A 55,114-nucleotide genomic window follows, 5' to 3' on the forward strand; every position below is an offset into this window, starting at 1 on the left:
GTTTGTTTTTTTTTAAACCTTTTTCACTGCAGGTGTCCTGAATAACAGATTCAAGCTAAGTATATTCATTACACTTGGATTTGTAATTTGGATTTATTTGGATTAATATATGGGTTCTTTTGTACAAATATGAACTTATTATCATATTGACACCACAAGGTTCAGTTACCTTTGTACAAAAATCTTTTAATAGAATTGTCCTTGATGGAGCTGCCTCAGTGCTTCAACATTTACAGGAGTATTTTTTTAACCCAGGTATCTGTACTTCTACTTTTAGTAAAGAAAGTCTGTACTTTTGCAACCTTGGGTGACGTGGATGTGAAGTCAGCAGCATGGATCAGTGTGAGGACAGAGAGGAGGGTGTCCCTCTCTCTAAAACCACTCTGTGTGGGGAACATGAGAGCCAGACCGAAGCTCAGAGGTGAGATGACATCTCTAATTGTCTATGACTCTTCTCCATGTCACAGCTCAGCACTCACATCATTGATCCATCATTATTCACAGGAACCAACCTGGACCTGAACCCAATTGTGTGTCCTTAAGGAGTGACCAGTCTGAAGAGCGCCTCATTCATTTTAAAGGAAACCAGCGGTCTGCTGCAGAGAGGTGAGCTGTTAGTAACATGAACTCTTTGATAGCTCAAAGGAAGTCACTGAACGAGGAATTCCTTTATTCTATAAAACGTGTCCAATATGTACACGTATAACATGTGCTTCAAATGTCTAGTTAGTCTTTTCCCCTTAATATAAAAACAGAATATTGTACTTAAAAATGTATATTGATTTGTGTGTTATTAGTTCTTCTGAAAAAAGTAATGTATTCTCATAAACTTAGAAGTAATTAGAATTAGCAATGAAAACATGAAGGCGTGTTAGAGCCCTGATGTCAGTTCAGGAGATGAGAACTAAGGTGAAAAGGAAAAGTAAAACATTTTAGTAAGATGTTAGTGACATCTAAATAAAATTCCTGAACATATGTCAGGCTCTAACACACAAGAAACAGCACTAACATGATCATTTTTTTCTGATATTGTTAAAATAACGTAATGTCACCATATTACTCATGCAACCCTTCCTTTTCTGTATAGCAGACAACAGGCTGGGAAACAAACAAAAAAAGTTAGCTATAATCTAATGTTATGCCAGCTAATGTTAGGCTTCAGTGTCCTAAAGGTCCCACTTTTCCTCTGCTAAGCAGTTTACATTCTCACATCATTTGACAGTTTATTCAATAAGAGCCTAAATTCAACAATATTTGTCAACTCAAGTTAAGTCAAGTGGCTTTATTGTCATTTGAACCTTAAAGAGTGGCACCGTATACAGTGAAACAAGACGGTGTTCCTCCAAGACCATGGTGCTACATTTAACAGCAACAGTAATATCCACTTTAAAGAAAGTTCCACTAATGCTGGCTAACAGCAGCAAAAACAGCAGCATTTACTAATAGGAATCTTAAGAATATCCTTAATTCACTCCAGCATCACTGTCACTCGACAGAAGTGACCTTCACTGACTCACTGAGTCGTATCTGAGTAAATATATGTGGATGAGATTAACAGCAGCCTGACAGCCTACATACAGATGAATGGCAGCCAGAGTTGTTTGCCCAACAGCTGCCACCATACTTAGGATCATGCACGCGTATGATTTTGAGATGTAAAAAAACAGAAATCAGTTGCCATTAATTATAAAAACTATAACTTTGAAATTGTACTGCTTATAGCAAGACCATCAGTAGTTCTGCAATTGTGCAAATGGTGGTGTTTACTGTGGGTGACACTGTTACACTGCCAACGCTAGTTTGGAGTTTCCTTCTGCTCATGCTCAACATACAAATTAGTTTTTCAGATCATGAAGGTATTCTAAGTCTTCATCAGTTTCTGTAACAGAAAATTTAAAAAAGATTATTTTCTTTTCTGTTTAACAGGATCTATGAGAGACCTGAATCTGGAGCTGAAACCAGCTGTGTGTCTTTAAAGAGTGACTGGTCTGAAGAGCGCCTCATTCACTTTAGAGAACACCAACCATCTGCTGAAGAGAGGTGTCACTAACATGAACTCTTTGATACCTGTCAGTTTGGTTTCCTGATTTAAATGAACGTCTCGATGTTGTTTTGGTCTCTAAATTGCATTTCAATGAAAGTTAATGAGTGATTAATTCCTTAATTCCATAAAACATGTTCAACATGTACATTTAAAGGTCCAGACAGTCATTTTTTGTTGTTATTTAATAGACAGAGAGAATTTAAGAGAATTTAAAGGCATTCGTATGCCATGGAGACAAATTTTAACTTGTGTCTGCATCTTCAGACCCAAGATATGATGGATCACGCCTATATTTTATCATCTGAGGAGGTATCCCATTCACCAAAGAAGCAGAAATGTGAAAGACAAAGACGGTGCAACTTTCATTTGGATAAATTGCCATCCTCTTCCTCCTCACATCAACTCTCATTTCCTGAACTGAAGTTAGGGCTCTAATAAACAAAAATATGTATGGACATGCTAATTTAGTCCCCATATTGTTGCAATTACTTATTGTACTTATTGTAACTCAAACTGCTCATAGTAAGACTATCAATTGTTCTGCATACTGTAAATCAGCGGTCCCCAACCCCCGGGCCTCGGACCGGTACTGGTTTGTGAGTCGTTTGGTACCGGGCCACGAGAGTTGAGGCTCAGGTGTGAAGTGTATGGTTTTCAAGGTTTTTATCGGTTTTCAGCGTTATTTTGTTATTGTTTTTATCGTTAACTCTGTTTTCCTGGGTCTTTTCACGTGTGTTATGAATAAATCTTCTTTTTTTCGGTACCGGTACTAGTTTTATTTTGTTGTATTTATCCACGACACCTTAAAACCCGATCCGTGAAAAAATTGTCGGGCATAAACTGGTCCGTGGCACAAAAAAGGTTGGGGACCGCTGATGTAAATGACTATTTGTCTGTCACCTGTTGTCCTATTGTTACACTGCCAACACTAGTTTGGAGTTCCCTTCTCCTCATGCTCAGCACTGCAAATCATTTTTTTCTTTTGGATGATGAAGGTGTTCTAAGTCTTCATCAGCTTATATAGCAGCAAAAGAAAAGTACATTTTTCTTCTCTGTTTAACAGGATCAATGAGAGACCTGCTGAACCTGGAGCTGAACCCAGCTGTGTGTCTTTAAAGAGTGACTGGTCTGAAGAGCGCCTCATTCACTTTAAAGGACATCAACCATCTGCTGCAGAAAGGTGATCTGTTAGCTACATGAACTCTTTAATTAACTCCAGTTTGGTTTTCTGATTTGAATAAACTGTGTGATGTTGTGTTCTGGTCTCTAAACTACATCTCAATGGAAGTCAGTGAGCAAGGAATTCTTTTATTTTAATAACCATGTCCAACATGTACACGTAAACTCCTGTTAATGTTATCGTATACAAATTGCAGTCCAAACACATCATTCTCTCTAATACTATATAAATTGTCTCTTAAAAGCATTTGATAACTGATTGATTGATTGATTGATTGATTGATTGATTGAATCTTTATTTTGAACATGTTGAAAAAGTATTAAAAAAAAAATAGAATTAAAAGAGACAAATTAACAAAGCAAACAAAAGGAAAACGAGCAACCACAACTCCAAATAACGTCCATGTTCAAAAAGGAGCAGGAAGAAGCATAAGCTTATTTAATCCCACCCCTTTTCCACTATCTAGTATCAATAGACTACAGAAATACCTCCTTGTAATTACATTATATGTTATGTGTAATTTTTTTTTTAAATATATACACATATATGTTTCTATCTATCCATACCTACGTATATACACACATACACACATATACACATTTTCAATAACCCTATTAACACCTGAAGGATACACAACCTACAATTTTATATATATATATATATATATATATATATATACACACACATACATACACACACATACACATATATATATATATACATATATATACATATACATATATACATATACACATATATATATACACATACATACATACATACATATACACATACATATATACCCATACCAACAAACCCGTGCATGCGCACACACATGAAAATATTAGACAAGAACACCCTATCAAATCTCTACCTTTTCCCTGTACCCTGTAAAAACCATATCCTTAAACCGCTTTTTAAACTGCGCCATGCTTGGACATTGCTTCATATCTTTACTTAGTCTGTTCCACAGCTTCACTCCACACACAGAGATGCAAAAACTTTTTAATGTTGTACGGATACGAGGATGTTTTAAATTTAATTCCCCCCTCAAATTGTATCCCCGTTCCCTTTTAGAAAACATTTTTAGAATATTGTCAGGAAGCAGGTTATTTATTGCTTTATATATAATTTGTGGTGTGAGAAAATGAACCAGATCTGTGAATTTTAGAATTTTTGATTTTAAGAATAGTGGATTTGTATGATCTCTGTAACCAGTTTTATGGATTATCCTTATGGCCCTTTTTTGTAATATAAAGATTGATGATAGCGAACATTTGTAAGTATTGCCCCAAACCTCTGCACAGTAATTCAAATACGGTGCAATCAGGGAACAATAGAGAATGTGGAGTGATTTGTGGTCCAGAATGTGTTTTACTTTACTCAAGATTGAGACACTTCTTGAAATTTTGTTATGTATATGATTTATATGAGACTTCCAGTTTAATTTATCATCTATAATCACACCAAGAAACTTATGTTCAAGTACTCTTTCAATTTCCACACCATCTACATGAATCTGCACTTGTGCATTTCTAAGGGAATTCCCAAATAAGATAATTTTAGTTTTACTTAGATTTAGCGATAGTTTGTTCCTGTTAAACCATTTTTAAATTTTGCACATTTCTGAAGTAATTGTATCCAGCAGCTCCTTTAGATTCCCCCCAGAACAAAAAATATTTGTGTCATCTGCAAATAATACTAATTTTAATATATCAGATGCCTTACAAATATCATTTATATAAATAATAAATAATTTTGGACCCAGTACAGAGCCTTGTGGAACACCACAAGCAATGTCCAAGCATGATGAGGAATGGACACCCAGCTTCACAAATTGTTTCCGGTCACTTAAATAATTTTTCACCCATTGCAGTACAACCCCCCTAATCCCATACCGTTCCAGTTTATTAATTAATATGTCATGATTGATTGTGTCGAATGCTTTCTTGAGATCCAGAAATACTCCAGCTGCATACTGTTTCTGATCTATAGCATTCGTAATCTCCTCAATTGATTCGATTAATGCCAGAGATGTTGATCTTTTTGATCTGAATCCATATTGACTGTCAGAGAGTAATTTATATTTATCTAAGAATTTGTCTAATCGTTTATTAAACAGGTTTTCTAGGATTTTGGAGAATTGTGGTAGTAAAGAAACAGGCCTGTAATTTGTGAAGTGGCGTCTATCCCCGGTTTTATACAGCGGCACAACTTTAGCTATTTTCATTTTGTTTGGCACTTTTCCCGTCTGAAATGATAAGTTGCAAATATATGTTAGAGGTCCTACAATTCCTTCAATCACCTTCTTGACGATTTTCATGTCAATATCATTACAATCAGTGGATGTTTTATATTTACACATGTGTACAATGTCAATTATTTCTTTTTCCTCCACTGATGTGAGGAACATTGAGTTAGGGTTCCTATCAATCAGATTTTCACTACATTCTACTGATGGCAGTGACTCAGGAATTTGTTCTGCCAGTTTTGGTCCAATATTTACAAAATAATGATTAAAGCTGTTGACCTTATCAGCAGTGTTTTCCATAAGATTGCCATTATCGATAAAGTATTGTGGATAACTTTGTTGTCCAGAATTATTTTTAATGATACCGTTTAAAACATCCCATATTCCTTTCATATTATGTTTATTGTTGTTCAATATTGTACTATAATACTCCTTTCTACATACACGTATAATATTGGTCAACTTATTTTTGTATTTTTTATATTTATTTTCAGCTTCTTTTGTTCTTTGTTTTAGGTATTTCCTATAGAGTGTATTTTTCTTTTTACATGCATTTTGTAAACCCTTAGTGAGCCATGGTCTATCTGAATATTTGTGCTTTCTGTTGTATTTTATTGTTGGACAGTTTTTATCGTACAACTCCATGAATATTCTTAAAAATATGCCATATGCAATATCAATATCAGCTTCTTTGTACACCTTGTCCCAGTCCTGATTTAATAGATCGTTCTTAAATGCAGTCATAGTTTCTTCCGTCCTTACACGTCTGTATCTCAGTTGTTCTTCATGCAGATTTTTCTTATAATTAGTGTCATAAACTGCAAAAACTGGTAGGTGATCACTGATGTCATTAATTAATATTCCGCTCACAATGTTGTTTTCCATATTGTTAGTGAAAATATTGTCAAGTAAGGTGGCACAATGTGGTGTAATTCTGCTAGGCCTGGTTATTTTAGGATGTAAACTCAAACTGTACATAGTGTTTAGGAATTCGTCGGTCATTTTATGCTTTTTTGGATTCAACAGGTCAATATTAAAATCACCACAGATAAACATAACTTTTTGATTTGTTTTAGAGAATATTTCCTCTATGAAGTCATTAAATACTTGAATACTAGAGCCAGGTGTTCTATATATACAGCTAATTATTACATTTTTTTCTTTTTCCTTATAAATTTCAATTGTTATACATTCTAGTAAATTATCAATTACAGTTGTCATACTTTCTACCACCTTGTAGTTTAGGTTTTTATCCACATACACAGCTACTCCCCCTCCACTCTTGTTCCTTCTATTTACAAAATTCACTTCATATCCCTCCAGTCCAAAGTCCATTCCTTTCTCCGCATTGATCCATGTTTCAGAAATGGCAATAATTCCAAATGGATTTGTCAACTCATTTAGATATTCCTTTATATTGTTGAAGTTGGCATACAGACTTCTGCTATTAAAATGGATTATTGATAATTTATTTTCCGTGTTGATGGTGTGCTTAAACTGTTCATCAGTGAAGTAGCAGCAGTTACAGCTGATGTTGTAGAAGAAATTATTTTCCGGGTCTATATCCTTTTCTAAGTCTAGAACATTATGGTCTGTGTATCGAAATGTTCTCAGTTCCAGATTATCATAAAGAGAATTCCAATGAGTCATGTTGATATTGTTGCCGGATGCAGATGAAGTTCTTTTGGACTGTGCCATGTGTTGTGTTGTGTGTCACGTCACATGTGTATTCATACCTCCAGAGTAAGTTGACCTCAGTATTTGTCCAGCTCTTCCATATTTCTGATGACCAACACTTTGGCTTGTTCCGGTGTTCCATTGAGTTTAATGAATACTTTGCAGTTGGTGGTCCATGTATTTTGAATTTTTCCCTGTTTCTTCAAGTAACGTGCTTTCCTGGCAATGTCCGCATTTCTTTTTATCAGATGTTCGTTCATGAAGACATCGGATCCTTTCAGTTTCCTTCCTTGTTTTAACAGTGCTGTTTTCTGTTTTCTGTTTGCAAATCTCACAATGATGGCTGGTTTGTTACTGTCATTTTTTCGGGGTAGAGGGTGGCAAGCCTCAATGTTGTTATAATCCACTTCCACACCTTTGGACCGTAGAAAGGTAACCACTTGATGCTCCGTGGAGTTGACATCTTCCTCTCCTGGCCCTCCTACATTGTCAGTGGCGACCGCCCGGGCGTATGACCGGGGTTTGATGCGAAGCCCCGTGATGATAACATCGTTCATCCGGGTGTACTGCTCCAAATCCGCCACTCTGTTCTCCAGGTACGCCAGCCGCCGATCCTTCTCGGCGTTCTGGATGCGGAGAGCCTTAACTTCCTCGACCAGGTCCAGGATGGCTTTCTGCTGCAGTTTGACAGTAGAAATCTCCTCTGTCATAAACTCCAGCGACTTCTTAATATCGTCTCCTTCCTCGGTTGACAGAACTTTTTTCGGGCCCATGCTGAGAGACGCTCTCGTAGCTTTGCCGTGACGACCGGCTAGCTACTTCCCAGAATCCTTTGCGAATGATCACATTAGATGTAAATGTGATGAAACTGTCAGAATTCCACTTCAGCAAACATAGAATAATGTTTATCAAAATTTTTTCTTCTATCATTTATGTTGTGTTGTATACTGTATAATGTAAGATATCCTTATTGATTTTACCCCAAATTATCAAGTAGTATTCACTGAAATCTAGTTTTCATACAAATTGCTACTGTATCTGAAAAAGAACTACTGTATTTGTTAGAGATGGACCGATCCGATATTACGTATCGGTATCGGTCCGATACTGACCTAAATTACTGGATCGGATATCGGAGAAAAATAAAAAATGTAATCCGATCCATTAAATATCACGAAAGCACCTCACAAAACTTGCAACACGCCGTAACTCACCTCAGAACGTTAGCACGTCGGAGCAGTATGCATCACGTGATAGAGCGGCTGTGGCATGCGGGACCTGTCGGTGGTCTGGATAGCATTTGGAGCTTCGCTAGCAACCCGGCATTTCATCTCCGACAAAGTTATCCCCGAGAGAAGTAAAGCAAGTGTGTAAGTCCATCTCTGAATGTTTGTAAAGCATTCCTGCGTTAAGCTTAACAAGCGATATATGGAGCGACTGCCTCCTCTTGCTGCTACTTCAATCATGAAACTGCTTAACGATCAGCTGATCGGCTTTTCTGTCGCGAGTCCGTGTCTCTTGTTTGCTTTTGGCCCACTTTGCACCAGAAATAGGAAACCAGCGGCTGAACAACAGCAGCTCGTTTAAGCTTGATAAGCTGTTGTTAGAATTTATTTACTTTCTACACCAGGATCTTTTTCTACGTAGCTGACGCTGGTAACTGTGCAGGGGCGGATCTAGCAAAGTTTAGCCAGGGGGGCCGATAGGGCATTAACAGGGAAAAGGGGGCACAAATACATACTTTTCTTTCTTATTCTCATTTAAAATGTCTAGCTTTTAATAAATAATTATCTGACACCCAAAGTTTTAATTTGATGCAAAATGAATAGAAGTCCATTACTGTATATAGTAACTATTAAGTCTAATATATATATACCCTAGTAAGCTATAGTACTTTTTCCTTTGGGAAGGTACCATCTGTGCAGTCTGCAATTTTGTTGAAGAAAGATGTTGAATCTATTTAATATTTCTTGAAAAATAATTGATTTCTGTGCATTTTTTTTCACACTGCATCAAATTAAGGTTGATTACGTCGATTAAGCATCATGAGGTGGAGCGTGAGGGGTGGTTCCCTATTTTTTATTTATTTATTTTTGTTGTTGCTGGGAGTTGGAACCCTATTAGTTAGGTTGCTTAATATTTATGCTAAGTACTCTTTAAAATACCAGAATAGGGAGGATGGTGTAGGTTTAAGTTTATTAGATTGATCAGTATTGCTGAACTATGAAATATTTTTTTTGCATACAGGTATAACAGAATAGCTTTAGTGTAGTTGTTGTTTTAAACTTGAGTATGAACTTATACAAAATGCGGCAAGATATTTAAAAAAAAAACAGTTTTGTTGATTAAAACACACTATATCGGATTCATATCGGTATCGGCAGATATCCAAATTTATGATATCGGTATCGGTATCGGACATAAAAAAGTGGTATCGTGCCATCTCTAGTATTTGTACAATAGTTCTAGATAAGGATGTACATCCAGACTTCAAACATACAAGCAAAAAGGACCTGTGAAGTTGTTACAAAAAACAGAAAAAAGGAAAAGAGAATAATATAGTTTTTTGTACTCACTATCTCACTTTATTAGCTCCATGCACATATTAGTCACATGCATGATTAACTCTAACTCTTTTATGTGCCACCTTGACAACTCCCTTTAAACTGACTTCACTCTGAGTTACTTATACAAACCTGAGTTATCATTTACTAAACAGTAGCATTCTGATATTAATGTGTAACCTTAATTAGTTAAACTTTTCTGTTTTAAAAAACAGTAACTTCTTATAGTAATGACTGTAACATAAAGATCTCACACCAGGTTTACAGATTATTCTATTTCTTTGAAGTGTTTTGTTATGTCCATCACCTATCCTGAAGTGTTTCTGACAAGAACTCTGTTGTTATGTCTCATTTCTTGCTGAGAAGTGAAGTGGAGGCAGGTGTTTCACTCCATGTCTCCTGTTGAAATAAAATGCTTCCAGTTTTGTATCATAATTTCTGCATCTGATTAGAGTTTAATCTGGCCGTTTTGGAATCAGGTTCCCTTTGTGTGATGGGAGAGTAGATAGATTTTAAGTCCCATGAATAGTCCAGCCGGGTTATTACCAGTAGGTATTATAGCTGTTGCTCTGTAGCATATCAGTTCTAGCAGTGGATCCTCTTTTTATCAGAGGGAGTTTGTCAATCTGAACAGCATGCTTTGCAAGAACATTTCCTTGGGGGTTGTGTAGACTTCATTTGACATTAACAATGCCATAGTCTCTACAGAAGTCTTTTTCAATCTCACTAATGTACTGTCAACTGTTTTCACTAGTTATTATAATAATAATAATTTAAATTCATTTTTATTTACTCTGCTGCTTCATATTGTGAGGTAAAAAACCCTACAGGAATACAGAGAAAGCCCCAACATGCTGAGGGTACTTCAGCATAATTTCTCATTAGCTCAGTCACTCATGCATATCACGACTCTTTATGATTTCAACATTATCCCTTTTTATTTCAGTTATATAGGAATACTTTTTTCTCTCAATGACTTGTTTTTTAAATCATACATTGTAAAATAAGAGATTCTCTGAGATTCTTCAGCCTTCTTAGTGTCTCACTTATTCCTTCCTCTCATTCCTATCACCCCTTACACAAAGAGACTCTCTGAGACCAATATCAGCATTAAGATAAGAGATGAGATAAGATATACCTTTATTAGTCCCACAAGGGTTAATTTCATGTTAAGGCTGCTCACCTACTGCACGCAATGGCGGCGCCATCTTACCCTCCGACCATACATACATTACACAAAAACATCACATGGGCAAGACAGGTCAGAGAGGTATAACAATGGAAAATACACCACATGAGGACAGATAAGGAGAAAAAAATAACTCCCTCCAAACTGAGCTCCAATAGGGAGATCAGTTTGAGAACAGAAAAAAAAACACCTCTGCACATAGCACATGAAAAAACTCTTAATACACCAAAGAAACACATGACAAGCAACAGGGGTGGGTAAAGGGTAAGGGACAGCCAATGTAGACAATACATCCGGGCCTGCAGCATATGCACTGGTCTCCTTGATCCACCGTCAGCATGGGAGGGGAATTAGTACTAAACATACCACTCCACACAAAATCTCAGTTAAAAGTCAGGTATTGGAATCATTTCAATGGTTGGGCTATTTTTTTTCTTATTCATCATATTGATTAGACCTTTATTCGATTATATTCTGACTAGAATTAAGTATCACTAACTATTAGCACTTACCCATAAAAAGACTGCATGTTAAGTCATTTTATTCCTTTTTTGGATAAAGTTAAGCTGGGGATCTTGATCTCTATGACAGCGTGCAGTCCAGTCCTCTGCCCTTTGTTTATCCAGAGAAAGCCACATATAAAAAATCCAGTGGAAAAGAATTCATTTTTGTGTCCATGAAAATGGATGGCACAGTAAATGGTTCTTTAAATTCAAGGAAAAGACTCAACTTCTTGGACTTCTTGGAGTAAGGATTTAAACAAGATTGAACAAGATTAAAACCAAGATTGACTGATATTTCCAGAATCTGATATACAGTTTAACGTTTCAAACTTGAAGTTTGCTGAGCATGAAAGCTTATCAGAACACGGCAAGAACTTAAACTCAAAGAAAAACATTAAACTGAGCTGTTGCTTCTTAGTCGGATCAGCAAGAGTAGTAAACTTTTACAATTACAGGAGTCCTCTCGATAACTGTCTTTGTCAAAGTATAATTTCCTGGACCTTTATTCAGTGCCTGAACTAATTTTTCATGATTTCTCCACAGAGTGGACTGGGAGAGCTCAGAGGTTCCCAGTGGTCAGTCTGCCCAGCAGCATCAAACATGTCTGGAAAATATATTTATGGTCTGTACATATATAACAACTACTTTTACAGCTATGCTGGTAACAGATATCATTGCTCTTTGTAGATTTCTGGATTATCTTAAATGTTCAACATAGCTCTGCTTTTTGGCTCCATGATTGGGTCTGATTGGGTCATTTGTATAGTATTCTGTTACAGCGGCTGGAGGACAACATCATCACTTTTGTGAAGATGGAGCTGAAGAAAATCCAGAGACTTTTGAGTCCAGACAACCCAGAATGTTCAGAAAAACAGCAGGGAGGTGGGACCATGGACAGTAAAGATGAAGAAGAGCAGATGAGGAGTGGGAGAGGGGCTATTCTGAAGATTGCAGTGCAGTTCCTGAAGAGAATGAAGCAGGAGGATCTGGCTGAGCGTCTATGGAACCGTAAGGGGATTTCTCTTAAAATTTCAACCTCTGGATAAATAGAACATTTATACTTAGTCTTCAGGCAATTGGAATTTTTGGATAGTTATGCACAACTCGTTACTTTAATTTGTTACTTGTGTTTTTTCAGAAGTGCTTTCTCCACTTTGTGAATGTGAACTTAAATCGAACCTGAAGAAGAAGTTCCAGTGTGTGTTTGAGGGGATTGCTAAAGCAGGAAACCCAACCCTTCTGAATCAGATCTACACAGAGCTTTTCATCACAGAGGGAGGGACTCCAGAGCTCAGTGATGAGCATGAGGTTAGACAGATTGAAACAGTATCCAGGAAATCAGACAGACCAGAAACAATAATCAGACAAGAAGACATCTTTAAAGCCTCAACTGCAAGTAATCAAACAGTAAGAACAGTGCTGACAAAAGGAGTGGCTGGCATTGGGAAAACAGTCTTAACACAGAAGTTCACTCTGGACTGGGCTGAAGAAAAAGCAAACCAGGATATCCAGTTCATATTTCCATTCACTTTCAGAGAGCTGAATGTGCTGAAAGAGGAAAAGTTCAGCTTGGTGGAACTTGTTCATCACTTCTTTACTGAAACCAAAGAAGCAGGAATCTGCAGCTTTGAAGACTTCCAGGTTGTGTTCATCTTTGATGGTCTGGATGAGTGTCGACCTCCTCTGGACTTCAACAAAATTAAACTTCTGAGTGACCCTAGAAAGTCCTCCTCAGTGGATGTGCTGCTGATAAACCTCATCAGTGGGAATCTGCTTCCCTCTGCTCGCATCTGGATAACCACACGACCTGCAGCAGCCCATCTCATCCCTCCACAATGTGTTGATATGGTGACAGATGTCATGGGGTTCACTGATCAACAGAAGGAGGAGTACTTCAGGAAGAGATTCAGTGATGAGGGGCAAGCCAGGAGGATCATTTCCCACATCAAGACATCACGAAGCCTACACATCATGTGCCACATCCCAGTCTTCTGCTGGATCACTGCTACAGTTCTGGAGGATGTGCTGAAAACCAGAGAGGGAGGAGAGCTACCCACAACCCTGACTGAGATGTACATCCACTTCCTGGTGGTTCAGGCCAAAGTCAAGAAGGTCAAGTATGATGGAGGAGCTGAGACAGATCCACACTGGTGTCCAGAGAGCAGGACGATGATTGAGTCACTGGGAAAACTGGCTTTTCATCAGCTGCAGAAAGGAAACCTGATCTTCTATGAATCAGACCTGACAGAGTGTGGCATCAATATCAGAGCAGCCTCAGTGTACTCAGGAGTGTTCACACAGATCTTTAAAGAGGAGAGAGGACTGTACCAGTACAAGGTGTACTGCTTCATCCATCTGAGTGTTCAGGAGTTTCTGGCTGCTCTTCATGTCCATCTGACCTTCATCAACTCTGGAGTCAATCTGCTGGAAGAGGAACAACCAACAACAACCATGTTGTCTAAATTATTTAACAAACCAAAACTCCAGTATATCCACCAGAGTGCTGTGGAGAAGGCCTTACAGAGTCCAAATGGACACCTGGACTTGTTCCTCCGCTTCCTCCTGGGTCTTTCACTGCAGACCAATCAGAATCTTCTACGAGGTCTGTTGACAGAAGCAGGAAGTAAGTGGTCAAACAATCAGGTAACAGTCCAGTACATCAAGAAGAAAATTAGAAAGAATCTGTCTGCAGAGAAAAGCATCAATCTTTTCCACTGTCTGAATGAACTGAAGGATTGTTCTCTAGTGGAGGAGATCCAACAGTCCTTGAAATCAGGGCATCTCTCCACAGACAAACTGTCTCCTGCACAGTGGTCAGCTCTGGCCTTCATCTTACTGTCATCAGAAAAAGATCTGGACATGTTTGACATGAAGAAATACTCTGCTTCAGAGGAGGCTCTTCTGAAGCTGCTTCCAGTGGTCAAAGCATCCAACAAAGCTCTGTAAGTATATTTGTGCTCATCCATTTCGTTACAAAATATGGTTGATTCAGTGATTTCTTTCATCACAAGTCCATATCGTACCATATTACCAAATTACTTTTATTAATTTTAGTACAGCTGATAAGCTTTTTAATATTGTGGACACTAAAATTTTTACTCTGACAAACATATACTAAATCCTGGATAACCTTTGAAGAAAAAAGAAAAACATTTAAGGAGCTCAACAAATTTGGACACAACAACCTACTTCCAACACACTAAACATGAGCACATGAAGATCCTACTAACATAGGGGTCTCTGCTCAATTCTCCAAAATGTTCTTCCTCAAGTTGTAGCCACTGGTTTGTCCACACACTTTGAGGTTGCGTCTACGCATGCCTAACTGTGATATCAGCAACATTAAAAAATCCAACAAAAAGATGTAATCTCAACTTTTTTTATATTCATTTCCTTAAATAGCAGGAAAATGAAGACAAAAACAAACAAGCTGAAAACTGAATCACAGTGTTTACATTGCTTGTGTGGTTACATTGCCTGGTGATCTTTGTATCTTTACTTTGTCAAACAGATGTATACTAATATGACTATGTGTTGAGAAACTTAATCATTGTGGTTCTCAGATGAGAAATTCTATCCCTCTTTAGTCTCTCAAAAACAATTAGAATGTGAACAACAAGCACCTACTAAATAAATCCCCCCCCCCCCCCCCCCCAAAAAAAAAAAACAAAAACAAAAACATGGCTTCAGTCCTTTAAACACCCATGACAGGGCTGTATGCCTTTGCCATTTGGTGCTGAACTAATATCAATAAATGTATCTTTCACTCAGTGGTTTCCATTTAGATACAAAGAAAGAATTTAGTTTTCCCTAAACAAATTCAAATTATTTAAGATTTGTCCCAGGATAGCATTTAATTAACTGGCGAATTGTGCTGTTTGGCTCATCTGTATTCATCATTTGAATTTATCTAATCACATTTTCTTTCTCTTCTTTTTTTAGACTGAGTGCCTGTAACCTGTCAGAGAAAGGCTGTGAAGCTCTGTCCTCAGTTCTCAGATCCCAGTCCTCTAGTTTGACAGAGTTGGACATGAGTAACAATAACCTAAGGGATTCTGGTGTAGAGCTTCTGTCTGTTGGAATGGAGAGTCCACACTGTAGACTAGAAACTATCAGGTTAGCTCAGGTGATTTGTTTTTACGGGAAAAAAAATACATTATTAAACATAGGTAATTAATAGGGGTGCAATGATATTCGTATCGATATTGAACCGTTCGATACAGTGCTTTCGGTTCGGTACGCATATGCATCGAACAATACAAAATTTGTAATTTATTTTATCAACTTTCCTTCTGACGATGCTGTCTGTGTTGAGCGCTCAGTGAATCTGCGTTCGACTACTCCGCCTAGGCTGCACTGTCGAGCGCAGATCCACTGAGCGCTCAACACAGACAGCATCGTCAGAAGGAAGAGCGCAGGGCAAGCTAGCGAGACAGAAGTTAAGCTCTCCTTGCAACATGGACCTCCCCCACCCTCATTCAGATCTGGCGTTTGGAATTATTTTGGTTTTCATGTGACGTATGACCCTGAAGGTAAGCGAGTCATGGACTAAAGTAAAACAGTATGTTGGATGTGCCATGCAATGCTCAATTACATGGGTGGGAACTAGTGTGTTAGCGCAGTTAGCTCGTTAACGTGTTGGCCGTCTAGCCCCATTGGCAGTAGCGGAGATTTGCCGTGTTGTGGCGTTAAGGTCATTTCAACGAGATTAACCTGAAAGCACTAGTGGGAACACAACGAATATGACTGCACATTTACGCCGACATCATCCTAGTGCAAAGACAAGTGGAAGCAGACAAAAACAAGCAAGCATGCTACTAACTTTAGCCGAGTCATTTAGACAGCTGTTAGCACATGATTCTCCTTATATGTTTAATGTGCTGCTGAGAATATAGCCCAGAAGAAGCGGATAGTATAGCTTTTATTTTGGAAAGAGACATTTCTCTGTAATAAACTCTCTTTTCCAAAGATGAGTGATTCCTCAATCAGATACAGGGCTCGCAAAATCGCTAGCCCGACGTCCTGGGGCTAGCGATTTTTCCAGTCGGGCTACCAAAATCTATCTCTGCCCTGCCCGTCCGGCTATTGTAGGAAGGAAAAATATATGTCAATGCTTTTGCATTCTTTCAGAAATGTAGCTGGGTAATTATGTCATTGGCATCGGTGAGCCACTGTCAATATGTGACATATTGAAATCGCGTTTGAATTTGCTTTCACTTTGCAATCGTGCGAACTGTGTATAGAGAGCGACAGCACTGATCTGTGAGTGATGATAATTTGTGCACCAATTCCTCTGACATCGTCTTATCAATCGTTAGCTTACTATGCAAACATGACAAGTGAAATCTCCCGCAGCAAGCTTAAACATGTGAGAGGTTGATCGCGCAGAGAATCGCTGAGCTTATGTGAGTGCGTGTGTAAAAGCAGCAGGATATATATTTTAGTTCTGCTGAGCCAAATAAGACAGGTCAGGGTGAAGAAGTGACAGCCAAAGAAAAGCTTTCCACAAAACGGAGAAGTTATGCCAAATCAGACTATAAGGCAAAAAGAAAGTGCAGCTTTATGGTTTCATGGACAAAAGAATTTCTGTGGCTGCAATATGACGAGCTAAATAACCAGGGGTGCACATAAGTGGTCCGCAGGTGCGCATTCACTGTCAAAATAAAAAACACGCACAAGGGTTAGGGTTAAATTTAAAAACTGTACTTTTGAGTTAAAATATATATTTATAATTTTAATAAATGACAAATTAAAAAGGCATGAACATTTTTTTGTATCGAAAAAATATCGAACCGTGACACCAAAGTATCGAACCGAACCGAACCGTGAATTTTGTGTATCGTTGCACCCCTAGTAATTAAGTTTAACTTACATATTTTTGCATCTTTATATTTTTAGCATTTCAGTCTAGGTCAGGATAAATTTCACAATTAAAATTTCTAACTTATTTGACATAAGGCCAAGAGACAATAAGGATTTCACTTAGTCCTAAAACAAAATATCCATCCATCCATCCATCCATCCATCCATCCATCCATCCATCCATCCATTCATTCTCTTCTGATTATACTTGTCAGGGGGTGCTGGAGCCTATCCCAGCTACCATAGGGCAAGAGGCAGAATACACCCTATATTGGTCACCAGTCTGTCACAGGGCAAACACATATAGACAAACACCCATTCACACTCACATTCACAATGTAGAATTACCAATTAACCTAACCCCACTGACAAAACAAAACAGAATAAATATTGCTAAATCTAATAACTATTTTGGCCACCATAGACACACTTTAATTAAAGCCTTCTTTTGTATATTTTTTCAGATTGAGAGGCTGTAACCTCACAGAGAAAAGCTGTGAAGCTCTCTCCTCAGTTTTCAACTCACAGTCCTCTAGCCTGAGAGAGTTGGACTTGAGTAACAATGACCTGCAGGATTCCGGAGTGAAGCTTCTGTCCACTGGACTAAAGAGTCCACACTGTATGCTGGAAACTCTCAGGTCACATCAAGAGACATTTTGTTTTTCATCAACAGACCAAAATTGCCAATATTATTATCTTCTCTCATGACTTTGCAGTTTTAGTATTATTTTAAAATCACAGAAAACTGCCACATTTTTGTTTATTTTAACATAAGGCAATGAAGATTCCAGTTGGTCCTGAAATATTGCCAAATCTGTTGTTTTCTTGTCGTACCTTGAATACGCTTTAACACCAGTGCTATTATGTTCTTCTTCATCATTTTTCAGACTGAATGTATGTAATCTGTCTGAGAGAACCTGTGAAGTGCTGTCCTTATTACGCAGTTCCCAGTTCTCTAGACTGAGACAACTGGACCTAAGTAACAATGACCTGCAGGATTCAGGACTGAAGCTTCTATCTGCTGGACTGGAGAGTCCAGATTGTACTATGGAAACTCTCAGGTCAGGATTCAGACTTTTCAACTGATGATCATTTCACATATGAAAGGGGGAAAGAAAAAGAGAGCAGAGAGAGTGCGGACAAAGACACACTTGGCAAGAGAAAATCATATTTTAAATGCTTACTAATAATTAAATGCTATAGAGCTGTTCACAGAGCGTAAAATGGATTGAGTAAAGAAGAGGATTAGTACATCATGAAAAACTCCTAGGATCCTAACCCTATTACAGCAAAACTGAGAGAGGGTCTGCCTCCTCTTCTACTTTCAGAAACTCTAGAAAATAAGTCTGCTGTCAAAGGGAGAAGTGGGCAGTGTTATGTGTAAAGAGAAGGATTTTAAAATCACTTATGGATTTCACAGGGAGACAATATGGGTGAAATATGGTCTTTTCCTTCTATTCCCTATCATTTCTCTCACTCAGACATTTCCAATCAAGTGACGGCTTTTTCTTTTTTTTTTGATTAACCAAAGAGAAGCCTAATTCCACCAGGACTAGGAACTTTTCTTTGTGCAAGGAAGATCAAGATGAACATATCAAATCCGGTTCTTTTCTGAATTCTTTTGGCGACAGAGAAAGACTGGACTCAGTGTGGTCAAAGCTCAAAAAATAATCTTTATTGTACATTTCCAGAAACGGAGAACTGCAGACACGAGCACACACCCACAGTTCTGAAAACATTGCAAGCTATTATTTCACCCGTCTCACCCTCCAGATGTTTCCTGTTGACTTATTCATTTCATGCTTATCTTTAACACCTCCTGCATCAACTGTTGCTATGCAAGCACAAAGCAAGAAAAATATGTTTCACCTCTACCCTAGAAATAAATCTACGTGATGTCTGTGTTTGTAAGCATGTTATGCATTAACCTTTTAGTTTTACTTCTGTCACCTCTCACCATGTATCACCTGGACAGTCCCGCCAGATGAAGCTTATGACCCTCAAAAGACTGAGTGCTTAGGTCTTTATGAGCACATTTTGCAGTATGTGTAAGAAAATGATTATAACTGCTTATTCTATCAGACATTTTCAATCAGTTAAGCTTAAGCATAAAGGCAATTACTTATGCATAGGTTTTACCGTACCTAAATTATCAAACACCCTTTCGACTATATTTGCTCCGGGCCTGCAAACCTGTGTTTAAGGAATAAAATCAGTTAAATCTTTTGAACTCCTGGTTCCATCCAGAGCCTGCATCCTCCGAACTACCTAGAAACAAAACCTGTGTGTTAACATTAAGTTCACATTTGAAACTCAGTTTTTCCCGCTGTCCTTCCCTCATTATGATCCAATCTGTGCTATAAAAAACAAAACTTAAAACAGTTTTGTTTTTTAACAAAAAAAAACAAAAAAAAACCCCACTTAAAACAGACACCAGAGGTGAAGGGAGCCACCAGGCTGAAGAAGGAGTCCTATCTGGCTTGGTTAGCCTGTGGGACTCCGGAGGCAGCTGACAGGTATCGACAGGCCAAGCGGAATGCGGCTCGGGCAGTGGCTGAAGCAAAAACTCGGGTGTGGGAGGAGTTCGGAGAGGCCATGGAAAAAGACTTTCGGACTGCCTCGAAGAGGTTCTGGCAAACCGTCAGGCGTCTCAGGAGGGGAAAGCGGTGCTCTACCTGCACTGTGTATAGTGCTGGTGGAGCGCTGTTGACGTCGACTGAGAAAATTGTCAGGCGGTGGAAGGAATACTTCGAGGACCTCCTTAATCCCACTGACACGTCTTCCGAGGAGGAAGCAGAGTCTGGGGATGAGGGGAATGACCCGCCAATTTCCGGGGGCGAGGTCACTGAGGCAGTTAAACAACTCCTTGGTGGCAGAGCCCCTGGTGTTGACGAGGTCCGCCCCGAGTTCCTGAAGGCTCTGGACGTTGTAGGGCTGTCCTGGTTGACACGCCTTTGCAATGTTGCGTGGAGATCGGGGGCAGTACCTGTGGACTGGCAGACCGGGGTGGTGGTCCCCATCTTTAAGAAGGGGGACCGGAGGGTGTGTTCCAACTACAGGGGGATCACACTCCTCAGCCTCCCTGGGAAAGTCTATGCCAGGGTGCTGGAAAGGAGAGTTCGTCCGCTAGTCGAACCTCGGATACAGGAGGAACAATGCGGTTTTCGTCCTGGTCGCGGAACACTGGACCAGCTCTTTATCCTCTCGAGGGTACTTGAGGGCGCATGGGAGTTTGCCCAACCAGTCTACATGTGTTTTGTGGACTTGGAGAAGGCATTCGACCGTGTCCCTCGGGGTGTCCTGTGGGAGGTGCTGCGGGAGTATGGGGTGTCTGGCCCATTGCTACGGGCCATTCGATCCCTATACAACCGTTGCAGGAGCTTGGTTCGCATTGGCGGCAATAAGTCGGACTCGTTCCCGGTGGGCTCCGCCAGGGCTGCCCTTTGTCTCCGGTTCTGTTCATAATTTTTATGGACAGGATTTCTAGGCGCAGCCAAGTGGCGGAGGGCTTTCGCTTTGGTGGCCTCAGAATCTCATCTCTGATTTTTGCGGATGATGTGGTTCTGTTGGCTTCATCGGGTGAGGGCGTCCAGCTCGCACTGGAGCGGTTTGCAGCCGAGTGTGAAGCAGCGGGAATGAGGATCAGCACCTCCAAATCTGAGGCCATGGTTCTCAGCCGGAAAAGGGCGGAGTGCCCTCTCCGGGTCGGGGATGAGTTCCTGCCCCAAGTGGAGGAGTTCAAGTATCTCGGGGTCTTGTTCGCGAGTGATGGTAAATGGTAAATGGCCTGTATTTATATAGCGCTTTACTAGTCCCTAAGGACCCCAAAGCGCTTTACATATCCAGTCATCCACCCATTCACACACACATTCACACACTGGTGATGGCAAGCTACATTGTAGTCACAGCCACCCTGGGGCGCACTGACAGAGGTGAGGCTGCGGGACACTGGCGCCACCGGGCCCTCTGACCACCACCAGTAGGCAACAGGTTGAAGTATCCAAGCTGGGGCTCGAACCGGCAACCTTCCGATTACAAGGCGAACTCCCAACTCTTGAGCCACGATCGCCCAAGTGATGGGAGAAGGGAGCCGGAGATTGACAGACGGATTGGGGCTGCAGCTGCTGTAATGCGGACGCTGCACCGGTCCGTCGTGGTGAAGAGGGAGCTGAGTGTAAAAGCGAAGCTCTCAATTTACCGATCGATCTACGTCCCTACCCTCACCTATGGCCACGAGCTGTGGGTAGTGACCGAAAGAACGAGATCGCGGATACAAGCGGCGGAAATGAGCTTCCTCCGAAGGGTGGCTGGCCTCTCCCTTAGAGATAGGGTGAGAAGTTCGGCCATCCGGGAGGTGCTCAGAGTAGAGCCGCTGCTGCTCCATATCGAAAGGAGTCAGCTGAGGTGGTTCGGGCATCTGACAAGGATGCCCCCTGGGCGCCTCCTGGGTGAGGTGTTCCAGGCATGTCCCACCGGGAGGAGGCCCCGGGGAAGACCCAGGACACGCTGGAGAGATTATATCTCTCGGCTGGCCTGGGAACGCCTTGGTATTCCCCCGGATAAGCTGGAGGAGGTGGCTGGGGAGAGGGAGGTCTGGGCCTCTTTGCTTAGGCTGCTGCCCCCGCGACCCGGCCTCGGATAAGCGGTTGAAGATGGATGGATGGAACTTAAAACAGAACAGTTATCAGTCATGCGCTTCATACAAAATTTGTGTATGTTTTACTTTCACGTTGATCTTCTGAGTGTCATGGTGCTTCTTAACTTGACTTTATCAAAGCTAACCAAAATAGGTTTGCTTTCTTTACTTTGCTCGTTTTCCTCCAGTACCACCTCGTATCACACGCCCTTCCACTTGGACCAGTGTTTGTTATTCTATCACTGTACTTTGAATGTGACAAGTCTACCATTCCCCTATATAATTCCTAAATATTGCTTTGGTCCTGACTATTTTCCTCTATAAAATTTAATTGATTTCTACAGTGGCCTGTTATGGTTAATGGTAACATCAATGATATCAAAAATGTTCTTCCCTTTAGCATTTGGCATTTTCCCAACAATATAATGTGTTACCCTTATCTAAACCCAGCCAATAAAACAAAATTTTCTTAAAGCAAACATGTCTACCCATATCACTCATGGGAAGGGTTGCCGCTATAAAAATGATGGTCTTACCAAAAATAAATTATTTATTCTCAATGATCCCAACTAAACCGCCACAAGATTGGTTCAGATCTCTAGATTCATATATGTCCAAATTCCTTTGGAAAAATAAACCCCCACGTATAAGCTTAAAAACACTACAAAAGACCAAGGATAAAGGAGGACTAGAACTGCCTAACTTTCAGCACTACTTCTTAGCCAACAGGCTTCAGTTTATCTCAGGATGGCTAAAACACACCCTCTTAGATGAACCTTGGCTAGATGTAGAACAAGCACTCTGCAATAATCTAGAGATCTCAGACCTACCATTTATCAGCTCAAACATCCAACGACATGAATGCTTTAAAAGCATCAACATCAGCTCTTCTCTGACAGCATGGTGGGAGTTTCTAAAATTGACGGCGTCTTCATTAATCCCATGCAAACGTACACCTATCTGGAACAACCCTGACATATTACAAAACAATAATATGATAAACTTTTCAGATTGGAGTGATAAAGGAATCAAATATTTAGAACATATACTAGAAGGAACAGAATTTATTTCATTTGACGGACTAGTTACACAATATGGGATCAACAAGAAAAGATTTTTAGAATATCAACAAATTAAATCCATAGTAAAAAAGAAATTTAAACCGGGTCAAGTTGAACTACAAACACCACCAAGTGTGGTTCAATTTCTTACTCTTAAACCCCCCAAATTACTATCCAAAATATACAGAATGCTTTCTAAAACAGATGAATCAATATCACTTCCTATTGCAAAATGGGAAGCGGATTTATCAGTTAACTTAGACCTAAACTTCTGGTCTCAGATTTGCTTAAAAACCTTTCATCTAATTAGAAATCCCAGTCTTCAATTAATTCAATACAAAATATTACATAGAGTACACTATACAGGTCATCGGATGTTCAAGATGGGCTTTACGTCTACCAACAACTGCTCACACTGCCAAACCAATTCACCGGACAATTATATCCACGCTCTTTGGTTCTGTCCACCAGTTCAGAAGTTTTGGCGCGAGATATGTGAAGACTTATCGAAGTGTCTGAAATGTAACATTCCAACTTCCCCCTTAGTGTGTTTGTTGGGCAGCTTAGATAATGTCACTTCAGAAAAGAATATCGCCCATATGGTTTTCACTGCCCAATGCATAGCCAAGAAAACAGTCCTCATGAACTGGAAAAATAAAAATAATCTTAATTCTAACCAATATAGAAATTATCTATTAGATTACATTAGTCTTGATACAGCCTCTGCCACCACATCAGATCAATTGCTCTGGGCTCCTTTGATCAGCTCCATCACCTAGTGGGGGTGGGGGGTCATAGTTTGGTCCCGCCTTCACTGTTGTGATTGGTGTGGGGGTAGGGACAGGCTTAGGGCGTCGGGGGGTTCCCCGGAGGCATCTTCCTTGGGGGGCTCAACCCGGGGTAGCGGTCATGTCCGGTTAGGGGCTCTGTTGGCTCTCCGGTGACTGTTTCCTCGCGGCTGCGTGCAGCGGGGCTAGGGGAGGGTCTGTGCTGACGGACGTGGGTTACTGACCTGGTAGCCTGGCTGCCCCTGGGTGGGTCCGGGATGGGCGTGAGGTTCTGGGGGCGCTCTGTCTCTGGGCTGGGACCCGGACTGGGCCTCGGGGGCTTGGGTCCTGGTTGGTGTGTTGCCGGGGTTGTGGGCGGGTGGGTGCATGGGGGCCCAGCCCTGGAGCAGGGTGCCGCCGGTGCGTCGAGCCACCTGGGGGGCTCTTCAACTGGTGGGGGAGATTGTCACATCTTGCAGGAGCTTTCCTCTCCTCAGGAGCTCCCTCTGCAGGAGGGGGAGATACAGGAGAGGTGGAGGAAGATCTCAGCCTGGGTGTTTATTGTCTTATGTAGTCTGGAAGATGAGTGGATGGTGGGGTGGGTGCAGTTTTCTCTGTGGTGGGGTTGGGTGGACTGTCCCAGGCTCTGTGGGGCCGGGCGGCGCTGCTGCACTGGGCCCGGTCTGGATGGGCCTGGGCCCCCTTTCCCTGGCGGGTCGCGGAGTATGGGGGTGCCTACTGGGGTCAGCGGGGGAGCTGGCCCCAGGGAGGGGTCACTTGCCCCTCCCTTCCTTCCCTCCCCCCCCATCTCCAGCTGCCTCCCTCTTCCCGCTCCACCACAACCACCCACACATGCAGGGCCTTGGAGTAGGGGTATGTCACCAGGGTGCAGAGGAGGCTACCCCCCCCTCTGTCCCCTTCTGGCTGCCTCTGCCTCAATTTTATCCCACAACTTAGACATTCACATTACTCACACTCTCATTACACATACATATAGGATCTTGGGGGTGGGCACGATACACGGAGTCCAAAGTACCATCAGGGTGTACACCCCACCCCTGGCATCGTTGCCCACCTCTCAATTTTAAATACACGTAGACATTGAGGGCTAGCAGGAGGGACCATGCGCTTACCTGCTGCTCTCTGGCAGGTAGCTCCATGCCCTCCTGGGTTTTAAATGCACCTTAGAACACACATGCATCAACATTACAATGAGCGGGTGGAGGGAGGTTTGGAGTCTTCTCTCACCCCCGTTCTCTGCGACCTGCTGGAGCAGGGGGGCTAGGAGGAGGAGTTGGCCGTCCGACTGCGGTCTGGAGTGTGGAGCCTTCCTGCTGCTGCGGAGTCGGGGCGGTCTGCCTCCCCCCACCGCAGGGAAAAGGGAAACACCACCTGGGTCTGGGTGCAGTTCCCCCCTCCAGGGGCGAGGGCACCTAGACCCGGTTTGTAGAGTACGCTTGGGGAGTGTGATCGTGTGTACAACGTCTCTTTATGTCTGTCTCCACGTTGGTTGAGTGTGGAGTAAGTGCATATGAGAGCATGAGGGTGGGAATGGATGTTTGTATCTGTGTGTGCCTGTATGTCTGTGTCTATATGTCAGGTTGGGTGTCAGGCGCCACCTCTCTGGGGACATCTCAGGCCCTCCAAGGTTTGGAGGCCTATCTCCCCCTACCACCACTTCCCCTGCCAGTGGCGGACCCCCTCAGACATCGGTGCGTTGGTGGTTCTTTGTGTCCAGGGATGGGCGTCCAGGTACACACCGGCTCACTCCTTGGCGGCCGCTTATCGGGGCCTGGAGCCTGGGGCTCGCTCGGGCCACTTCGGAGGTGGGGTGCCCCCGGCCTCTCGGCCTGGGGCTCGGTCACTCAGGCGCAGCTGGCTGCCGGCGGAGCTCACGGGCGCGTCACTGCAACTCCCCCTGGCTTCTGCTCCGCGGCTGCTGAGTGAGCCCTCATCTGGGACTCTCCTCAGCTCTTTCCGGGACAGTGGCGCAGCTGCCCCTCTGTTGGTCTTCCTTGGTCTCTTGTGTTCTGGGGGCCTCTGGATGTCTGGAGTTTTGATCTCCTCCACACCTGCTTCATGCCCTGGAGGACGGGGCTGTGGCCCCCCCACACCCTCTAGCAGATTATTACATGAAGGAACCTTTTAAAAAAACAAAAAACAAGCGCGTCCATGCTCACAGGTGTACACACGGGTGATCACACCCACAAACTACACCCTTTTTGGCTCCTACCTCAAAGCACACTGTGTTCTGTTGATCTTATGTGCTGCACAATAATGTTTAACATTTAGTATTTACTGTCATATTCCCATATATCATTGTGATGTTGTTTATTCTATTACTCTTGTTCTCTTCTGCTTGCTTTCTTTTTTCTTTCTCAGCAGGTGATCCAGGTGATTGATATATGCATTTTTTTTCTCTGCCCGTTCGGTTGGTTTTTGTCTTTTGCCCTTCTCCCCCGTCCCTCTTCTCAGCTGTTTCTCTTTCCCTCTTTCTTTCTCCCCTTCTTTCCCCCAGTCAAGTCTGTCCCGTATTCAGTAAGTGAAAATAAAATAAACAATAAAAGGTGAATCAAATGGACCATTACGGCAAGGCTGGGATGATCAGTTTGGTAAAGTAAATCCGTTGGGCATCTTTCTTTGCCTTTAGACAACAATTCTGATGGCAAAAGAGCCAAACGGGACAGGCCAAAAAAAAAAAAAAAAAAAAAAAAAAAAAAGCAAACATCACCAACCCAAAATTAGCAGCCGAAAGGTTAAGTCTGCAGCTCCACACTCTCATGTGAACCTCCAGTCTCTATTCTCCTGCTTCTGCCAAAAGCAAAACAAAGCAAAGCAAAGCATCCACCTTTCTCTTACCGGCATGGTGAATTGTTTGTCAACATTTACTCGTCCTAACCTTGCTCCAGTCTTTGTCTCATTGTAAAGTCAGTCAACACTTTAGTCCACATCATCAGTCCAGTCACAGTCCAGTCACACACATTCATGCACACGCATTCACACGAGATATTGCGGATAGTGGAGACTCACGCACAACCTATTCCAGTCTCCATCGCCAGCAAAATCATGTCATCATTTTTAAAAGAAAAAACCATTGTTTATGATTTTAGACTGGATTGACTCGCTTCATTTCTTTTAGACAGGAACTCACACGGTTCCCACAGGTAGCCTTTTCCTCAGCCCATTGTAATCTGGAAAAGCTCACCTTATATTTGCTCTCACAGAAATGTTTTACAGCGCTGTTAATTCGATCCACCAGGCCTGCTTACAACAAAGAATTAGAAAAAGAGAGCTGATTATTAACTCAAAGCACAAAACATCACCATAAGGGTGACACCTGACAGGTTTTCTCTAAGTGCACTGTGACAAAAATAATGGGCCCCTCCTAGACATGTCCATGTTTAAAACTCCCTCTATTGAACTAAGAAAACAACCCTAACCTAACTGACAGAATTAACCCATCACTAAAACAAAAACCCCAAAAATCTTAATCACAGAAAAATTTTGTTTACTAATCTAACAATAAGTTGTGGGAACTAGAACTTTCCGGGCCATAAAAGTTTTACCCTACTCCTTAACTAATACTTACATGGTCTGAAATCAGACTTAAAAATCACTTCCTCTGTTCATTTTCCCCACATTATATTTTATTGGTGGTTGCCCTCAGGTGCTTCACCCTCCTGGACAAGTCTGAGGTCAACTGACATAGTTTCACCTGCTAAATACACAGAAAATCTTGTTAAGAGCACAACAGTACTATTGCCCATTAAGCACTTTCTAAACACTTTATAACAATGTATCATTACTAAATTATAAATAAATAACTAAATTTCTTCTCCAGATCTGCACTACTGCACTTAGTCATAGACTTTATTTAATTGTCCTATACCTAGCTTCACTCATGCAGTCAGACAGGAAACTTGAGTTTTTTTTTTCTTTTCCTGTCCCGGCACGCACCCACGGTTCTGAAAACATTGCAAGCTAAAATACACATATAGTTCTGCTATACGTCACACACAGACACACAGTTTCGATCAAAACAACTCCTTCTGGTCTGACTAATGTGTGTGTGTGTGTGTTACTTAGTTCCGCTTTTTCTGTCTGGTTTCCTGTACTTTATTAATATGCCTCTGCAGCTCTGCACTAAACTTCCTGTTTCTTAACTTCCCCTTACAAAAGCCTCTGTTGCTAGGTGACCTGTCACCCTCTGACCTAGTTCTTTCTCACATCTGGCCTTGGTCTATAAAGGCCTCTATTATTAAAATACATAAAACAATACAATCAGAAAATAAGCACTAAGAATATATTTATTTCGTAACAAACACCACCAGAGCCCTAGAAAATGGCCTCACTACTCACTGGCACTTCACTACTGTGAATGTCTGGTTTAGTGTCTGCCTTTTCCACATTCTACACGCCACTAAACAATACAATTACACTTGTAAAATTATTGGATTAAATAACAACAAATAGGGCCATTTAAGAATATGAACAACCTTTGTGCAACTTCTTGATTGTGTGTGTAATAGAGAATTAATGACTTTGGTATAGCTGGAAAAATATTAATCAATTTCACCTTACAGAATCCATTTCTTAGAATTTCAATATTATAAAAATTCAAATGACACCTATTCCCAGTTGTAAACAATTATTTTGTTATAATTAAGTTAGATAATTTGCAATATTTGCAACAAACCACAACTTGTTTTCTATGACTATAAGAGATGCTGTAAGATGGGTGTGGATTTATAGTTCATAATAGCACAGAAACAACACTATTGAAGGTTACTATTGATCTTCTGTCACAAACAAGGATGCAGTGGACTCAAGAGCAGACTCAATTGCTCGAACTATGTACAATTTATTGAAAGGAAAAGGAACTTAAACAAGACTGGGTCTAACAGAAATCATTCGCAGGAACTGAGGGAGGCCCGAGGGCGGAGAAACGGATGTTGAACACAAGGAGAACACGGGCGGGAACTTCTGCAAACACAGGAGAAGGGTTTTACTGAATGGGATTCAATTAAAGGGCAGAAGTGAGTGGTACTAGTGGAGAGTCTTGTGCTTACTTGAAAACACCGGCTATTAGGCGGGGAAGGGGTTGCCGTGGGAGCGTCCCAGGGATGGTTGAGAGTGTGGGGAAGCTGGTCCAGGTTCCAAGGTGTCCAGGGAAGTTAAAGTACGGGCTGGAGGGCAGGCTGAGGAGAAGGTGAGTGTGTGGTCCTAGGGTTCTAGGCAGACTGGAGAACGGGATCGAAACAGAACCAGCACTGTTGATGAGTACGACGGGTGATGAATCTGGAGAACACAGGAGACGGAGAACACATTAACCCACGATCCAGGCACACAGAGTCCGAGCACAGAGGAGGCCAAGTTTACCACGGGTGGTAGCAGGACGAACTGGCGAGGAGTGGCAGGCAGTGCTGGCTTAAAAACCCTCTAGATGGAGCCCCAGAAATTGGAAGCAGGTGATGAGCTGGCCAACTCCACCCCAGGGGACGGACAACAGGAACCTGGACCACACCTGACCAGACACTCCCACTGCATATGACAGTATCCCCTCCTCAAGGGTTGCCTCCCGGCGACCATCCGGACTGGGCCCTGCGAAGGGAGGTGTGAAAGTCAGAAATCAGGGACGGGTCCAGGATGAGTGACCGGGGAACCCAAGAATGCTCTTCAGGGCCGTAACCCTCCCAGTCCACCAGGTATTGGGCACCACGACCGCGGCGGCGCACGTCAACGATCCTCCTGACCGAGTAGGCCGGGTGACCGTCAATGAGCTGGGCGGGGGGCGGGGGAACGGACGGTGGGCACAGAGGACTGCTACGGACCGGTTTGACCTGAGAGACATGAAACATCGGGTGGATGCGCCAGGAAGCCGGAAGCCTGAGTCGGACTGCCGAGGGACTGATGACAGCAGCAATCTCGTAGGGGCCAATGTAACGGGGTGCCAATTTCCGAGAAAGCGACCTTAAGGGAATGTCCTTAGCACAGAGCCAAACCCTTTGTCCAGGTTGATAAGCTGGGGCAACAGAGCGGTGGCGATCCGCATAGTCCCGTTGACGGTCGACAGTCAGCCTGTCGAACCTTCTGCCACACCGGCCGGCAGCGTCGAAGGTGGTGCTGGACAGAAGGAACGGCCAGTTCTGTCTCATTCTCTGGGAACAACGGTGGCTGATAACCTAGTGAGGCTTCAAAGGGTGACAAACCTGTCGCCGAGGATGTGAGAGAATTATGGGCGTATTCCACCCAAGGTAACCTTGGCACCTAGGGCCGAACAAAAGGTTCTCCACACTTGGGAGATAAACTGGGGCCCCCTGTCAGAAACAATTTCCGAGGGTATGCCATGAAGTCGGAACACATGGTCTGTAAGAATCTGGGTGGTCTCAGTAGCTGTTGATAACTTTTCTAGGGCTATGAAATGGGCCGCTTTGGAGAACCGATCGACTATGGACAGGATCACCGTCTTCCCTGAGGAAGCTGGGAGGCCGGCAACAAAATCCAATGCAATATAAGACCAGGGACTATGTGGGGTACTCAGTGGTTCGAGTAAGCTAGACGGGTGCCGATTGGAGGTCTTACTACGGGCACAAACGGAACAGGCTGCCACATAATCCTTTACATCCTTGTCCATGGAATGCCACCAGAAATACCTCTTCAATAGTGCTGTAGTTCTACTCACTCCCGGGTGGCAAGTGAACCTTGCTGTGTGGATCCAGTGGATCACAGCTGACCGGGCGGCAGGAGGAACAAAACGCCGACCGGGTGGGCCAATTCCTGGATCGGGTTCACCTCGTAGACCCTGGCGTATGGCCTCCTCCACATCCCAGGCGAGGGAGCCAATTCTGCAGGTGGAAGGGAGAATGAGCTCAGGGCCCCGGGGTTCTGAGTCCGAGGAGTACTGGCGGGACAGAGCATCAGGTTTGAGATTCCTGGAACCTGGGCGATAGGAAATGTCAAAGTTAAATCGGGTAAAGACGAGAGACCACCGAGCCTGGCGAGAGTTCAGTCTTTTTGCGTATTTGAGATAAGTTAGATTCTTGTGATCTGTCCAAATTATAAACGGATGTTTAGTTCCCTCCAGCCAGTGGCGCCACTCCTCTAAAGATAATTTAATGGCTAGAAGCTCTCTATCCCCCACGTCATAATTCTGTTCGGCAGGAGAAAGGCATCGAGAAAAATAGGCACAGGGCTGGAGCTTACCATGTGGACCAGACCTTTGTGACAGCACAGCCCCCACCCCACATTTGAAGCGTCAACCTCCACTATGAACTACTTACTTGTGTCAGGATGGATTAGAATGGGAGCTGATGTGAAGAGCTGTTTGAGCGTGGTGAAGGCTGAGTGAGTCTCGGGGGACCAAATGAAGGGAATCTTTGAGGAAGTGAGGCGAGTGAGAGGTGCAGCTACCTGGCTGTAGTTTCTGACATAGCGCCTGTAAAAATTTGCGAAACTAAGGAACTGTTGTAGCTGTCTGCGTGAATCAAGGATGGGCCACTCCACCACTGCCTTGATCTTTACAGGGTCCGTCTTCACCTGCCCTCCCGCCAGTAGGTAGCCCAGAAATGAGACAGACGAGGTGTGGAATTCGCATTTCTTGGCCTTTACATAGAGACGGTTCTCCAATAGTCGCTGCAGTACGCTTCGGACATGGACCTGATGTTCTTCGAGAGACTTTGAAAAAAATCAAAATGTCATCCAGGTAAACAAAAACAAAAACATTCAGGAAATCTCTGAGCACGTCATTCACAAGTGCTTGAAAGACTGCAGGGGCTTTAGAGAGGCCAAATGGCATTACCAGATATTCAAAATGCCCCAGGGGAGTGTTGAAAGCAGTCTTCCATTCGTCTCCCTCCCTTATGCGGATGAGGTGTTATGCATTTCTCAAGTCCAGTTTGGAGAAGATAGTAGCACCATGAAGGGGTTCGAAAGCTGAATTGATCAAAGGCAGGGGGTATTTGTTCTTTATTGTGATCGCATTAAGTCCTCTGTAATCTATGCACGGCTGGAGCGACTTATCTTTCTTAGAAACGAAAAAGAAACCCGCGGCCACTGGCGAGGAGGAAGGACGAATGAGACCGGCTGCTAGCGATTCCCGGATGTACTTCTCCATAGCCCCCCTCTCAGGACAGGACAGGTTATAAAGGCGGTTGGAGGGCAAAGGAGCACCAGGAAGGAGGTCAATGGCGCAATCATAAGGTCGATGAGGGTGCAGCGACTGAGCTCTGTCTTTACTAAACACCTCTTGTAGATCATGATATTCAGGAGGGACAGCGGTAAGGTCAGGAGTGGAAACAACCAATGGAGGAGAATTAGAAGCCTCCGAGGGCAAGTTGGCAAGTCAAAACAAACTCCAACTTGGTACTCTTTTCCCTGTCCAGTCGATGTGTGGATTATGCTTCTGCATCCACGGAAAACCGAGGATTACTGGCACGTCAAGGGAAGAAGTGGTAAAGAGGGTTATATTTTCCTGATGATTGCCTGCCAGCAGAGGCTGGAATTGGAGGCTCGAGCAGAGTGATGGGCAAGTTCAAAGATTTAGCCACCTCAGTGTCTATTAAATTTTGCTCTGACCCAGAGTCCACGAGAGCATGAAAAGAATGAGCCTTAGTACTAGCTATCAAAGAAACTGACAGCAAAAAACGGGGTTTATCTGTCATGGTCCTGAGTCTGAGGACTCGGTGTTTTGTGTTTCTTTATATTATTCTTTGTTCTCGGTTATTCTGTTTTGTCTTTTGTTTAGGTTTGCTATGTGTTAGTGTTTTTGTTTCATGCCTGCCTGTGTTCTCTCTGTCTGTCCATGGTGTTATTGTGTCTGCTCATGAGTCTGCCTGTCAAGTTCAGTGTCCTGTCTGGTTCTCTGTGTCTGTTAGTTTCCTGTTTTATTCTGAAAGTTCATGTCTCATGTCAGTGTGTTCAGTTTTACCTCTCCCCTGTCTCGTTAGCCTAATTGTGCCCAGCTGTGTCTCCCTTCTGTGGCCCATTCCCTGATTACTCCCCGTGTATTTAAGCCCTGTGTTTTCCTGTGCTCTCTGTTGCGTCGTCTGTTTAATTCCATGTCAGTCTGCATTATTCTATGTTACCCGGTACTCGTTCTGCGTCTCTCTGCCATCTCTCTTTGTGCATTTTGCTCCTCCTCCCGTGAGTGTCTGGTTTAAGTTTTGTTCGTTAGTTTTCCCAGTTTAGGTTTCTTTACTCCCCGCTCTGCTCTTCCTGTTTTGTCACCTTCTCACCGCTGTAAATAAACACTCACTCGCACCCCAGCCAGTACCTGCATTTTGGATCCTTTTTTAAATACACCACACGACTGCCCCCAGCCGTGACATTATCTCCTTTGAAAACACTGCCCACCTTTAACCCCGGACTTACCGGCGGGCCACGCCTTTTGGCCGGACCAGGCAGATGCGATGCGATGGCCGCTTCCTCCGCAGTAGAAAACACTCTGCGGCTCGGAAACGCCGTTCCTGCTCCTCAGGAGTGAGCCGTGAGCGGCCGATCTGCATAGGCTCTGGGGAAGGAGCGCGAGGACGGGCGGATGTTGTTACCAGCAGTGGCGGGGGTAACGTGGAAATGGTCGCGGGCCGAAACAGAGACGGAGAGGGCTTGGAACGTCTCTCAGCGTCTCTTTCCCTCAGTCGATTATCAATCCTGAGAGCGAGAGAGGCGAGTGCTTTGAACGTGGCCGGCTCGTCGTGTACAGCTAGCTGATCTTTCATCTGTTCGCTAAGGGACACTAGAAAAATACCCCGCAGCGCGGCGTCTGGCCAACCCCGTTTCTACAGCGGCGGTGCGGAACTCAATCGAATATTCCGCAACACTGCGTTTCCCCTGACAGAGTCCCAACAGCCTCTTAGCTGCAGTACCCTCAGAAATCGGGTGAGCGAATGTAGCCTTAAATTCCTCGAGGAATTCCTCATAGGAGCTTGAGGCAATCAGGTGAGAAGACAAAAACGCCTCAGCCCACGCGAGCGCCTTACCCCTTAGCAACCCAACAAAATGGGAAATCTTGGCAGCATCATTTGGGAAAGCGTGTGGCATGCGACTGAAGAACACCAAACACTGAAAAAGGAAGCCCCCACACTGACCCAACTCTCCGTGGAAAGGCTCAGGTGGAGGGGAGGAAATGCCCCAATAAACTGATTCTATCATAGTGGGTGCAGGCGACAGTCCCGGCTGACTGGGGGGGAACGGGCGGATTCGGCTGACTGATTTCTGAAAGCCTGGTGAGTATTTCCTCTTGCTTTTCACTAATAGTGTTACACTGGTCCACTAGGGACGTCAATGTCTGTTCATGCCGTCCTAACACCGCGCCCTGTTATTTATGACGGCGCGAATTGGGTCCGCTGAGTCCATTATTGGCCAGTTCGTTCTGTCACAAATAAGGATGCAGTGGACTCAAGAGCAGACTCAATTGCTCGAACTATGTACAATTTATTGAAAGGAAAAGGAACTTAAACAAGACTGGGTCTAACAGAAATCATTCGCAGGAACTGAGGGAGGCCCGAGGGCGGAGAAACGGATGTTGAACACAAGGAGAACACGGGCGGGAACTTCTGCAAACACAGGAGAAGGGTTTTACTGAATGGGATTCAATTAAAGGGCAGAAGTGAGTGGTACTAGTGGAGAGTCTTGTGCTTACTTGAAAACACCGGCTATTAGGCGGGGAAGGGGTTGCCGTGGGAGCGTCCCAGGGATGGTTGAGAGTGTGGGGAAGCTGGTCCAGGTTCCAAGGTGTCCAGGGAAGTTAAAGTACGGGCTGGAGGGCAGGCTGAGGAGAAGATGAGTGTGTGGTCCTAGGGTTCTAGGCAGACTGGAGAACGGGATTGAAACAGAACCAGCGCTGCTGATGAGTACGACGGGTGATGAATCTGGAGAACACAGGAGACGGAGAACACATTAACCCATGATCCAGGCACACAGAGTCCAAGCACAGAGGAGGCCAAGTTTACCAGGACGAACTGGCGAGGAGTGGCAGGCAGTGCTAGCTTAAAAACCCTCTAGGTGGAGCCCTGGAAATTGGAAGCAGGTGATGAGCTTGCCAACTCCACCCCAGGGGACGGACAACAGGAACCTGGACCACACCTGACCAGACACTCCCACAGCACATGACATCTTCTTATGGCCTCAGATAATAATGGTAAATGGTAAATGGCCTGTTTTTATATAGCGCTTTACTAGTCCCTAAGGACCCCAAAGCGCTTTACATATCCAGTCATCCACCCATTCACGCACACATTCACACACTTGTGATGGCAAGCTACATTGTAGCCACAGCCACCCTGGGGCGCACTGACAGAGGCGAGGCTGCCGGACACTGGCGCCACCGGGCCCTCTGACCACCACCAGTAGGCAATGGGTGAAGTGTCTTGCCCAAGGACACAACGACAGAGACTGTCCAAGCCGGGGCTCGAACCGGCAACCTTCCGATTACAAGGCGAACTCCCAACTCTTGAGCCACGATCGCCCCTTTACTGTGTTTGTCTTGCTATACCAAAGTGCAGCATTAAGTGCCCTTGATCATTACATTTTACTACAGACACATAGAATACATCATTGGTATTAACAGAAATGGTTTGAACCCTGTGAAAGTATGTCGTTCCACAGGGTTGCATACTGGAGCCAGTTCGTTTTAATTTATAGCATACATTTTCATTGCTTTGGGGATGATACCCAACTTTTTATATCCACTGAGCCAAATGCCACACACCAGTTAATTAAACTGCAGGGATGTCTTAAGGACATAAACACCTTGATGACCTCTAATGTGCTGGTTCTAAATATAGCATATATAACAGAGATTATTGTCCTCAGCGATGAAAATCTTAGAAACATGGCGTCTCACCAGATACTTCCTTTGGATGACATTAAATCAACATTACAGTAACACTGTGAATCTTGAAATTGTTGATACTAAACTAGAAATAACTTTGTCCTCTCCTGTAGCTTGTGTTTTGTCCTGTTTGTTATTTTTGATCTCTCAAGACTTTTTCTTTCTTTTCTCCTTTCTAATTACTCTACAACTGGTCAAAGCAGATAGCTGCCCGTCCCTCAGTCTGGTTCTGTTGAAAGTCACGTCCTAAAGGGTGTTCTTCACTGTCATCAAGTGCTGCTCACAGGGGACTAAGTAAATGTTGAAATTCAATGCTTAACCTTCCTGCCTTCTTGGGACCTTTTTGTGCCACTGCTATGTGTTAAATGGCTGCCATTTCCACTGTGTTCAGTGGAATATAACCAAACTTGCCACAGGATAGTTTTTACCTGTCAATGTTAATATTCCAGTGTGAATTCCTTAAATCAGCCTAAAATGGCTGAGCAGCAGAAATCCCCACACCCATCACCCTGGGGACCATTTTCTGCCCATTGACTTCCATTATAAACGCTATTTTTCAACCCCAAATTATCATCATATGATTTTATTTTTTCTTCTTTTCTTGGATGTCAATGAAGACTCAGGGCCTTGAAGTTTTAATTTTTAAATTGCAAAAAAAATGCAAAAAAAATAATGGCAGGTCAAAATGTATGTTGGTGCCAATCTTTGGTCCATCTAAAGGCCTACTTATAATGACAATCACATATTACTTCAACTGGTTTTTTGTGGAAATATTTAGTTTCGTTTTTTGGTTTTTGGGGCTTATAACACAGGGCGCTCATGTAATAACACTGGGATTTGAAGGGTTAAAACAACGAAAATATAATTAAAACTTTACATGAATATTTCAGGGAGAAGTAGTTTTACAAGGTTGGCTAATTTAAAGTGGAATAAAATATGGATATATGGTCTTTTTATGGCGTGGCTGAGAATGGTCCCTAGGGTGATGGGTGTGAGTTTTTTAAAGGATGGCAGGAGGGTTAATATTGTAGGATTTTGCTTTATAAATCAATTTTAGGCTGCTGTTTTCATCTCTTGTGGTTTGTGGCTTATGGATGACATTGTATCTCAATATTTAAAAATAAAACATTCAGGGAGCAGTTCATAGATTGATTGCTGTTTTGTGTGTTCACAGGCTGTCAGGCTGTTTGATCACAGAGGAAGGCTGTACTTCTCTGGCTTCAGCTCTGAGCTCTAACCCCTCTCATTTGAAGGAGTTGGATCTGAGCTATAATCATCCAGGAGACTCAGGAATGAAGATGCTTTCAGCTGGACTGAAGCATCCACAATGGAGACTGGGCACTCTCAGGTATGTAAAGAATGCCTGATAGAGGAGGAAGAGCTGAAAACACTTTGTTTCTTGACTGTTTGTGTGACTCTGAGATGAACAATGACACAGCTCTCTGTGTCTAAAGTGAAAACAGCAGAAATTGATGGGTTTACGGTAGAATTTAGAAGTTTTTTAAAATGATGTCAGACAGCTGTTTTACAATAATTTCATAGAATATATATCAGAAAGAAACCACTCTCTCTCCCAAAGAAAACCTCCTAATATAAAACAAGGGCTCATGAAGAGAATCATTGATATTCTCTTCACTTGAAGCACTCTTCTTATTATCAATACACCAATTAGTAAAATGGTGGAGCCATGATTTCACTACAGTGGGGCAAAAAAGTATTTAGTCAGCCACCGATTGTGCAAGTTCCCCCACTTAAAATGATGACAGAGTTCAGTAATTTGCACCAGAGGTACACTTCAACTGTGAGAGACAGAATGTGAAAAAAAATATCCATGAATTCACATGGTAGGATTTGTAAAGAATTTATTCGTAAATTAGGGTGGAAAATAAGTATTTGGTCACCTCAAACATGGAAAATCTCTGGCTCTCACAGACCTGTAACGTCTTCTGTAAGACGCTTTTCTGTCCCCCACTCGTTACCTGTATGAATGGCACCTGTTTGAACTCATCATCTGTATAAAAGACACCTGTCCACAGCCTCAAACAGTCAGACTCCAAACTCCGCCATGGCCAAGACCAAAGAGCTTTTGAAGGACACCAGGAAAAGTATTGTAGACCTGCACCAGACTGGGAAGAGTGAATCTACAATAGGCAAGGAGCTTGGTGTGAAAAAATCAACTGTGGGAGCAATCATCAGAAAATGGAAGACATACAAGACCACTGATAATCTCCCACGATCTGGGGCTCCACGCAAGATCTCATCCCGTGGGGTCAAAATGATCATGAGAACAGTGAGCAAAGATCCCAGAACCACACGGGGGGACCTGGTGAATGACCTGCAGAGAGCGGGGACCAAAGTAACAAAGGTCACCATCAGTAACACACTACAACGGCAGGGAATCAAATCCCGCAGTGCCAGACGTGTTCCGCTGCTGAAGCCAGTGCATGTCCAGGCCCGTCTGAAGTTTGCCAGAGAGCACATGGATGATACAGCAGAGGATTGGGAGAATGTCATGTGGTCAGATGAAACCAAAGTAGAACTTTTTGGTATAAACTCAACTCGTCGTGTTTGGAAGACGAAGAATACTGAGTTGCATCCCAAGAACACCATACCTACTGTGAAGCATGGGGGTGGAAACATCATGCTATGGGGCTGTTTTTCTGCCAAGGGGACAGGACGACTGATCCGTGTTAAGGACAGAATGAATGGGGCCATGTATCGTGAGATTTTGAGCCAAAACCTCCTTCCATCAGTGAGAACTTTGAAGATGAAACGAGGCTGGCTCTTCCAACATGACAATGATCCAAAACACACCACCCGGGCAACAAAGGAGTGGCTCCGTAAGAAGCATTTGAAAGTCCTGGAGTGGCCTAGCCAGTCTCCAGACCTCAACCCCATAGAAAATCTGTGGCGGGAGTTGAAAGTCCGTGTTGCTCGGCGACAGCCCCAAAACATCACTGCTCTCGAGAAGATCTGCATGGAGGAATGGGCCAAAATACCAGCTACTGTGTGTGCAAACCTGGTAAAGACCTATAGTAAACGTTTGACCTCTGTTATTGCCAACAAAGGTTATGTTACAAAGTATTGAGTTGTATTTTTGTTATTGACCAAATACTTATTTTCCACCCTGATTTAGGAATAAATTCTTTACAAATCCTACCATGTGAATTCATGGATTTTTTTTCACATTCTGTCTCTCACAGTTGAAGTGTACCTCTGGTGCAAATTACTGACCTCTGTCATCATTTTAGGTGGAGGAACTTGCACAATCGGTGGCTGACTAAATACTTTTTTGCCCCACTGTATATAAATGTATTGCTGTGACAACCAATCCAACAACTGATTCAAAAAATTGACAGAGCCAGGATCAGTCCAAATGATCAGCAGTTTCAGCCATAGCGATAACATGATAACATGTAATCTCCATGTGTGCATGCTGAAAGAGACTGTGCTGGTCTGACTCCCCTCCTTCTTTCAGGGTGGAGCCTGCTGGAGTCCGATGGTTGACACCAGGTCTGAGGAAGTGTAAGTGTGCTTTTAATGTCATTCATGAAAACAAAGCAGCACACATTCAACCATCTTCAAACTGTCACATCACTGATTCACATCTCTGATGTCAGGAGTCATCATCAAAGTGTCAATCAATAAACAGATGATGGATCAATAACTGCAGCTGGATTGTGTTTGTTCTCTCCATCAGATTCCTGTCAACTCACAGTTGACACAAACACAGTAAATAAAAACCTCAGACTGTCTGACGACAACAGGAAGGTGACATATGTGTTGGAAAAGGTTCAATCATATCCTAATCATATGGACAGATTTATTGACCGGTGTCCTCAGCTGCTTTGTAGAGATGGTCTGACTGGTCGCTGTTACTGGGAGGTTGAGTGGAGTGGAAAGGTTTGGATATCAGTGAGTTACAGAGGAATCAGAAAGAAAGGAAAGGTTAATGATTGTGTGTTTGGATGGAATGATCAATCCTGGAGTCTGAAGTGCACAGATGATGGTCCTCTTTCTTTCTGGCACAATAAAAGCCAAATACCAGCCATCTCCTCCTCTTCCTCCTCCTCCTCTTCCTCCCCCTCTAACAGAGTAGCAGTGTATGTGGACTGTCCTGCTGGCACTCTGTCCTTTTACAGAGTCTCCTCTGACACTCTGATCCACCTCCACACCTTCAACACCACATTCACTGAAACTCTTTATCCTGGGTTTGGCGCAGGGCTCATGGATGATTTGTTGGGATTTTCCTACTACCGTGGTTCCTCAGTGTCTTTGTGCTGAGTTGAATGTAAAGAGTGTCCTGCTGTTAGAGAAGCACTCTGACTGTTGAACAGATAGTTCAGTCTGTACATGTCTGTCTCTCTCACTCAGGAACACATTTTCAGATTCATGGGTTCAATCAGTTGATGTTTTAAACTGTTCTAAATGATTCCTTGCAAACTTCTTCTTCAGTCTTTTAACGATGGAAGCTACGATTATTCCAGGATCCACGTGTTTTTTTCCCTGTATTTTTTCCCCTTAAAGCTTCACAGTGAGTATCACAGTGTTGAATGGACTCCCCACACACAATGGTTGTGCTCACACATATCAAGTTTATTTACCACACACTCTGGCCAGCTTTTTTTTTTATCTCTCTTCTCTCGTCTCCTGCCTCACTAAGAAGGGAAAAGACCGTCATCAGTCCAAATGCCACACGCTGTGTTCTCACCTGCCTCCGCGGCACCGCCCTGTTCAGCTCACTGCACCACTCCTCCCCTGCAGCTGAGCCAGGAACCACACCTCCACCACAACCAGTATGTTGTGTTTCTTTGAAGCTCAGTTCACAACCAGCTCCTCTGTATTTTCAACAAGTCTGAGCTTTTTAAAATGAATCCAAATGTTTGATTTCTCTTAATGTGATTTTTCCAACCTTTTACTGCTTTTACTGTTCCACTCATTTTTGGAAACTGTGATGGAAGCAGGACAGGAAGGAAGCTCTCAACAGAAGCAGATTTTCATATTAAGAGCACATTTTAATGTTTTTTGCTTTAATTTGTTGTCAAATCCTGAGAACAGACAGGCTGTTTGGATGCTCCATGACTGAATAAGTGGACATCCACGATTACTCAGTGTATAAATCATTAAAGACATTCAGCATCTCTCATGTTTCTGTTGTACTATAAAAATAGCTCCTTTAAAAACTGATCCAGTCAAAGAAGCATTAACTTCCATACTGATCAGATCAATATGTACAGTTCTGATATCACCAAGTCTTCAGATGTTTTATCACCCTCTGCTGGTGAGAAGATGAACTACAGGATGTCAGTTTTGGGGTTTTTTAAAAATTTGTTTTCTGTGATCCTTATCTGTTTTGGATCCATTTTGCCATGGAAGTGGACTCCAACTTGGTCACAGTGTGTCCATAATCATGCTCCAAGTAAAACCACAAGATTAACCTTATAGTGTTGAAACAACAACAATTAAAAGTTTGAGTAATAGTGAACCAGTTCCATTGTTTGTGGGCTCCTCGAGCTGAATCCGGCAGGTTATTTGGTGGACATTTAAACAAGCACGCATCTATAAGTTGAACGTCTCCAAAATCCTTTAAACAATTGAACTTTATAGGACAATTAGACTTATCCCTCTATGAAAACTCTCCAGCTGCTATAAAATGTTCAGATGAGTCTGAACAGGTGGTTTGTGCAGGCTCAGACTGTCTCTATGCCAGAAACAGTCTGAGCTGGAAACAAATCCGGTGGTTGTTTATTAATAGGATGCACAGGCCTCAGATTAACACTCTCAGCCCACAAATCCTCCGCTATGAAAGAAATACACAGGCCACCATCTGCAAATAAATAAATGGTCCACATTTTTTAAAAAAAATTACAGATAAAATTATGTTAAAACTAAAAGAGAGTAATACAATAATAATATAATGTGGTCCTTACGAAGGAAAACACTCTGTCTTTCAGATTACTGAAAGTGGCTGAACTCAGCAGTACAGTGGGGTTATAATTAAATTCAAACATGAATTCAATGGCAGATTAAAACGCTGTGTTTAGAGTAGTAAACACCAGAAAGCGGGATAGTCATGTGGTTTATGTAGACATCAAGGACATCTGGAATATGTGAGCATAGGGAGACAGAGCTGTGTTTTTTAGTCATTACTAGTTAATAAATGTATTGATCTGCAATAGTTTTTACCTCAGTGCATGTAGCATAATCTTTTGTGTAAATATAAGTAAAATATTCAAGGAACAGTGTTGTCAATTCTTCTTCCTTAAGTTGTCAAACAATAATATGACAATAATTCAGACCAAAAGTCATCTTAAACTAGACAGGTAAATGTATCGAGACATTAAACTGATTTTTATGTTTTTATTAGCCTTCTTAAATCAATTAATTGATGTTATATAAAGTCTGTCATTGGTTCCTATCAGTGTGTGTAATAAAGAAACAGGATTAGTTTTGTTAACACAGCTAAATAAAGCATAAAAAGTATTTAGTATAGTTCCCCATTTAATCTTGGGTGATTATATATTCAAAGATGGTGTCTAATTTTAAATTGACCCTATGTTTTTAGTCTCACTTTGAGTCCTCTGCCATCAGCTGAGCTGTGATGTAACACAGATGTTAACTGTCAGCATGGCACAAAGACTCAAAACTGTTAATGAAACTTATCAGCTATGCTTGAATATTTATTTATAGCCATGTTTTACATAAGTAGAAGCTTTATCTTTAATTTTTGTGCCGTTATAATCCTACATCCTATAACACAGCAGGTCATATATATCACTGGATAAATACGTTTACGCAGAGCAGACAACTTCATAATGTTCATAATATTTCACTCAGTCCAGTAAAACATATATTTTCTTCTGATTTCATAATGTCACATGAAATAAGAAATATAAAGTAATTTATATTGTTGTTCCTGGTTAAGATTATGTTTTCTTTTAGCATGTCAAAATTCTACTGATGGGTGAATAACTCTATAATCTATTTAGAGAATCAGAATCTCATTCTGATTTCTCTGTGTTGATAACATATAGTTCTTTAAAAACTTTCCATTTAAAAGTGCATCTCATACTTTTGTGCTGCTATACCTTCATGGCTAGAGTCTGCTGCTAACTTCCTGGAAGTATTGCCAGGCTATGTCATCCCCCATCTCTATAAAAAAAAAAAGAAAGAAAAAGAAATGTCCATTGGCGTGAATGGGGTGGCTGTAGCTCAGGTGGCAGAGCAGGTCAGCCACTAACCAGAAGGTCGGTGGTTCTACACTGAAAAAAATGCAATAGGCTGGTTGTCTGTGAAGGTTCTCAGTCATCCAGGTCATTGTAGTCAAAGGAGATTGGAAAGAAAAGCGTCTGGACTTCTTTAAGTTACTTGAAGACGTTTCACCTCTCATCCGAGAAGCTTCTTCAGTTCTAAGGTCAAATGGTGGAGAGTCCCAGATATAAACCTAGTGGGAGTATCCCCCCACAGATGGACAAAAGGACCCCCTGATGATCCTCTAATCGCCTGAGCCAAGGTGTGAAACTGGGTGTGGGTCCCAATCAGCCAGAGTTTCGGGTGAGTTCATTATGAAACCTGGCCCCACCTTATCATGCGAATTCCTGAGATCAGATGGCCCAGGATGTGAGTGGGCGTTAAGGCGTCTGGGAAGGGATCTCAAAACTGGATTATAGATGGCAGAGAGTTGGTGTCGTAAACCACCGCCTCTGTTCAAAGATGGTCGCTCACAGTGGACATAGATGGCTCCTTTCACTCCTCTTAAAGAAGCCAGTGCAGCCAGTACAGTGCAGCGAGGAATGCCCAGACCTCTACATTGGAGAGACCAAACAGACACTTCACAAGCGCATGGCACAACATAGAAGAGCCACCTCCACAGGACAAGACTCAGCTGTCCATCTGCATCTTAATGATAAAGGACACTCTTTCGAGGATGCCAATGTTCACATTTTGGACAGAGAGGACAGATGGTTTGAAAGAGGAGTGAAAGAAGCCATCTATGTCCACTGTGAGCGACCATCTTTGAACAGAGGCGGTGGTTTACGACACCAACTCTCTGCCAACCAGTGAAATAGGTATAACGTGCCCACGAAATACTCATTTGTGGCCACGAAATAGGTATAATGTGCCCACAAAATACTTATTTGTGGCCACGAAACACTTGATGATATATATATATATCATCCCAGGGCACATTCACTAGAACCTGCGTCAGCCATAGTACGGAGTCCTTGCTGTTGGTGATGTCCTTAAGGTGAGTGTATTATATTTTATATTTATTTCATATTGTTATCCCGCAATTCGGCAGTTATTTATTCAGACCTATCTTTGTTACTATGTTCTAAATGGTATCTGCTGACGTTTCAAATGTTGTATCCTCATGTTGTTACTACACGTTGTTTTGTTGTGCTAATATGTAGCCGTAAACTCATTTTTAACTGTAGGACGTGCGGCGGCCCCGCAGCACACTTTCAAAGTAGAGCAAGGCTGAAGGCTACTAATAAACGAGGTATGTTCAACATAAAACCTTAGTTCTCTGTGTCACGAAGTTGTCTCTCTTTTACCCTGGCCACATCACCATACTAGCTGGTGCAACTAATCTGGTCTGGACAATAATAACAGTTTTAGATAGAAAGCATCTTAAAATTGCCTCTTTTTTTCGCTGAACATCTCCTTTGAAAGTAGCATCATGTGAGTCACACTTGTTAAGGTAATGCATGCTAAATGAGCCGTAGCTTTCAACGCATCACCGGATGAAGTCTTGCCGTTACAGTAGCTCACTGCGGGTATCACATTGCCAAGGGAACTAATAAAGCATACAGTGATCGGAATGATTTTGTATTGATGCAGGTTGTCATTGCTCATACTGAACTACTTAAACTCCAAGTAGACAATCGCTCCATTCCTCATTACCATAGATAATATCTAAGTAATAAAACAATCATTATCAAATTCTGATTTGCCATATATAAAGTGATTTTATAGGTAGGCTATCATGTAAAAATCTGCTACATAAAATTTATAACTGAGTGTAAAAATACTAATTTCATTTTCATGTGGTTTAGAGGTCAGCTATGGATACTCGGCTGGGAGAATTTTTAACAGAGCGTAAAGTTGAAGAAGATGTGATCAAGAAACTTGAAGATGAGAATGTAAGCCACTGAAGCTGTTGGTGTGTGCGTGCGTGTGTCTGCGTGTTTGTTTTTGAACGGAGAGCCGCAATCCACAATTTACTATCTGGCTAACAACTGACTCTTGGTGGCGCTGTCACTTGTTGTTCGCTCGCTCAGCGGTAGAGTATCACTTCCTGTTCCTGCTCAAACACAGTGGTGTTTCTGAGTAGCTTATTTGCTTAGCAATTTAATTAACAACTTTTAAATACATTCTTCTTTCATAGTATAATCTTCACGTGCTTCATCCGAAGCACACGTTCTCTGTACTCACTACCTAATTTATAGCCAAAGTATTCACTCACTGTCTCTGTACTGTTTCGCTAGCTTAGCCTAGCTCGTAGCCGACTCATTAGCACCATGGCTACTTCACCTGTCCCTCCTGCACTTTCTTGCTCATTGTGTCAGATGTTTAGTTACTCCTCGGCCTCCTTTAGCAATAATGATATCTGTAACAAATGTAGCATATTTGCAGCTCTGGAGGCCAGGATTACTGAATTGGAGACTCGGCTTCGCACCCTTCATTCACCCATAGCTAGCCAGGCCCCTGTAGCTGGTGCAGCCGAAGACAGCGTAGGCCCCGCTAGCTGTTCCCCGGCTGATCCCAAGCAGCTGGGGAAAGAGGGCGGCTGGGTGACGGTGAGGAGGAAGCATAGTCCTAAACAGAAGCCCCAGGTACACCACCAACCCGTTCATGTGTCTAACCGTTTTTCCCCACTCGGCGACACACCCGCCGGGGGTCAAACTCTGTTAATTGGTGATTCTGTTCTCAGACATGTGAAGCCAGAGACACCGGCAACCATAGTCAATTGTCTTCCAGGAGCCAGAGCAGGCGACAATGAAGGAAATTTAAAACTGCTGACTAAGGGTAAACGTAAATTCAGTAAAATCATAATTCACGTCGGCAGTAATGACACCCGGTTACGCCAATCGGAGGTCACTAAAATCAATATTGAATCGGTGTGCAACTTTGCCAAAACAATGTCGGACTCTGTAGTTTTCTCTGGTCCCCTCCCCAATCAGACCAGGAGTGACATGTTTAGCCACATGTTCTCCTTAAATTGCTGGCTGTCTGAGTGGTGTCCCAGAAACGATGTGGGCTTCATAGATAATTGGCAAACCTTCTGGAGGAAACCTGGTCTTGTTAGGAGAGACGGCATCCATCCCACTTTGGATGGAGCAGCTCTCATTTCTAGAAATATGGACAAATTTATTAAACCCCCCAAAATATGACTATCCAGAGTTAGGACCAGGAAGCAGAGTTGCAGTCTTACACGCCTCTCTGCAGCTTCTCTCCTCCTGCTACCCCCCCAAAAACCCATCTCCATAGAGACTGTGTCAACTTCCAAAAAGACAAAAAACAAACTAAAAACCAGCAACAAACAACTTAAACATAAACAATTACAAAGAAAGAACAATACAGTATCCACATCTGAACCAAAGAGTAAAACAGTGAAATGTGGATTATTAAATATTAGGTGTCTCTCCTCCAAGTCTCTGTTAGTACATGACTTAATAATTGATCAACAAATCGATTTACTCTGCCTTACAGAAACCTGGTTGCAGCAGGATGATTATGTTAGTTTAAATGAATCAACACCCCCGAGTGATTCTAACTACCAGAAATCTCGAAGCACAGGCCGAGGGGGTGGTGTGGCAGCAATTTTTCACACCAGCCTATTAATTAATGAAAGACCAAGACAGACTTTTAATTCATTTGAAAGCCTGATGCTTAACATTGTCCACCCCAGCTGTAAAACTCAGAAACCAGTCTTACTTGTTATCATCTATCGTCCACCTGGGCCTTACACAGAGTTTCTGTCTGATTTCTCAGACTTTATATCTAATTTAGTTCTGAGCTCAGATAAAATAATTATTGTGGGTGATTTTAACATCCATGTAGATGCTAAAAATGACAGCCTCAACATGGCATTTAATCTGTTATTAGACTCAATTGGTTTCTCTCAAAATGTAAAAGAACCCACCCACCACTCTAATCACACTCTAGATCTTGTTTTAACATATGGCATAGAAACTGAACATTTAACAGTGTTTCCTGAAAACCCTCTCCTGTCTGATCATTTCCTGATTACATTTACATTTACAATAATTGATTACACAGCGGTGGAGAGTAGACTTTATCAAAGTAGATGTCTTTCTGAAAGCGCTGTAACTAAGTTTAAGACTATAATCCACCCACTGTTATCATCTTCAATGCCCTGTACCAACACAGAGCAGAGCAGCTATCTGAACGCTACCCCAACAGAGGTCGATTATCTTGTTAATAATTTCACCTCCTCACTACGTACGACTCTGGATACTGTAGCTCCAGTGAAAACTAAGGTCTCTAATCAGAAGTACCTGACTCCGTGGTATAATTCTGAAACACGTACCCTAAAGCAGATGACTCGTAATCTGGAGAGGAAATGGCGTGTCACAAATCTAGAGGATCATCATTTAGCCTGGAGAAATAGTTTGCTGCTTTATAAGAAAGCCCTCCGCAAAGCCAGAAGAGAGATAATCCCATACAGCTTATGACAAAATTTGATCCGAAGTGATTGATGGCCCTAATCACGACCTTTTGACCCCCCGCCCCTCCCCTCCGTGGGAAACCCCCGCGTGACGAATCGTATCCGGAGAAAGGGGGGTGGGAAACCCCCCGCGTGACGAATCGTATCCGGAGAAAGGGGGGCGGACCCCGGAAGCGCGCCATCTGTTGCTAACCGTATCGAATTGCACCCCGAGAAAGGGGGGCGAACCCCCGGAAGCGCGTCATCTGTTGTTGGGGGAAAAAAAAAGTTTTTAGAGGGAAAACCTCCGGAACCGCGTCATCTGTTGTTGGGAAAAAAAGTTTTTAGAGGGAGGGGGAAACCTCCGGAAGCGCGCCATCTGTTGGAGGGGAATAAAAAAGCAGAGAGAGGAGTCCGTCACAATTTCTAAGGCACAGACACAAGATGGATTTCCTTCTGCAGCCCCGCAGCGGTCCTGTGTCCGATGAGATCTGCTCTCCCAAAGAAGAAGGTTTTGAATATGACATATTCAAATACAGCATATTTACTATGGAAGGCATCGATCCGGACCTTATGACCCTACCGGAAATACTCCGGAAGTGTCTAGTCATTTTCAGACCTGTTGCGTCATGTTCCCTAAGCACAGCGGTGATGCAGCAGCTGATTCTGTGATGTATAGAGAGACAGAGCGGATGTAATTTTACTTTCTTAAGCTGCACCGGCGTTTGTAATGGAAATAAAGAGTGACTTCCTGTAGAGATTTCAATAGTAATTTTATTTTCCTATAATACAGACGCTGTAAAAAAACCTTTAAGATACACCATAGCTTGTGATGAAAAGAAGAACTTTCTATCCGCTTGTAACCTACAGGCTGCCTATGTGTAAAAACGGATAACTGTCCCTTAGTGAATACTACTTTTCCTTTTGAGAGACTGAAAAACAAACCAGCGACAGGCGATCTTGTTTCACACACACACACACACACACACACACACACACACACACACACACACACACACACACACACACACACACACACCCCGCGGGACCAAGGAGGAGTTTTTTTTCTTCAATACTTTAACAATAAGTTTTCTCAATAGATAGAAAATGATGACGCTGAGGAGTCAACATCCGATATTATCATTGCTTGTAACCCGGTAAATAATTTCGTACATCTCCCCATAAAACAAGTCTTAGTGGAAAAAAGCTCATATTCGAATAAGTTTATTCCCCTCTGTGGGAAAGAGTTTTTTTCTCAGAGTCAACCATGAGGCGAGTTTTGTCAACAGTAAGAACAAGGTCAGACAACTGTTGCCCATTTGGTAAAACAAATACCCGTCTCAAAGTCATATTTTACCGTTGCAGAATGTGGAAAACAGACGGCGTTCGCAAGAAGGCAATCAAAAAAAAAAAACAAAAAAACAACCCTCTCTAACTATTGGTATTGTCAAGAGAAAGATGCGAAAAACAGATGCTTCGCTAGACTAGGATAAAATGAGAGAAGAAACGGGAGGGGAGTCGATATCTACTCAGCCCCTACTGTGACAGTTCTACCAATCGCGAGGAAGAATCCGTGAATATTATGTCAGCATTCCGTTCAAACAACGCCGCCGATCACACACACACACACACACACACACACACACACACACACACACACACACACACACACACACACACACACACACACACACACACACTGCGGGTCAAGGAGGAGTGAGACGGCAGAATAGTTTTTTTCTTCATTACTTTTACAATGGGATTTCTCAATAGATAGAAAATGATGACGCTGAGGAGTCAACATCCGATATTATCGTTGCTTGTAACCCGGTAAATAATTTCGTACATCTCCCCATAAAACAAGTCTTAGCGGGGAAAAAAGCTCATATTCGAATAAGTTTATTCCCCTCTGTGGGAAAGAGTTTTTTTTTCTCAGAGTCAAGTTTTGTCAACAACTGTTGCCCATAAAGTAAAACAAATATCCGCCTCTAAGTCGTATTTTACCGTTGCAGAATGTGGAAAACAGACAGCCCTCACAGGAGGCACCATAGTTAAAATATTTAAATTTCAACTAAATTTGTAGTAATGATCGGATTTCCTCACTTATCTACACCACACTCCTTGTCCTTGATTTCTTATCGTTCCTCTGTCCCTTAATAGAAACCACATATATAGAAACTATCCTCCCTTTCAGTTGTCTTTTGCACTTCCATATCGCAAAGCAGTTACTGTAGGTTATTTTCTGCTTATGCATTAATGTAATTAATTAACTTATTTATCCTTAAGTAAGGTAATGACTTGAGTTCTAATGCTTTTTGTCTCTTGAGTTAGCTGTCAATGTGGGATTTTTTTTCCCCTTTTGTCCAGTTAAAGCTGCCTTTCATTCTTCAACACAGCTTAAACTCTAATAGGTAAGCTTTCTTGTAATTTCTTAGTTCTGCAGGCTTCTTGAAAGACATCCGAGACTCTTCTTTGGATGCTGGCTGCCTTTTGTTTTGTTTTCTGTCAAGATGATCCCACACCGCTTCGATCATCTTGAGGTTCGAACCCTGGAGAGATCAATCCATGACTGATGCGTTGTTTCATCCAGGCATACTTTGACTACATTGGCAGTATGTTTGCGATCATTGTCGTACTGAAAAATGAAGTTGAAGCCAATCAGACACTACGTGGTATTACATGGTCGATCAAAATCTGGTGGAACTTTTCTACATTCATAATTTGATTAATTTGGATAAGAGCTCCAACAACACTGGCTGAAATCCAGCCTCAAAGCACGGTAGAGTATCCACGCTGTGTTAAAGACGGCTATAGACATTCACTGTTGTATCTCTCTTCGGACCTCTTCCATGCATATTTCAAATTTGGATTCATTACTCCATAAGACATATTACAGCTGATTTCTTTTTCCAGTCAATTTCTTGTGTAATTTGGCACACCTCAGCCTTATTTTTCTCTGTTCTCCTTCCTTAAGAATGGCTTATTAACAGCCACCCTTCCAACTCAGATAACTTTTGATGAGGTTTCATGAAATGTTTACAGCACTTGAGTTACTCGCCACGGCCATCCTAAATGCTAAAAACACTAAACTTTAATTCTAAATTACGTAATTAACGTTAACCAGAAAAAACAAGCCAAAGTCGAAATGTTGCTGAGCTGACCTGTGGTATGCTAGGTCTTCTAAAGCACGTATAATGTAAACAGAACTGGTCTTTGCACAGAAGCCTGTGGAGCTTCATAATTAACCTCAGTGTGTGAAGAGGACTCTCCATTTAATAATAGCTGTAATAAAATGTTATGGCCGACGGTGTTAAACGCTGCACTTGGGTCTAGCAGGGAAGATTTCAACTTTTCAATACGAATGAAGGCTGCAAACTGATTAGATTAATGTCTGATGATCTTTTCTGTGCTTCTTCAAGTTTGTAACACCAAACATATTAAAGGATGATGTAAGGCTCACAGGAAGAGTTTAATTAGACACATTTACTATTTTCTTTATACTCTTTCTTTCTTGACATGTTTAATATGATTACTATCAGAGGAGAAAATGAACCTTGTGTAGTCTAAAAACTTTTTTATTTAATCAAACTGTAATGTTGTTGAACTCTGACGAACGTGTCTTTTAATCTTGTCAACAAATCCTTAATCATCTAAATCTGCCATTTATCATCTTGTAAAATGTTCCCTCTGCTTCTGTTGCACATCTCCCCCCGACACTCTCTGCTTCACCAGCCCTGTGCAGGTGGTCCAACCCCTGCCTGCCTCCTTAAACTGGGGTGTTTAAATCTCTTTACCTCTGTTGTGAACTTCACACAAAGTTTGTGGTAACAAAATCAAACTGACGAGGATCTCGTTTGAAAAACACACACACACTCACGAGACAAAATAAAAACAGACTGCTCAAAGCAAAAGCAGAGCCCTCACAGCTGGTAGTACAAACACAGTGACAACATGCGTATTAGATACCCTCAGTGCCAAAAGCATAAATATGAAAAAATGTGATCACCAAGAATATCCTAAAAATGGCATTGAGGTGGGTGTTACAGTAAAGAAAAAAAAAAGTAGCCAAATTTTCATCGGAAAATGTTGAATTTTAGTAAAAACAATGCTCTGTAGTTTGATACTGTCGTTACAGACAAAGCAGATGTTTAAAGCCTTTGGACGCACATTTGAAACGCACTCATTCTCCTTATCAGCTGGAAACATTAAAGCCGTAAAATGACTTTTTCAAACGGATAAAAACTATTGAACAGCAGCAATGATGAGCCTGTTCCAAAATTTGAATGTACATGTGTTGAAGGTGCGGGTCTTGTTGAATTATTAAACATACTTTCTTTAATTTTTCGTGCCACAAAACAACAACTTTTAATTTTCTTCTGCTTGAGTCTCGGCCTCGGGTAGCTCTACTTATCATTGCTCAGTCAGTTGTCTGTTTGTGCTACTTTTTTTCAAGGAGCAGTGGATTATTGGTAAGGGTGACTTTATGTGTTTAGCTACTTAAGTGGAAGTACTGTGGAAAGTTTTACCTTACATACATAGATCTACCAGTACAGCTTCTGAGGTAACTGTTTACAAAATGTTATAATCTATTCAAAGGTTCTTTGCAATTTTACATTGATAAACATTATCCTTAACACATTTGGCCCACATAAAGTACTATGGCCATCACACTGTCATTTAGAATTGTTTAAATAACTCGTGTCTTAAGTCCTTCCATCAAACAGAAAATTAAAAAAAAAAAAAAACATGGTTCACTTTTACATCACAAAATGTTAGAAATATAAGCCGTTCATAACAACCTGAAAGGTTGGGAGTTTAAAATGCAAACCGATGGAAGCAGAAGTAGAAGACTATAATGTCTCAGAGCACACGGTGTCTATTAATGTGTAGACATGTATAAATAAGAGCTTAATAAAGATGCTTAATTTCTTAAGAAATAAACAGGTGTTAGTCACTTTTGATCTTTATCAAAAGTGGATGTTGCATCTGTGGCTAAACCACTGTACCCAAAAAAACTTTAAAAATCTACTGTGTGTGAGGCTGTGTAAGTAAAGCTTGCCCTTCACACCTGCGTGTAATAAACCATTTGTTGGGGGTTGTGGATTTGGCACCTCAGCATTGTGAAAGTGGGGAAACATGTTTCTGGCTGTGCATAAGATTTCTGCTTACAACTTAGAATCTCAGTTCTAAATGAAATTCAGATGTTTTTTTAAGTATGGCTAATGTATTATTTGACTTCTAAGGCACACACACACACACACACACACACACACACACACACACACACACACACACACACACACACACACAAGAACAACACAGAGAAGAAGAAGAGGGGGTCGTTTTACTACGCATCATAAAAACGCAATCATTCATCTTCCAACTGTATCTTTCTGTTCTGGCTTTAGAGTCATAGGTTGTTTACTGAGCCGTACTTTGGGAGTCATACTGTTGTGATACTGAGGAGAAAGGGGTCAGGTTTGATAGACTAAACCCTTACACACATAACTTGAAAAACCTAAAGAGTGTGTGAGACTGCTAGCTGTGTTGTTCAGCATTAAACTCATCTACAAATGTGTTAGTAAAGAGCGACTTGTACTTCTGTCCCATTAAGCAACGGTTTAACAAATTTCACTGCAAACTATAAAAGGAATCTGGATTTATATAGAACATAGTAGTGATGGATTAAGTGCAGGAAACACTAGTATAAGGTGTCTATTGAACAAATCTCCTTCAGCGTTCAAAATGACCAAAGTGAGGCCTACAGGCGTTTCTCTCGATTGGTTGTGTTCAGGGAAAAAGCAGCTAAATACACTGAGATTGCTCCCCATTGTTAGTGAGTTAACTCTGGATATCTGTAGGTTTTGTCAAACTTGGAGTGAACAAAAGCAGAAAAACAGTAAAAGATGCAGACGGTGGAAGTCTGGTTTATTTCATGAACACAATGAAACATTTTACAGTCCACAGAGCAAAGTAGCATACATGATAAATAGATACACATAACATGAGAAGTAAAACTCGTCGTCTTACCACATGTTATATTCTGTAAACTTAAAATAACCACAGAAATTAGAGTTTAGTGTTTTAAAGTCATTATTAAAAACATGAGTCAACATTACTGAAGTGACGCTTTAACGATGCGTCTTATCACCGTGTTTATGATGATAAAACATGTTCTCTCGTTAGTAGATGTCTGCGCTGTCACTTGTCATGAAAATGTCCAGAGCCAGGGTTCCTCTTCAATTACCATTGATCATTAATAGGGTCACAAAAGATTTGTCACATTATCCCCATAAACAAAATGCTTTTATAGAAATCATTGTGATACAAATATTTAGATTCTTGATTCACAATGTGCACGAACTCAAATCTTTAGAGGTTCATATTTATAAAGTATCGCAAATAATACATTTATACCATTGTATGAGCTACTTCTTGTAAAAACTGATTGAAAAAAGCTCCTGTCGTGACCTTCCTTCTGTGAGGACACACACACACACACACAGAGAGAGAGAGAGAGAGGGGGAAGATCATTAGGATTGGAGGCGTTTTTGGATTTTCACTTATTGTTGGCTTTACAGTCACATAAAATTCATTCCAATTTTTTTGCCTTTGCTTCAATTAAGGTGTTTCTTTAAATCTACAGCAGCTTCCTTTTCAAAAAGTTTACTGACATAGTAAGGAAGTAGCTAGGGAACTCAGTAAGTATGAGCAACAACAGCTTAGGGACTGTTTCTACAATAAAGAGGAATTCATCATCATCTGCAGTTCATCAAAAAAAAAAAAAAAAAGTGCCATTAAAAACAATTCAGCAGATCCTCAAAGTATGGATACAATCTGTTTTCAGCTGTAGAGGTACGCTTCATGTACTTATCAACATGCAGTTTAGAGGCTTGCATTAGAGTGCTTTGGTACTTGGGCCTCTTTTATTTAGCACGGTTATACCATTGTGTATTTAGCTATATAAATATGCTCAAGAGTCTATTGTATGTTTGTCATGCAATTAAAAATTCAAAAATATAATTTTTAAATCAGTAACTTTGCAAATTTAGCGCGGACCCTCACCCCTCCCTCCGGCTCCCACGGCCCCGCTGTCACCGTAAGACTCATACTCTTCCCCCACGTATGCTGCTATTTCCCCGCGCCCCAATAATTCTTGTCCTTTTTCTGTTGCAGCCTCCCACAGTCCCGTTTTCGGCGTTCCTGCGCGACTCATCTCCCGGTCCCTTGGTTTCTCGAGTTTCACGCGTGTTTCCTTCTACCCTCCCGGGACACCTTCAGTTAAAATAAAGTTTATTTTCTCGTACTCCTGTGTGTGTTGGCTCTGCTTCTGGGTCCAGCTTGTGCGCTGAACTTCGGTTCATGACACTAATAGTTTTAAATAGAGCACCACAAACAACAGGTATTCCTTTAGAAATAAACTTTTCTTGTGTTACTTCTAAAAACTACAGATTCTTAACTCTGCAACAGTTAGACAGAGTTGGTTACAGTTAGGCCCCAACAGTCAGCAAAACAAGTCATAAAACAATAAAAGAGGCTCCCTTTATCAAGAGCATCCCAGCACTGTAGTTCCATTACAATCAGTTTCCTTTATTTTATCTTATCATGTCAGAGGCCAACTGAAACCAAGTCCACCTATATAAAAACACCCCACTCAGACACACAGTAGTTTCCTCAGCACTTCACAACTGTCGCAAGGTATAGCGTTTTAACTTTTTATTTTTTCGGATCCCAGACACAGTGGTGTGAGGTAGTTAGCACACAGTTTGGACGTGTAGAAACATTGTTTGTTTGGAACACATCAGCAGAGAGGTAGAGTTCATAGCTGTTCATAAGAGTTTAATTTAATCAAACCTCATTTTACGGATCTAAACTG

At 42.1% G+C, this 55,114-nt stretch overlaps 1 protein-coding gene and 1 long non-coding RNA gene across 2 annotated transcripts; one reads left to right on the forward strand and one right to left on the reverse strand.

Moving 5' to 3' along the window:
• Window positions 1-386: 386 nt before the first annotated feature.
• LOC113015857 (NACHT, LRR and PYD domains-containing protein 3-like) lies at window positions 387-39,933 on the forward strand (the record flags this gene model as incomplete). The annotated part of the gene is made up of 13 exons (XM_026158212.1): window positions 387-421; window positions 505-606; window positions 1,927-2,040; window positions 3,108-3,224; window positions 11,952-12,030; window positions 12,188-12,416; window positions 12,547-14,350; window positions 15,351-15,524; window positions 17,735-17,908; window positions 18,158-18,331; window positions 36,739-36,912; window positions 39,043-39,089; window positions 39,265-39,933. Coding segments are annotated over 13 exons (3,807 nt in total), but the record flags the coding sequence as incomplete, so codon positions are not given.
• Window positions 34,137-34,892, reverse strand: LOC113015948 (uncharacterized). The gene is made up of 2 exons (XR_003271180.1): window positions 34,374-34,892; window positions 34,137-34,287 (listed from the first exon to the last, which is right to left on the reverse strand). It is a non-coding gene; the product is annotated as an uncharacterized LOC113015948 (long non-coding RNA).
• Window positions 39,934-55,114: the final 15,181 nt, after the last annotated feature.

The sequence above is a fragment of the Astatotilapia calliptera genome, chromosome 23, assembly GCF_900246225.1.
Source record: "Astatotilapia calliptera chromosome 23, fAstCal1.2, whole genome shotgun sequence".
Classification (NCBI taxonomy): Eukaryota; Metazoa; Chordata; class Actinopteri; order Cichliformes; family Cichlidae; genus Astatotilapia; species Astatotilapia calliptera.